The sequence below is a fragment of the Mesoplodon bidens genome (genome assembly GCF_964165515.1).
Source record: "Mesoplodon bidens genome assembly, chromosome: 5".
Classification (NCBI taxonomy): domain Eukaryota; kingdom Metazoa; phylum Chordata; class Mammalia; order Artiodactyla; family Ziphiidae; genus Mesoplodon; species Mesoplodon bidens.
In genome coordinates, this window is record NC_138161.1 from 129,296,337 (window position 1) to 129,368,425 (window position 72,089).

General features: G+C 40.5%; 2 protein-coding genes across 2 annotated transcripts in view; one reads left to right on the top strand and one right to left on the bottom strand.

The window, feature by feature from the left end:
* The first annotated feature begins 11,810 nt into the window (after positions 1-11,810).
* Positions 11,811-50,440, top strand: IGSF10 (immunoglobulin superfamily member 10). Its single transcript, XM_081234366.1, has 7 exons — positions 11,811-11,942; positions 13,465-13,659; positions 15,070-15,199; positions 17,997-18,387; positions 32,010-36,314; positions 36,781-37,678; positions 48,136-50,440. Exons 2-7 carry the CDS (start codon positions 13,466-13,468, stop codon positions 50,042-50,044), a joined length of 7,827 nt encoding a protein of 2,608 aa, XP_081090492.1. The 5' UTR covers positions 11,811-11,942; position 13,465; the 3' UTR covers positions 50,045-50,440.
* A 3,613-nt stretch (positions 50,441-54,053) lies between these two features.
* MED12L (mediator complex subunit 12L) overlaps positions 54,054-72,089 on the bottom strand; it is a 319,746-nt gene continuing 301,710 nt past the window's right edge. Inside the window, exons 40-45 of the mRNA XM_081234367.1 lie at positions 71,398-71,487; positions 69,512-69,744; positions 67,926-68,082; positions 65,145-65,222; positions 56,782-56,863; positions 54,054-54,121 (exon numbers count right to left, since the gene is read on the bottom strand). Of these exons, the coding sequence (XP_081090493.1) occupies positions 54,069-54,121; positions 56,782-56,863; positions 65,145-65,222; positions 67,926-68,082; positions 69,512-69,744; positions 71,398-71,487 (693 nt within the window). The 3' untranslated portion in view covers positions 54,054-54,068. The remainder of the gene's footprint in view (positions 54,122-56,781; positions 56,864-65,144; positions 65,223-67,925; positions 68,083-69,511; positions 69,745-71,397; positions 71,488-72,089) is intronic.

Here is a 72,089-nt window from a genome sequence, read left to right on the forward strand (position 1 = left end):
GCTTATTTTTGTGTATGGTGTTAGGGAGTGGTCTAATCTCATACTTTTACATGTACCTGTCCAGTTTTCCCAGCACCACTTATTGAAGAGGCTGTGCTTTCTCCACTGTACATTCCTGCCTCCTTTATCAAAGATAAGTTGACCATATGTGCGTGGGTTTATCTCTGGGCTTTCTATCCTGTTCCATTAATCTATCTTTCTGTTTCTGTGCCAGTACCATACTGTCTTGATTACTGTAGCTTTGTAGTATAGCCTGAAGTCAGGGAGCCTGCTTCCTTCCGCTCCGTTTTTCGTTCTCAAGATTGCTTTGGCTATTCGGGGTCTTTTGTGTTTCCATAAAAATAGTTAAATTTTTTGTTCTAGTTCTGTGAAAAATGCCAGTGGTAGTTTGATAGGGATTGCACTGATTCTGTAGATTACTTTAGGTAGTAGAGTCATTTTCACAATGTTGATTCTTCCAATCCAGTAACATGGTATATCTCTCCATTTATTTGTATCATCCTTAATTTCTTTCATCAGTGTCTTATAATTTTCTGTATATAGGTCTTTTGTCTCCTTAAGTAGGTTTATTCCTGGATATTTTATTCTTTGTGTTGCAATGGTAAATGGGAGTGTTTTCTTAATTTCACTTTCAGATTTTTCATCATTAGTGTGTAGGAATGCCAGAGATTTCTGTGCATTAATTTTGTATCCTGCTACTTTACCAAATCCATTGATTAACTCTAGTTATTTTATGGTAACATCTTTAGGATTCTCTATGTGTAGTATCATGTCATGTGCAAACAGCGACAGCTTTACTTCTTCTTTTCCGATTTGGATTCCTTTTATTTCCTTTTCTTTTCTGATTGTTGTGGCTAAAACTTCCAAAACTATGTTGAATAAGAGTGGTGAGAGTGGGCAACCTTGTCTTGTTCCTGACCTTAGTGGAAATGGTTTCAGTTTTTCACCATTGAGGACAATGTTGGCTGTGGGTTTGTCATATATGGCCTTTATTATGTTGAGGAAAGTTCCCTCTATGCCTACTTTCTGGAGGGTTTTTATCATAAATGGGTGTTGAATTTTGTCAACAGCTTTCTCTGCATCTATTGAGATGACCATATGGTTTTTCTCCTTCAATTTGTTAATATGGTGTATCACATTGATTGATTTGTGTATATTGAAGAATCCTTGCATTCCTGGAATAAACCCCACTTGATCATGGTGTATGATCCTTTTAATGTGCTGTTGGATTCTGTTTGCTAGTATTTTGTTGAGGATTTTTACATCTATGTTCATCAGTGATATTGCCCTGTAGTTTTCTTTCTTTGTGACATCCTTGTCTGGTTTTGGTGTCAGGGTGATGGTGGCCTCGTAGAATGAGTTTGGGAGTGTTCCTCCCTCTGCTATATTTTGGAAGAGTTTGAGAAGGATAGGTGTTAACTCTTCCCTAAGTGTTTGATAGAAATCGCCTGTGAAGCCATGTTCTCCTGGGCTTTTGTTTGTTGGAAGATTTTTTTTTTTTTTTTTTTTTTTTTGCAGTACTTGGGCCTCTCAGTTTTCTGGCCTCTCCCATTGCGGAGCACAGGCTCCGGATGCGCGGGCTCAGCAGCCATGGCTCACAGCCCTAGCCACTCTGTGGCATGTGGGATCTTCCTGTACTGGGGCACGAACCCATGTCCCCTGCATCAACAGGCAGACTGTCACCCACTGCGCCACCAGGGAAGCCCTGTTGGAAGATTTTTAATCCCAGTTTCAAGTTCAGTGCTTGTGATTGGTCTGTTCATATTTTCTATTTCTTCCTGATTCAGTCTTGGTAGGTTGTGCATTTCTAAGAATTTGTCCATTTCTTCCAGGTTGTCCATTTTATTGGCATAGAGTTGCTTTTAGTAATCTCTTATGATCTTTTGTATTTCTGCAGTGTCAGTTGTTACTTCTTCTTTTTCATTTCTAATTCTATTGATTTGAGTCTTCTCCCTTTTTTTCTTGATGAGTCTGGCTAATGGTGTATCAATTTTATCTTCTCAAAGAACCAGCTTTTAGTTTTATTGATCTTTGCTTTCATTTCCTTGATTTCTTTTTCATTTATTTCTGATCTGATCTTTATGATTTCTTTCCTCCTGCTACCTTTGGGGTTTTTTGTTCTTCTTTCTCTAATGCTTTAGGTGCAAGGTTAGGTTGTTTATTCGAGATGTTTCCTGTTTTTTAAGGTAGTATTTTATTGCTATAAACTTCCCTCTTAGAAATGCTTTTGCTGCATCCCATAGGTTTTGGGTCGTCTTGTCTCCATTGTCATTTGTTTCTTGGTATTTTTTGATTTCCTCTTCGATTTCTTCAGTGATCACTTCATTATTAAGTAGTGTATTGTTTAGCCTCCATGTGTTTGTATTTTTTACACATCTTTTCCTGTAATTGATATCTAGTCTCATAGCGTTGTGGTCAGAAAAGCTACTTGATACAATCTCAATTTTCTTAAATTTACCAAGGCTTGATTTGTGACCCAAGATATGATCTGTCCTGGAGAATGTTCCATGAGCACTTGAGGAAAATGTGTATTCTGTTGTTTTTGGATGGAATGTCCTTTAAATATTAAGTCCATCTTGTTTAATGTATCATTTAAAGCTTGTGTTTCCTTATCTATTTTCATTTTTGATGATCTGTCCATTGCTGAAAGTGGCGTGTTAAATTCCCCTACTATGAATGTGTTACTGTCAATTTCCCCTTTTATGGCTGTTAGTATTTGCCTTATGTATTGAGGTGCTCCTATGTTGGGTGCATAAGTATTTACAACTGTATATCTTCTTCTTGGATCGATCCCTTGATCATTATGTAGTGTCTTTCTTTGTCTCTTCTAATAGTCTTTATTTTAAAGTCTATTTTGTGTGATATGAGAATTGCTACTCCAGCTTTCTTTTGGTTTCCATTTGCATGGAATATCTTTTTCCATCCCCTCACTTTCAGTCTCTATGTCTCTAGGTCTGAAGTGGATCTCTTGTAGACAGCATATATATGGATCTTGTTTTTGTATCCATTCAGCCAGTCTGTGTCTTTTGGTGGGAGCATTTAATCCATTTACATTTAAGGTAATTATTGATATGTATGTTCCTATTCCCATTTTCTTAATTGTTTTGGGTTTGTTATTATAGGTCTTTTCCTTCTCTTGTGTTTCTTCCCTAGAGAAGATCCTTTAGCATTTGTTGTGTTGCTGGTTTGGTAGTGCTGAACTCTCTCAGCTTTTGCTTATCTGTAAAGGTTTTAATTTCTCCATCAAATCTGAATGAGATCCTGCTGGGTAGAGTAATCTTGGTTGCAGGTTTTTCTCCTTCATCACTTTAAATATGTCCTGCCAATCCCTTCTGGCTTGCAGAGTTTCTGCTGAAAGATCAGCTGGTAACCTTATGGCGATTGCCTTGTGTGTTATTTTTTGTTTTTCCCTTGCTGCTTTTAATATGTTTTCTTTGTATTTAATTTTTGACAGTTTGATTAATATGTGTCTTGGCGTATTTCTCCTTTGATTTATCCTGTATGGGACTCTCTGTGCTTCCTGGACTTGATTAACTATTTCCTTTCCCATATTAGGGATGTTTTCAACTATAATCTCTTCAAATATTTTCTCAGTCCCTTTCCTTTTTTCTTCTGGAACTCCTATAATTCGAATGTTGGTGCACTTAATGTTGTCCCAGAGGTCTCTGAGACTGTCCTCTGTTCTTTTCATTCTTTTTTCTTTATTCTGCTCTGCAATAGTTATTTCCACTACTTTATCTTCCAGGCCACTTATCCGTTCTTCTGCCTCAGTTATTCTGCTATTGATCCCTTCTAGAGTATTTTTAATTTCATTTATTGTGTTGTTCATTGTTGCTTGTTTCATCTGTAGTTCTTCTAGGTCCTTGTTAAATGTTTCTTGCATTTTGTCTATTCTATTTCCAAGATTTTGGATCATCTTTACCATCATTATTCTGAATTCTTTTTCAGGTAGACTGCCTATTTCCTCTTCATTTGTTAGTTCTGGTGGGTTTTTATCTTGCTCCTTCATCTGCTGTGTGGTTTTCTGTCTTCTCCTTTTGCTTATCTTACTGTGTTTGGGGTCTCCTTTTTGCAGGCTGCAGGTTTGTAGTGCCCGTTGTTTTTTTTGTGTCTGTCCCCAGTGGCTAAAGTTGGTTCAGTGTGTTGTGTAGGCTTCCTGGTAGAGGGGACTGGTGCCTGTGTTCTGGTGGATGAGACTGGATCTTGTCTTTCTGGTGGGCAGGTCCACGTCTGGTGGTGTGTTTTGGGGTGTCTGTGGACTTTTTATGATTTTAGGCAGCCTGTCTGCTAATGGGTGTGGTTGTGTTCCTGTCTTGCTAGTTGTTTGGCATAGGGTGTCCAGCACTGTAGCTTGCTGGTCATTGAGTGAAGCTGGGTGTTGGTGTTCAGATGGAGATCTCTGGGAGATTTTCGCCATTTGATATTACGTGGAGCTGGGAGGTCCCTTGGGGACTAGTGTCCTGAAGTTGGCTCTCCCACCTCAGAGGCACAGCACTGCCTCCTGGCTGCAGCACCAAGAGCCTTTCATCCACAAGGCTCTGCTGCTGCAGAGGTGGGGGGTGGTTCTGTCTCACTGTGAGGACAGGGACACTGGCAGCAGACGTTTTGGGAAGTACACCTTGGCATGAGCCCTCCCAGAGTCTCAAAATGGTTTATTCTTATGGAGCACTGGAATTTGGTTGTCTTCTTATAGTGGTCAGAAGTAAATTCTCCCTTTCCTAAATATAGAATTCCAAGAAGAAAAGGGGCATTTACTTATGAACTGCAGAGTTTAAAATTATCTGTTTAGTTAGGCCTCATTTAAGCACTATGTCTAAATCTTGACCATGCTGGCATGTGTCACTGCTGTTTTCTGGCAAGATTATCACAGAATATTGTATGAAGAAACTCCAAATTACAAAACAGTTATGATCCATCCAGAAAGTGACTTTTGACTGCTGAAGATAAATCTCTTAAAGCATGTTTGGCCATTCAATCCTAGACTTTGAAGTGAAAGAAAACCCTCAAACTCTTCCCTTTTGTATTTGATATGTTAGATCACGTGTGACACTGAATGCCGGTGTTCAGATCACATCTCCACCACAAAGGACCCAGTGGGAATGCTTAGCTCTAAAGCAAAAGTAGGCAAACTATGGTCAGATCCAGTCCACTGCCTTTTTCTGTATGGTGTGTAAGTTAGGAATTTTTTTTTATATTTGTAAATGATCAAAACAAAATCAAAATAATAATACTTTGATATATAATCATATATATTAAAATTATATGAAATTTAATTTTCAGTGATTATAAATAAAATTTTATTGGAACACAGCCATGCTCATTCATTTATATATTGTCTGTGGTTGCTTTCACTACAATGACAGGATTGAGTACTTGTGATAGAAATCCTATAACCCTTAAAACCTAACATATTCACTACTTGCCCTTTGCAGAAAAAGTTTTCTGACCCTGCTGTAAAACCATAGACTTTCCTCTGCATTGTTCCATGGCTGTTCTCAGAGTGTTAATTAAAAGTTCTATTAGGAGAAGTGAAAAAAGAGTAATTTCTCTGTGATGATTGTGGTCTTTGGAATCTTTATTGAATCTTTCCACATAAATCTTTGTTCTTTCATAATGTCCTAACATGTCTGTAGCTTATTCCAAGAGAATGTCTAATATATTTTACAACTATGTTCAGTGACTTAAAATAACAATGAAGAATAAAAAGGAAAACTTCTTTTTTTTGTTATTATGATATATGTAAAACAAATCCTAAAATTCTAAGACACTGCACTGCTAAGAAACTCCACTTATCCTATCTATGTTTAATGCTGTAAAGTACTTGAAAATGCAGCTGTGTGTGTGTGTGTGTGTGTGTGTGTGTATACACAGGCATATGGCTTTATTACTTTTCCCTATCATCAGAGAGACTGGATCTGGAAAATATTGCATTTGTTATCTGTGAAGAAAGGGCAAGCTTCTAATAAAACATACAATTAAGTCAAAGACTCAAACTGAGCTAAGAGAACAGTAGAAGGGAGAGATAAGAATGTAAGTAGTGTAATTTACAAAATAGCCAGGACATGGAACCAATGTAAATGTCCATCGACAGATGAATGGATAGAGAAGATGTGGCACAAATATACAATGGAATATTACTCAGCCATAAAAAGAAACAAAACTGAGTTATTTGGAGTGAAGTGGATGGACCTACAGTTTGTCATACAGAGTGAAGTAAGTCAGAAAGAGAAAAACAAATACCGTATGCTAACACATATATATGGAATCTAAAAAAAAAAATGGTACTGATGAACCTAGTTGCAGGGCAGGAATAAAGATGTAGACACAGAGAATGGACTTGAGGACACAGGGTGAGAGGGTGAAGCTGGGGCGAAGTGAGAGCAACATTAACATATATACACGACCGACTGTAAAATAGTTGGCTGGTGGGAAGCAGCCGCAGAGCACAGGGGATCAGCTTGGTGCTTTGTGACCACCTAGAGGGGTGGGATAGGAAGGGTGGGAGACTCAAGAGGGAGGGGATATGGGGACATATGTATGCATGTGGCTGATTCACTTTGGTGTACAATAGAAACTAACACAATATTGTGAGGCAATTATACTCCAGTAAAGTTCTATTTAAAGAAAAAAAAACAAGAATGTAAGTAGTGTAGTTGTTGGCTTAAAAAAAATAATTTTTCAAGGCATCATCTGACAAGGATGTGATTCTCTAGAACTCACCCCTTCCAAAATTCCTGCCATGTGTGTCAGGACAACAAAAGTATCCCTACTCCAAAACTCAGTACCTCAGAATACCTCAGTGTTATGGAAAGCTTCATACAGTGGCCAACGGCTTAACTAGACATTGTGTATGATCTACCCATAATTATAGTTTTGGATTCCTCACTCCTCTTCCCAGTGGCTGACCTCAGAAACCACCTCGAAGTTGTTCCTCCTCGAAAATCAACTTCTAGGGTTGTTAGTGTGGTTGACTATAGTGCCCTTGAGTTTTCCCTATGTACTAGCTCACACTCTGTTTGCTTTTAGAAAATTGCTCATGAAATTCTACCAACAGTTTACCACTACCACATGGTACCACCCCCTTTTCACACATACGACATTCACCTTTGGACAACCTCTGAGATTTCATCTCATAGATCTGAGAATCCTTAGATGTATCTCCTGCCCATACTTAAGAAATCATGACGAATTCTGTAAATATCCAATGATCATCATCCAATGATGACCTTTGATACAGTACCTGTTAGAAAAGCAACATGTAGCATTTACAGGGACCAGTGTACAATGTTACAGTCAGCAAGGGTAACCTCTAAACATCTCTTAAAGTCTTGACAGCTGTGGATACTTGGTTATTATAGCGCTCTTCTGCCTTGATCTTTTCTTAGGTCTGCATCTATGTGGGGTTCTCACTTTTATCTGCTTCTGCCCTATTTTTTCCAGGATCCTTGGGAGTCATTGACGAAAAATGTTAAGATACATGCATCATTTCTCTTTTATTTCTCCTTTATTCCCCCTTTATTCCCCAAATACATTCTTAACAATTCTGGTTCCTACATGCCTCTTCTACCTAACATCTTTCTTTACTCTCAAAACCACCAACTTAGCTTGTCATTTTGAGGCTGTACTATTACAATTGCCTCCTAAGTAGTTTGTCTATTTCCTATAATCTGGAGCCTATGAACTCATAAGAGAACTATGCATCGGCTTCAAAATGTCTCTAAATCTTCCAAAATTGTACCTGTACATAGCATTCTGAATGACTAAAGGGTTAAGAGTGTGGAATATTAATTGTTCACTGAAAAATAAGTGCCTTAGGGTCTGCAGCTTGACTTCCGTTGGCTGAGATGCAGTTGTATTGGATCAGGGCTGATACTGACTGATTTTGATATCCTTTTTCTGCACTATTTCTCTTCTTGGCACTTATCACTTGCACCAGTAGGCTGTAACTTCAAAAACAAAAAAAAGTGACCAGGATTTTAGGTCTACTTCACTGCTGTTGTATTCACTAAGCAGGTGACTTGATTGTTTGGTTAATCAATTAATAAGAAAATTGTGGGGCTGGGAGCTAGTAATGATCGGTCCTGATTAATAGATATGTAACAATTTTAGCATTTGTTTATCGTTGATATGCATATGAGTGAGTTTCAAAATACATGAGCTCAGCAGTTCCCTGGTGCCCTAATGGTTAGGATTCCAGACTTTCACTGCCATGGCCTGGGGTTCAATCCCTGGTCAGGGAACTGAGATCCCGTGAGCCACAGGGAGTGGCCAAAAAACAACAACAACAAAACCTGAGTTGTTATGATTGTCAGGTGATATATGATGTAAAATCTTAGACTGGATTTGTTGGTGTTAATTGCTCTGACTTAGGGGTGAAATGAATACCAAAAAGATGTGTGTGTGTGTGTGTGTGTGTGTGTGTGTGTATATATATATATATGTTGTTTGTTTGTTTGTTTTGTTTTGTTCTGTTTTTTGCAGTACGCAGGCCTCTCACTGTTGTGGCCTCTCCCGTTGCGGAGCACGGGCTCCGGACGCGCAGGCTCAGCGGCCATGGCTCACTGGCCCAGCCGCTCCGCAGCATGTGGGATCTTCCCGGACTGGGGCACGAACCCGTGTCCCCTGCTTCGGCAGGCATACTCTCAACCACTACGCCACCAGGGAAGCCCCAAAAGATGTATATTTATTGTCATGTTTACTAGAAAAAAATATCAAACCTGTGAATTTACTGATATTATTGTTTAGGGAAAGACTTAGAAAAAAGAAGGGAGGAGTGATTTAAAGAAAAATATTAGGTAAACTATAGTGAGAGGTAATGAAAATGGCAAACCATCCTGAAGGCATAGGTGAAACACAGTTTAGTCCAGGAAGCACAGGGTTCGGAGTTCAGGTCAACTCCAGATGTGAGTTTGGCAATTCATATACATAGTCAACCTCAGCTGCTTCTTCTATAAAATAGAGTTATTCTCATCGAGTTTTACTTATTTCTTGTAAACATTAAATGAAGCCATATTCAAACATGAAAGTGATTTGTACACCGTAAGAATCTATAGAAACAAATTGCATTATTAAGTATGGTTAGAAAGGAGACTGGTCAAACTTTAATCCTTGACATGCTGTGGAGCCTCCAAATTTTACAACAGTGCAAATGTAAACAGAAGTGGAGGAGGCTGGGAAAGGTAGGGCTTAAGAACAGGGGCCTTAGAGGTTTAAAAGTAATTCAGTATTGTATTCTGGCTCTTAATTATTTCTGAGTATCACCTGAAAATGGTTATAATTTTAATGTCTACCTCATAAGAATATGTCCGAGAATTAAGCAACACATATAAAGCTTCTGGCACGTATATGCTCTGACTACAATAGCAATGATTATTATTACTATTATTATTATTAAATAGGGCAAGTTGAACTAGAATTAGTCCCAACATGCCTTTCAAGTTTCTAATAATTCTGGCAGATTAAATAAAAAGTAGAAAATACAGGGAGAACTCTGACACAAAGCAGTTCTAGAAATATCTCTCATTAAAACCCTTAAAACAAGCAAACCTTCCTAACAGGAGTTCTTTTTGAAACTGACAGCAAAAAAAATGACCCCATGTAACCATGCTGGGAAAAAAAAGGAGCATAACATGCTACGGTCATCTTTCTGTGATTCATCCTAGCAAGGGTCTGGGAGTCCAGACCTTGGTTAGAAATTGACAGACGAGTATGAAGCCATGAGGTTGGTCACCAAGGAGCTTTGGAAGAAAAACTGTGGATGCAAAGAATCCACAAATATGCCGTATTTCCCAAGCAAGCTTCTAAGTCTAGAGATCACATGTGAATTTTTAACTTAAAGAACCTTGTCAGCTCTGCAGAACTAAAGACGATGTTCATATCACACATACTTCTAGAGTTACTTCTGAGTCCCTGATTCTAGAATTCGACCATGGTCACTGACTCACTTATTACTAACTATAAATCACTTGAACGTTTAGCTACTGGATACGGGACATTCCCGATGTCTGGCTGAGCGAGGCAGCTGCAGCTTTGTGGCTAAACATTCTGGCTGGAGAGCCAGGTGCCTGGGTTTGAATCAACTTCGGCTTCTCTACTTACAAGCTGGCAATGACCTGTGGTGAGTCACTTACCTTGATGTGCCTAACCTGTAAAATGAAAATGACACAAGCATTTTCCTTTTAGGTTTTTTCGTGTTTTGGGTGAGGTTTAAATGAATCAATATTTGTAAAATGCTTATAGTAGTATTGCCACAGGGTAAGCCCCATTGTCATTATAAGAAGTTATTTCCTTGAACTAGCAATCCTCAAAATTTGCTGCATGGGAATCATCTGGAAGGCTTGTTAACACACAGACGCCAGGCCTCATCCCTGCAGTTTCTGATTCTGTGGGTCTGGGATGGAGCCTGAGAACTTGTGTTTTTTAACAAGGTCCAGGATAATGCTGATGCTGCTAAGCCCAGAACCACACGCTGAGAATCACTGCTCAAAAACGTTCATTTCAAATTTTCATCAAAAGTTTAAATGCAGTGTAACTAAAGTGAAAAGGGTCATTTTAGTTATACTAAGCGTTTATGAGTCAAGATACTGGGAGCCCTGTCTCCAATGCAGGCACTATTAAATGAGGTCTGAGTTGCTAGGGGCGATTCTGGAGGCTATTTTCATGGATGGCGGGGGTGGAGATGAGAGAGGGGGACGCAACTCAAACAGAAAAAAAAAAAAAAGTATTTAAACCCAGTGCTCTGGTAATCCCGCTCACAGGAGAGATTTCTCCAGTTGGGTCAAACAGAAAATTCAAACTGAAGGTATCATAGGTTATCATGGCTACCTCTCAGCCTTCAGACAGAACTTTGATGAACCTCAGAATTGAGAACAGCTTGTGGTGATTCAAGCAAGTCCTTAAACCAAAAGATTTACCCACCACCTGTCAACAGGTGGAGGAGGTAAGCGTGGGAGTAAAGGTCCCGCGGCTGAAACTGACCTGCCCACCAGCCAGGACGCGCCTGAGAAATCCAGGAAATTAGAGAAAGAGGAGGAAATAAGACAGAAGGCGAGCAGACATCCGCGCGTTCTGAAAAATAAAGAGGAGTCTAGTGGTCGTTTATAATCCGCGTGCGATGGAGCCTCGGCGCAGTCCTCAGACACATAAATCAACGTCGCCCCGCCTCGCCTTCCCTCTCTCAGCTCTGGGCGGTCCCTGCGCCCCGGGCAGCTGAACCCAGGACACGCCGGCGGCGGGAGCCCATTGGTCACCTGGGCAGAGAGGTGAGCGGCTCTGGCAGTCCTTCCCGGGGAAGGGGACAGGACCCATGCCCGGGCCAGGGGCAGCGGAGAGGGGGCTTGGCGTGGGAATGCAGCTAGTCCTGGGGCCCGAGCCAGGGCAGGGCCAGCAGAGCGCGCGCCAGAGGGAGGAGGATTAGAGCAAACAGGAGAAGGTCGTGTCTTCGGTGACTGATGCCAAGCAAAAGACAAACTCTGAGCAAAGATTCACCAGTAGGTGGAGACCCTTATTGTGGGCGCTTATGACAGATTTGCCCAAAAAGGATAAGGGAGGAGAAGCTGCTGGGACTTGGGGGCAAAAGGGAGTGATATTAATACATATATTTAAATGACAACTTTAGGGGGAATTTAAGCACGCCGTTGAGGGAGGAGAAAGGACATTTTAAAAGCTCCACTTTGCTTCCTGTTTCTGTAGCAACAGTTATAAAGGCACGCTGCTGATTCACGTGAGCTCCGGTTATCTAGCTGCGGCTGCGGGGTGCCTCCAGGTCTCTCTCCAGAGTAATACCCCTGAGCTGCAAGCCAGAAAGACCAAGCCACTGGCTTCACTTTGGAGCAGAGAACTTTTCCTTACTCGGGTTTGGATACGATCTTCCATTTCTTGGGAAGATTTTCAGTCTCTGCCTGTGTCAGGAGAGCACTTAGGACCAGGACAGAAGAGCTCAGGTATTGTCAATTTCCATCTATTTCTTATACACATTTTCAGGTTCAAGTCTGTGGGAATCCACTATCCACGTGTTCTTTTAGACTTTTGATTCTCTTTTCAATCACTCTCAAGGGGGCATACCCGTAATTTCTATTTTTCTAGCTGGATGAGAGAACTAGCTTCATCCTATTATTCCTTTCTTTGCTTACCTAATGATAAGAAGGTGGAAATGCTGTCTCCAATCATACGACATTTAGTTAAAATGTTTGTAACCAGATGGTTACAGTGACAAAATTTGTCATGTGATTAATCCTATAGTAAATTTTAATTGGGGCCATATTCTAATAATTCCCTTATCTTTCTATCTATATGGAGATACAAGCAATTCAACATTCATGTTATTTTAAATGTGGTTTATAGCTAAAGGATGGTTGCTGGTAGAATCTAAAAGAAACCATTCTATGAAGGTCACTTTTCTTAGAGAAGCATAATAAAGATGTTATTACAATCTTTGTATAGTCTGAATTTCAGGCAAAAACTAGGTTTGGATCCTTGGGCTTGACCCACATGTGGGTAACAGATACCATTTTTCCAACAAGCTGAGCGTATTTCTTCCCTGGTTATGCGCCCCCACCCCCATGGCAGACGTGAGGACGAGGAGGAGAAGGGACCAAGAAAAGAGGCAGAGGAATGTTCTAAGCAGAGCAAAAGCAGACAGCATAATGCCTGCGAGGGGTCAGCGTGGCCCGCTGCGGCGCAGGTGCAAGGCTCAAGCCCTCTCAGCCGGTCAGTTACGATTACTTACGGTCATCATTTGGCAGTGACAGGTACAATGTGTCTTTTTTGTCAAGGACTTGAGGATGTGTTAGAAAGAGATTTATTCATCCTTTCAGTGGATTATTACAGCTCTTAAAAATGGTTTTGAAGGAGGTTTAATAAAATGAAAAATCAAACATGTTCAATGATAAAAATGTGTTATGAAATTTCATTTGATCATATATATGCAGTAATATACAACCCAATATGTAAAAGGCTGGAAGGAGTACAGCAAAATGTTATTGATTATACCTGGGTGGTGGGAAGTATAAGTAATTTTATTTTCTTTTTTCTACTTCTTTACAGCGTCTAAATTTTCTGTTGCACATGTATTAGTTTTATAATCAGTTTTTTAAAGTCTAAAAAACTAAAGCATAAACAGGAAACTAAGCTTTTGTACTTCAGTTGTCACAATATCTCCATTATGGTTTCCACTTTCCTTTTTTAATGAATCTCTAAGTAATAGGGATTGCTGCTTTTCATTAAGAAGTGAAAAGCTGTAAAGGAATTTCACAACAATAAGTATCCTGCTTGATCACAAGGATCCATATGAGGCCAGCATACACTATGGCTTTGTAAAGAGTAAGCTTTACCATAAAAGTTGTGAATGAAATTGGCCCCTTACGACCTTTTAGGAAGGTCTCCCAGATTACCAGTTACTGTGTGTGGTCTACTGGAACTTTGCTCAAACCATATTTATAACTCCGAGGTATGATGTTTTTTCAGGATGAAGGTGAAAAGCAGGGGAAGCACCAGCTTACTGGTCTCCTTCGCTGCAGTCTGCCTGGTGGTCTTCCCCGGGGGCAGGGCCTGTCCTCGCCGCTGTGCCTGTTACGTGCCTACAGAGGTGCACTGCACGTTTCGGTACCTGACCTCCATCCCACACAGCATCCCGCCCAACGTGGAACGTATCAATCTAGGGTGCGCAGGGGCCCTTGTCTTGCTTCCTTCTCAAGGAGGGATTGATTACACTGGTGACTTGTCCTCAAAACACTTGTGACTTTGGGAGATTAACCACAATTCTTTTAACAATATTTCTCTTCTGAAATGAGTACATGAGGATCTTAAGCTTGCTGGGGCAATAAAAAATTTTTTTCTGTTAAACTTTTACTAAGAGAAAGTTCTTCTAGAACCCATAGTCACTCGTGGTAGGCTGAGAGGCCCATAGTCACTCATGGTAGGCTGAGAGTCCCATGATTATAGAAAAGCTTCATTCTGGCTACATTTTTGCTGGATAATAATATAGCTCTTGTTAAGAATTAGCATTATATCAGTAAGAGGTAACAGGACAACTGGAAGCGTCCTCTTATACATAAAAGATATATATATGAAAACTCAACTAGATCGTTTTTTAAGGCCCTTGGATTTTTTCTCCGTAGAAACTGACTTATTTAAAAGGCTTTAAAAATGCGTAAATTAAATCTGCTAAAAGGCAACTGTATTTTAAAAGTCGATGAAAAGCTGTGTGTGTGAATGCACATACAAGCAGACTTAACATCATTTATTTGACATTAGTGGGCGCCTACTATGGGCCAAACACAATGATGGTACCAGGGATACAATGATGAACAAGATATATTATTCATTTCTAGAAACCATAGTTAAAGGGAGAAGACAGTTGTATAATTAGTACAATTTAATAAGAACTATAATAGAGCATACGAAGTGCCTTGGGAACAATCACTAATAATAATAGCTAACATTGTGTCCTGGCATTGAGCTAAGCACTCTTCATGTATGCATTCATTTAATCCTCATAACCCGTTTGAAGTAGGTTCTATTATTTGCATTTTATAGATAAGGAAACTGAGGCACAGAAAGGTTACTGATTTAACCCAGGGTCAGCCCTACTCCCAGGTACCTGAGTTTATAATCGTACCCAAAACATTTGGCTTCAGAGCCCAGGTTTCTTAACCATTACTTCATAATGATGAATTACACCTGGGAGAACAAGGGGGCCATGTTATTAGAGAATGGGCTGGGTCTTAACAGCGTTCACAAATAGGGCTAGAGCCAAAGGCATTCCAACCTGCAGGAACAGCATATGTACAAAGGTTTGAAAATGAGAAGGGATGTGGCGTTTTCCAGGAATCTGAGTAAGATGATTGTAACTGAGACTGCAAGGGCTGGGTTGGAGGGCTGACCTTCTGTGGCATCTGATGAATTTCAACAATATTTCAAGCATTGGATTATCTCCTTAGAGCACAAGAAATAAAAAGGGGGGCGGGGAGTGAAATTCAGTTCTATGTGTGTGTTTGTTGGGTTTTGCTTTGACATTTGAACTTTAGTTGACAGACGTAGCTTATGCCTAGAATGATGTTTTTATTTCAGGTACAACAGTTTGGTTAGATTGACAGAAACGGATTTTTCTGGCCTAAACAAGTTGGAGTTACTAATGCTACACAGCAATGGCATTCACACAATCCTTCCTAAGACCTTCTCAGATTTGCAGGCCTTGCAGGTGAGACTGATGTGGGGGAGGGGCAGGTTAATGAGGTGAGATGTGCCTCCAAAAGCTACCTGTTCCTAGAGAACCCCCAAATCAACACTCTGTAAATTAGATGTAGACATCAAGGGAAAATGTCAAATAACTGATTTCTTTTAAAATGCAACTGTATGTGGAAATTAGAATAATAAGAAAATTCTGATTTTCTCATACCTCAGGCTCATAGAAAGAAAAAAATTATCAATGCCCAAGGATTACTAAACCTTTAAAATTTAATCCTAAAAGGCCACTTCTAGTCATGTTCATCTGGGAATTGAATGTAGTTTCTAAAATTAATTGCTGTCTTTACATAGAAGTTAGCTTTCTATAGAGCAATATACTTTTAAGTTTCACTTTACTTACACACTGCCTTACTCAAAAAACTTTTTTACAGTTACAGGGACTTCCAAAAATGCATCGAATATTGTAAGAATTACCACTCCAGTAGGAAAGAAAGCAAAAGGTAGAAGAAATCTTAGGAACAAGAACAAAGGGAATGCAGGGAACTGCAGGCATAAAGATCAGTATGTCTGCTGTAAGTAGGACTTGAGGCTTTTGAGAAGCTAACTCAAGTTTTCAGTAAATTAAAAAATAAAACTACTGTTCAGGAAAAGAACAACCACATCTGATTTTAAATTAGAAAATAAAAATGTTTCCTAAAGCTCCTCATAGAAGAGATACAGTGCAATAAAATAAAGTCAGTTCTATCCTTAGAAAAGGTAAATGCCAGTGTGCAGTGTGAGCCTTTTCACATCACACTAAGCCTCTGTAAAACCATAGATTTAAGTCTAGATATGTGATTCTGTTGGTTTGGCTTAATCAGGCTTTATTTGGAATATATATCTTCAGAGGATTAGATGGAATACATTTCGTTCATGGAATTCACACATATTTGTTTTCTTGACCAGCTTTTCCAGAGATATTGATGAACGTTGAGTTTGATAATATTTGGGGCAAAGCTGTTCCATGTTGTCAATTTCAATTTTCTTTGCTTATTAGGGAACTTGGCATTCCAGAAAAACATTCTCAATAGAGATGACAGATTAGGTCAAATTAGGAAAATAAGATAAATCATTGTTTTTGCTAGCATTTCTTTTTCTTTTCTTTCTGGGAGAAGGAGCATGCTCAGGTGGTAACTGGAGAAGGAATTGGAGAATACCCACGCACTTGAAATATTGAAAAACTTTTAATTTCAATTCAAAATCAATTAAAAATCATATTACTCATAATAGCTAAAAAATAAAAAACACCCAAATGTCCATTGACTCATAAATGGATAAACAAAATATATTACATGTATACAGTGGAATACAACTCAGTAATAAGAAGGCATGAAGGACTGATACGTGCTACATCAGGGGTGGGTCTTGGAAATATTATGCTAATTGGAAAAAGCCAGACACAAAAGACCACGTATTATATCATCCATTATTTAAAATGTTGACAATAGGCAAATCCACAGAAACAAAGTAAATTAGTGGTTTTCTAGGGCTAGGAGGAGGGGGGGAATGACTGCTAATGGGTATCAGTTTTTATTTTGGGGTGATGAAAATGTACTAAAATTAGATAGTGGACATGGTTGCACAACCTTGTGAATATACTAAAAGCCACTGAATTGTACGGTTTAAAAAGGTGGATTTTGGGGACTTCTCTGGTGGTCCAGTGGTTAAGACTTCACCTTGCAATGCAGGGGGTGTTGCGGGTTTGATCCCTGGTCAGGGATCTAAGAGCCCACATGCCTTGTGGCCAAAAAACCAAGACAAAAAACAGAAGCAACATTGTAACAAATTCAATAAAGACTTTAAAAATGGTCCACATCAAAAAAAAATCTTTTAAAAAAATAAATTAAAAGGTGGATTTTTATGGCATGTGAATTATATCTCAGTAAAACCATTCTATTTATTTATTTTAAAATTTATTTATTTTTGGCTGCGTTGGGTCTTTGTAGTGGTGCTCAGGCTTCTCATTGCGGTGGCTTCTCTTACTGCAGAGCATGGGCTTTAGGTGCATGGGCTTCAGTAGTTGTGGCTCACGGGCTGTAGAGCACAGGTTCAGTAGTTGTGGCGCACGGGCTTAGTTGCTCCGTAGCATGTGGGATCTTCCCGGACCAGGAATTGAACCTATGTCTGCTGCATTGGCAGGTGGATTCTTAACCACTGTGCCACCAGGGAAGTCCAAAGCCATTTTAAATGTGAAAGATAAAATCATATTTCTTATGAAAAATTCAGGTTCAAGAAATCTTAAGTTTACTTGAAATGTCAAGATACTTTTATATATGGTTGAAAATTTCCATAATACGTTTTTTAAAAAGTATACCATATACAAAAGTAGAATAATATAATGATCCCCAATGCAGCATCACCTAGCTTCAGTAGTTATCAACACATAACAGATCTTGTTTCACCTGTATCTCCACCCACTATTTTTCTACTTCATTGCATTGTTTTGAAACAGATCTGAGATATCATAATGTTTCATCTATAAGTACTTCAATATATATGTCAAAGTTATGGAATCTTTTAAAATGAACCATAATATCAGTATTATACCTTAAAATTATAGCAGTAATTCCTCAATATCATAAACTGTTCATGAATATTCTAATTTCCCTGATGTTCTCATACTTGATTTGCAACTGGTTTGTTTGAATTAGGATCCAAACAAGGTACACACACTGCATTGGATTAATCTCAACGTATGTTTTATTATGGATATGATTTTCCTTTTTGTGATAATTCCTTTGACAAAATAAGTGTGTTCTTTTTACTCTTAGGTCTTAAAAATGAGCTATAACAAAGTTCGAAAACTTCAGAAGGACACTTTCTATGGTCTCAGGAGCTTGACACGGTTGCATATGGACCACAACAATATCGAGTTTATAAACCCAGAGGTTTTTTATGGACTCACCTCTCTCCGACTGGTGCACTTGGAAGGGAACCAGCTCACTAAGCTTCATCCAGATACATTTGTCTCCTTGTGCTACCTCCGGATATTTAAAACATCTTTCATTAAGTACCTATACTTGTCTGATAACTTTCTGAGCTCCATCCCTCAAGAGATGGTCACCTATATGCCTGATCTGGAAAGCCTTTATCTTCATGGGAATCCCTGGACCTGTGATTGTCATTTGAAATGGTTGTCTGACTGGATACGGGAGAAGCCAGGTACGTGGACTGTTTCTTTCTTTGTCCTAATTCAATAGAAGAAATCTGCCTGGAGGTGTTTCACCAGTAAGTAGGGAGTGCCAAGGTAATTTAGCTGGAAAGAAAATGAAAGCTTAATAATTCAATGAGAATGAACTCTCTTAATTCTTTAATGAATAATCTTTCATTAATTCCGGTCAACTATCCAATCATCACTCCTGGCCTTTAGCAAGATTGGGAAATAAGAATGTATTGTGTGTTACTCTTCCCTACTTACCACAAGGCATAAAAGCCCTTCCCTCTTCTTATCTTCCCTTCAGTCATTCGATCAATACATATGTTTTGGAGTTCTATTCAAGGCCCTGTACCCAGTGATGCAACTACCAAGAGCACTGTCTCTGCTCTAACTACACTTCTGGTGTGATACAGATAAGCAGACAATCAGAGTGTAAAACATGCTTTGATGGGGAAAGTAGAATTTACCAAGAAGTGGGCAAGATCCATTCAGTCACTGAGTAGTTATTGTAAACTTATTATGTACAAGAGGCCAGAGAGAACATAGGGATCCAAAAGTGAACAGAACTGATTAAGGTCCCTGCCTTCATGGAGCTTACATTCTTGTTGGGGAAAATGGACAAACAACTAATTGCACTATTGTTAAAATCTGATGAATCATTTCAGTTAATCAAGTCCTTAGGTAATGACTGAAAGGAGTCCCATTGATTTTGGCATCAAAGGGGTGGTTGGTTACTTTGGAAAGATCGATGAGAGCTGGATTGCTGTGCAGGGGGGAGGGGGAGGCAGGGCCACAGTTGACTCTGGAGAGGTTTGGCTTGAGGCGAGGGAGGAATGGTGGCTGCTAGATAGAAATGTGCCATCACTCAGGACACTGAGCATCAGAGAGACCTGAGCATGCTTAAGGTGAGACGAGATTGTTGAGCAGGAGAAGGTAGCAACATTGCAGAAGGCAGATCATCAATGGAGCAAGTCCCCTGAGATGACTGGAGGGCAAAAGACCCAGCCATAGGGGAGGGATTTTCCTTAGGAGGTAGGAGAGGAAGGACTAGATTGGCACAGAGGCGAGTTCCTGGGTCTAGGGGAGGAGAGTAAGAAAGTTCTTATCTGATGGCTTTTCCTTCTTTGTGACGTTGTAGGAGAGGTGGCTGAGGAGGGTGCTAGGAAGGGGCCAAGGTCGGAAGCTTGAGAAAAGTGGGACAATTTGAAGTTTCTGTGGTGAAATATATGTATTGTGTGTGTGTGTGTGTGTATATATAGTGTGTATATATATATATAGATACACAATCGTATGTATATATGTATATATATATATGTAGTCAGTCAATATAATTAGTCAAAAAGTGAACTACTTTAGGCCAATAGGCACCACCTTTGCTCTTCTAGAGTTTGCAGTCTTGTAGGTAAGTACGATGAACACATAAAAAGATAATAAGGCTATGGAGGAAAAACATCAAAATGCTTATATTGAAGATTTAGTTCTATAGGAGCCAGAGTCAGTAAGTTACTTCTGCCTTGACTAAAATGGAGGAAAATTGTGCTGGGGCACAAAAGGTATACTGAAAGGACAGGAAGAAATAATAGGGAGCGAGCAGAAAGGTAACATATACTCATTTTGTGTTTGACATTGTGCTCGATGCTTTCTATTTAATCCTCACAATAATCCTCAATTTACAAATGAAGAAACTGAGGCTTAGAAAAACTGGGTATCTTGAGCTAGTCATTTAGACTCTTTTATGCATCAGTTTTCTCACCTGTGACATATGGATAATAATAATTGGAAAAAATAATTAAAATAATACATATAAAGTGCTTAGCACAACATATGACGCAAAGTAAGCACTCAACAAACGTGAAGTATTATCATGATTTTCATTGCCACCCAGCTCACACAGCTAGAAAGTAGAAACTGAAAAGTCCAGACCTTTTTCTGTAACGTATTTGGGATGGAGAAACTGCTTTGTACATAAAAACAGATAGGATAAGTCTCATGAAGAGGGCAGTGAACAGCCCAATTTGCCTGGCATGGAGTCAGTAGAGACTGGCAAGGTATTTTGGTTTCTTTTAATTGAAGTAGAGTTGATTTGTTGTGTTAGTTTCTGGTGTACAGCAAAGTGATTCAGTTATTTATATATATATATATATATATATATATATATATATATATATATATATATGTACACACACACACACGTGTGTGTATATATATATCCTTTTTCATATTCTTTTCTATTAGAGTTTATTACAAGATATTGTTCCTTGAGCTATACGGTAGGACATTGTTGTTTATTTTATATGTAGTATTGTATCTGTTAATCCCAAACGCCTAATTTATATACCCCCTTTCCCCTTTGGTAACCATAAGTTTGTTTTCTAAGTCTGTGGGTCTGCTTCTGTTTTGTAAATAAGTTCATTTGTGTTATATTTTAGATTATCCACATATAAATGATATCATATGGTATTTGTCTTTCTCTGAGTTACTTTGCTTAGTATAATCTCTAGGTCCATCCATGTTGTTGCAAATGGCATTATTTCATTCTTTCTTATGGCTGAATAATATTCCATTGTGTATATATATTTACCACATCTTCTTTATCCATTCATCTGTCAACGGACATGTCTTGGCTATTGTAAAAAGTGCTGCTATGAACACTGGGGTTCACGTACCTTTTTGAATTAGAGTTTTCTCCAGATATATGCCCAGGAGTGGGATTGCTGGATCATATGGTAACTGTTTTAAGTTTTTTTAAGGAATCTCCAGTATGTTTTCCATACTGGCTGCACCAATTACAACAGTGTAGGAGGGTTTCCTTTTCTCTTCACCCTCTCTAGCATTTATTATTTATAGACTGTTTTGAACCCAACTGTGGGGAGTGCTGAATGCCAGACTAATTTTTTTTATTTTATCCTATCGACAAAAGGGAGATTTTACAGTGGAAGATTTGAATGCAGTGTTTCCCAATGAAATGCTTTTTAGGGATGGCCAATCTGTGAGCAGTGGAAAGGATGGACCTGGGGAAGGGGGGTGAAGTGGGAACCCAACTAGGAAGTGCTCATGGTGTTTCATGTCTGGGGAATGAGAAATTGAATTATGAGGTGACCACACCTGAAAGTAGCTTCACAGATACCTAACAGGCAGTAGGGACTGAGCGGGGTTTTCCCAATAGTTTCTAATGCTATGGAGAAATAAAGGAGAATGAGGAATGAGAAAGAACTGCTGGATTTTTATGCGGTTGCTAGCTAGACTACAGGGAGAGGATGGTGAGCAAATGGGGAAACTCATCTGAGAAAGGTAGAAGTGAAAGAAGAAATAAGATTTTGCCCATAGGGAGAAGTGATTCTGTGCTCAGTTCCTACAAAGTGTTAAACCTACTTGCCATTTTGCTAGTTACATGCTCTGGTAATAAAATCAGGCTAATATATATGATTAGCAGCTAACATTTCATCAGGTAGAGTATGCCACTGACTGTTAGAAATCCAGTTATTTTACATACTAAAGAATTTTTTAAATGACCTAATAGAGCCCGGGAATTGCCAAACTACAGCCCAAAGGCCAATTCCAGCCCTGTACAAGCTTTCATCAGTAGAGTTTTATTGGAACACAGTCATGCCCAGTTCTTTACATATCATCTATGGCTGCTTTGGTGCCATGGTGGCATAGTCGAGCCATTTTGCCAGAGATCTCTGGTCCACAAAACATAAAACCTTCACTGTCTGGCCCTTTACATAAAAAGTTTGCTGACCCTGGCCTAGGGAACAAAGCCCAAGCTCGTTGGCCCATCATGCCAGGTCTTCCCAGCATGCTCCTTGCTGGCTCTCACCCTCTTCTCCTTCTTTTCCAGCTCTCATCCCGGACACACCGCACACTGTTTTACCACCTCATACCTGCTCCTTCCCTGTCTGGAGCACTTTTCTGCCTGAAGGGCTCCCAGCCACAAACTGCTCAGCACTCATCCCTACTAGGAAGGTGTGTTGCCTTTCCTATGTCTAATTTACCTATCTCTATCCCCTAGAAAGTGCCTAGAACATAGTATTCAGTTTTTGTTAAGATTTTATCAATTAAATAGCCATTTGGATGGTGAATACAAATGAGTCCACCAGCCACCTATGGTCTTTTTTTAAATTGGGCTATAGTTGTTTTACAATGTGTTAGTTTCAAGTGTAGAGCAAAGTGATTCAGTTATATGTATACATATACCTATTCTTTTTCAAATTCTTTTCCCATTTAGGTTATTAAAGAATATTCAGCATAGTTCCCTGTGCTACACAGTAGGTCCTTGTTGGTTATGTAGTTTATATACAGTATATGTATATGTCAATCCCAAACTCCCAATTTATCTCTCCACCCCACCTTTCAGCTTTGGTAACCATAAGTTTGTTTTCTATGTATGTGAGTCTGTTTCTGTTTTGTAAATAAGTTCATTTGTATCATTTTTTTAGATTCTGCATATAAATGATAACATGATATTTGTCTTTCTCTGTCTTACTTCACTTAGTATTATACTCTCCATGTACATCCATCTTGCTGCAAATGGCATTATTTCATTCTTTTCAATGGCTATTATTCCATTGTTTATATGTACTACATATTCTTTATCCATTCATCTGTCAATGGATACTTAGGTTGCTTCCATGTCTTGCCTATTGTAATGAACATTGGGGTGCATGTATCCTTACTAACCATAGTTTTCCCTGGATATATGCCCGGGAGTGGGATTGCTGGATCATATGGTAGCTCTATTTTTAGTTTTTTAAGGAACCTCCATACTGTTTTCCATAGTGACTGTACCAATTTATATTCCCACCAACAATGTAGGAGTGTTCCCTTTTCTTCACACCCTCTCCAACATTTATTCATTCATTCATTCATTTATTTTTTTGCGGTACACGGGCCTCTCACTGTTGTGGCCTCTCCCGTTGTGGAGCACAGGCTCCAGATGCGCAGGCTCACCGGCCATGGCTCACGGGCCCAGCCGCTCAGCGGCATGTGGGATCTTCCTGGACCAGGGCACAAACCTGTGTCCCCTGCATCGTCAGGCGGACTCTCAACCATTGTGCCACCAGGGAAGCCCCCGGCATTTATTGTTTGTAGACTTTTTGATGATGGCCATTCTGACTGGTGTGAGGTGATATCTCATTGTAGTTTTGATTTGCATTTCTCTAATAATTAGCAACATTGAGCATCTTTTCATGTGCCTCTTGGCCATCTATATGTCTTCTTTGGGGAAATATCTATTTAGGTCTTCTGCCCATTTTTTGTTTTATTGGGTTTGTTTTTTTGATATTGAGCTACGTGAGCTGTTTGTAAATTTTGTAAAGATTAATCCCTTATCAGTCTCATCATTTGCAAATATTTTCTCTCATTCTGTGGGTTGTCTTTTTGTTTATGGTTTCCTTTGCTGTGCAAAAGCTTTTGAGTTAATTAGGTCCCATTTGTTTATTTTTGTTTTTATTTTCATTACTCTAGGAGATGGATCCAAAAAGATATTGCTGCGATTTATGTCAAAGAGTGTTCTGCCTATGTTTTCCTCTATTGAGTTTTATAGTACCTACTCTTATGTTTAGGTCTTTAATCCACTTTATTTTTGTGTATGGTGTTAGAGAGTGTTCTAATTTCATTATTTTACATGTAGCTGTCCAGGTTTTCCAGAACCATTTTTTTGAAGAGACTGTCTTTTCTCCATTGTATAGTCTTGCCTCCTTTGTCATAGATTAATTGACCATAGGTGCATGGGTTTATTTCTGGGCTTTCTATCCTGTTCCATTGATGTATATTTTTATGTTCTGTGCCAGTACCATACTGTTTTGATGACTGTGGCTTTGCAGTATAGTCTGAAGTCAGGGATCCTGATTCCTCCAGCTCTGTTTTTCTTCCTCAAGATTGCTTTGGCTATTTGGAGTCTTTTGTGTCTCCATACAAACTTTAAACTTTTTTTGTTCTAGTTCTGTGAAAAATGCCATTGGTAATTTAATAGGGATTGTAATTTAATATGGATTGCATTGAATCCATAGATTGGCTTGGGTAGTATAGTCATTTTGACAATAGAGTAAGTCCCCTACATACGAACCTTCAAGTTGTGAACTTTCAAAGATTTGAACTTGCATTGAAGGCCTGATGGAATTGGAGGACCAGAGAAAGGATGAAGAGAGACAAGAGGAAGAAGAAGTAACTGAAGAACCAAAGAGATTCACGGTGCAGGAGATGGCAAGGGGGTTTTATTTATTTGAGGAGGCACTGTTAATTTTTGAGGCACAGGATCTGAATGTAGAATGGTACACGAATGTTGCAGCAGCCATTCAGGATGCAATCCAGTGCTATCATTATCATCTATGATGAGAAAAAAAGAGCTACTACCCAGACATCACTGGATCGTGTTTTTTCAATAGGGTAGATAGAATTGAATCCAGCAAGGAACAAGAACCTGTGCTATCAATGTCAAGCATGAGTGAAATTGCAGCTTGCCCTCTATACTATTGCTGACAATCCTTCAGCTCTACCATCTCCCACCTCCTCTTCCTCCTCCAGTCAGTAATTCTTCTTGCCTGTTCACTCAATGCCAGCCCCTGTATGCCAGGTGTTGTATTATACTATTGTGCTTTTCAAGGTACTGCACTGTAAGATTAAAAGTGTTTTATTTTTTGTGTTTGTTTGTTTTTTATGTATTATTTGGGTGAAAAGTATTATAAACCTATTACAGTACAGTACTATAAAGCTGATTGTGTCAGTTGGGTATCTAGGCTAACTTCGTTGGACTTATGAACTGGATTTATGAACACGCTCTTGGAATGGAACTCGTTCATATGTAGGGGACCTACTGTATTGATTCTTCCAATTCAAGAACATGGTATATTTTTCCATCTGTTTGTGCCATCTTCCATTTCTTTCATGAGCATCTTATAGTTCTTGGAGTACGGTTCTTTTGCCTCCTTAGGTAGGTTTATCCCTAGGTATTTTATTCTTCTTGATGTGATGGTAAATTGGATTGTTTCTTTAATTTTTCTTTCTGATTTTTCATTGTTAGTGTATAGAAGTGCAACAGATTTCTGAGTATTAATTTTGTATCCTGCAACTTTACTGAATTCATTGATGAGCTCTAGTGTTTTCTGGTAGCACCTTTAGGATTTTCTATGTATAGTATCAAGCCATCAGCAAACAGTGACAGCTTTAACTTCTCCAATTTGGATTCCTTTTATTTATTTTTCTTCTCTGATTGACGTGGCTAGGACTTCCCAAACTATGTTGAGTAAAAGTGGTGAGAGTGGACATCCTTGTCTTGTTCCTGATCTTAGAGAAAATGCTTTCAGCTTTTCACCATTGAGTATGATGTTGGCTGTAGGTTTGTCATATATGGCCTTTATTATGTTGAGGAAAGTTCCCTCTATGCCCACTTTCTAAACAGTTTTCACCATAAATCGGTGTTCAATTTTGTCAAAAGCTTTTTCTGAATCTATTGAGATGATCATATGGTTTTTATTCTTCAATTTGTTAATGTGATGTATCACACTGATTGATTTGCAGATATTGAAAAAATCCTTGCATCCCTGGGATATATCCCACTTGATCATGGTGTATGATCCTTTTAATGTATTGTAGGATTCGGTTTGCTAGTATTTTGTTGAGGGTTTTTCCATCTATATTCATCAGTGATATTGGTCTGTAATTTTCTTTCTTTTTTTTTTGTGGTATCTTGTATGATTCAGGGTGATGGGGGCCTCATAGAATGAGTTAGGGAGTTTCCGTTCCTATGCGATTTTTTGGAAGAGTTTGAAAAGGATAGGTGTTAACTCTTCTCTAAATGTTTGATAGAATTTGCCTATGAAGCCATCTGGTCATGGACTTCTGTTTGTTGGGAGTTTTTAAATTACAGTTTCAATTTCATTACTTGTGATTGGTCTGTTCATATTTTCTATTTCTTCCTGGTCAGTCTTGGGAGATTGTATCCTTCTAAGAATTTGTCCATTTCTTCTAGGTTGTCCATTTTATTGGCATATAGTTGCTTGTATTGATAGTAATCTGTTAGGAGCCTTGCATTTCTGTGGTGTCCATTGTAACTTCTCGCTTTTCATTTCTAATTTTATTGATTTGAGTCCTCTCCCTTTTTTTCTTGATGAGTCTGGCTAAAGGTTTATCAATTTTGTCTATCTTTTCAAAGAACTGACTTTGTTCCATTGATCTCTTCTATTGTTTTCTTCATTTGAATTTCATTTATTTCTGCTCTGATCTTTTTTAAAATTTATTTACTAGTGTTGCTTTTTTTGAATTATTGAATTTTATTTATTTATTTTATACAGCAGGTTCTTACTAGTCATCCATTTTATGCACATCAGTGAATACATGTCAATCCCAATCTCCCAATTCATCATACCACCACCCCCAACACCCACCACTTTCCCCCCTTGGTGTCCATACGTTTGTTCTCTACATCTGTGTCTCAGTTTCTGCCCTGCAAACTGGTTCATCTGTATCATTTTTCTAGGTTCCACATATATGTGTTAATGTACGATATTTGTTTTTCTCTTTCTGACTTACTTCACTCTGTATGACAGTCTCTAGATCCATCCATGTCTCTACAAATGACCCAATTTCGTTCCTTTTACGGCTGAGTAATATTCCATTGTATATATGTACCACATCTTCTTTATGCATTTGTCTGTCAATGGGCATTTAGGTTGCTTCCATGACCTGGCTATTGTAAATAGTGCTGCCATGAACATTGGGGTGCATGTGTCTTTTTGAATTATGGTTTTCTCCGGGTATATGCCCAGTAGTGGGATTGTTGGGTCATAGGGTAATTCTATTTGTAGTTTTTTAAGGAGCCTCCACACTGTTCTCCATAGGGGCTGTATCAATGTACATTCGCACCAACAGTGCAAGAGGGTTCCCTTTTCTCCACACCCTCTCCAGCGTTTGTTGTTTGTAGATTTTCTGATGATGCCCCTTCTAACTGGTGTGAGGTGACAGTCCAGCTGTGGCTAGGACTTCCAAAACTATGTTGAATAGTAGTGGCGAGAGTGGACATCCTTGTCTTGTTCCTGATCTTAGAGGAAATGCTTTCAGTTTTTCACCATTGAGAATGATGTTTACTGTGCGTTTGTCATATATGGCCTTTATTATGTTGAGGTAGGACCCTCTATGCTCACTTTCTGGAGAGTTTTTATCATAAATGGGTGTTGAATTTTGTCAGAAGCTTTTTCTGCATCTTTTGAGATGATCATATGGTTTTTATTCTTCAGTTTGTTAATATGGTGTATCACATTGATTGATTTGCGTATATTGAAGAATCCTTGCATCCCTGGGATGAATCCCACTTGATCATGCTGTATGATCCTTTTAATGTGTTGTTGGATTCTGTTTGCTAGTATTTTGTTGAGGATTATTGCATCTATATTCATCAGTGATTTTGGTCTGTAATTTTCTTTTTTTGTAGTATCTTTGTCTGGTTTTGGTATCAGGGTGATGGTGGCCTCATAGAATGAGTTTGGGAGTGTTTCTTCCTCTGCAATTTTTTGGAAGAGTCTGAGAAGGATGGGTGTTAGCTCTTCTCTAAATGTTTCATCGAATTCACCTGTGAAGCCATCTGGTCCTGAACTTTTGTTTGTTGGAAGATTTTAAATCACAGTTTCAATTTCATTACTTGTGATTGGTCTGTTCATATTTTCTATTTCTTCCTGGTTCAGTCTTGGAAGGTTATACCCATCTAAGAATTTGTCCATTTCTTCCAGGTTGTCCGTTTTATTGGCATAGAGTTGCTTGCAGTAGTCTCTTAGGACGCTTTGTATTTCTGCAGTGCCTGTTGTAACTTCTCCTCTTTCATTTCTAATTTTATTGATTTGAGTCCACTCCCTCTTTTTCTTGATGAGTCTGGCTAATGGTTTATCAATTTTGTTTATTGTCTCAAAGAACCAGCTTTTAATTTTATTGATCTTTGCTATTGTTTTCTTTGTTTCTATTTCATTTAATTCTGCTCTGATCTTTATGGTTTCTTTCCTTCTGCTAACTTCGGCTTGTATTTGTTCTTCTTTCTCTAGTTCCTTTAGTTGTAAGGTTAGATTGTTTGTTTGAGATTTTTCTTGTTTCTTGAGGTAGGCTTGTGTAGCTATACACTTCCCCCTTAGAACTGCTTTTGCTGCATCCCATAGGTTTTGGGTCATTGTGTCTCCACTGTCAATTGTTTCTAGGTATTTTTTAATTTCCTCTTTGATTTCTTCAGTGATCACTTCGTTATTAAGTAGTGTATTATTTAGCCTCCATGTGTCTGTGTTTTTTACAGATCTTTTCCTGTAATTGATATCTAGTATCATAGCATTGTGGTCGGAAAAGATACTTGATAAAATTTGTTTTCTTAAATTTACCAAGGCTTGACTTGTGACCCAAGATATGATCTATCCTGGAGAATGTTCCATGAGCACTTGAGAAAAATGTGTATTCTTTTGCTTTTGGATGGAATGTCCTATAAATATCAATTAAGTCCATCTTGTTTAATGTATCATTTAAAGCTTGTGTTTCCTTATTTATTTTCATTTTGAATGATCTGTCCATTGGTGAAAGTGGGGTGTTGAAGTCCCCTACTATGAGTGTGTTACTGTCGATTTCCCCTTTTATGGCTCTTAGTATTTGCCTTATGTATTGAGGTGCTCCTATGTTGGGTGCATAAATATTTACAATTGTTATATCTTCTTCTTGGATCGATCCCTTGATCATTATGTAGTGTCTTTCTTTGTCTCTTCTAATAGTCTTTATTTTAAAGTCTATTTTGTGTGATATGAGAATTGCTACTCCAGCTTTCTTTTGATTTCCATTTGCATGGAATATCTTTTTCCATCCCCTTACTTTCAATCTGTATGTGTCTCTAGGTCTGAGGTGGGTCTGTTGTAGACAGCATATATATGGGTCTTGTTTTTGTATCCATTCAGCCAATCTGCGTCTTTTGGTGTGAGCATTTAGTCCATTTACATTTGAGGTAATTATCGATATATATGTTCGTATTCCCATTTTCTTAATTGTTTTGGGTTCGTTATTGTAGGTCTTTTCCTTCTGTTGTGTTTCTTGCCTAGAGAAGTCCTTTAGCATTTGTTGTAAAGCTGGTTTGGTGGTGCTGAACTCTCTCAGCTTTGGTTGTCTGTAAAGGTTTTAATTTCTCCATCAAATCTGAATGAGATCCTTGCTGGGTAGAGTAATCTTGGTTGCAGGTTTTTCTCCTTCATCACTTTAAATATGTCCTGCCACTCCCTTCTGGCTTGTAAAGTTTCTGCTGAGAGATCAGCTGTTAACCTGATGGGGATTCCCTTGTGTGTTATTTGTTGTTTTTCCCTTGCTGCTTTTAATACGTTTTCTTTGTGTTTAATTTTTGACAGTTTGATTAATATGTGTCTTGGCGTATTTCTCCTTGGATTTATTCTGTATGGGACTCTCTGTGCCTCCTGGACTTGATTAACTATTTCCTTTCCCATATTAGGGATGTTTTCAACTATAATCTCTTCAAATATTTTCTCAGTCCCTTTCTCTCTTCTTCTTCTGGAACCCCTATAATTCGAATGTTGGTGTGTTTAATGTTGTCCCAGAGGTCTCTGAGACTGTCCTCAGTTCTTTTCATTCTTTTTTCTTTATTCTGCTCTGCAGCAGTTATTTCCACTATTTTATCTTCCAGCTCATGTATCCGTTCTTCTGCCTCAGTTATTCTGCTATTGATCCCATCTATTTTTAATTTCATTTATTGTGTTTCTAATCATTGCTTGATTCATCTTTAGTTCTTCTAGGTCCTTGTTAACTGTTTCTTGCATTTTGTCTATTCTATTTCCAAGATTTTGGATCATCTTTACTATCATTATTCTGAATTCTTTTTCAGGTAGACTGCCTATTTCCTCTTCATTTGTTAGTTCTGGTGGGTTTTTATCTTGCTCCTTCTCCTGCTCTGTGTTTTTCTGTCTTCTCATTTTGCTTATCTTACTGTGTTTGGGGTCTCCTTTTTGCAGGCTGCAGGTTTGTAGTTCCCGTTGTTTTTGGTGTCTGTCCCCAGTGGCTAAGGCTGTTTCAGTGGGTTGTGTAAGCTTCATTTTGGAGGGGACTGGTGTCTGTGTTCTGGTGGATGAGGCTCGATCTTGTCTTTCTGGTGGACAGGTCCACGTCTGGTGGTGTGTTTTGGGGTGTCTGTGGCCTTCTTATGTTTTTAGGCAGCCTCTCTGCTAATGGGTGGGGTTGTGTTCCTGTCTTGCTAGTTGCTTGGCATAGGGTGTCCTGCACTGTAGCTTGCTGGTCGTTGAGTGAAGCTGGGTGCTGGTGTTGAGACGGAGATCTCTGGGAGATTTTCGGCATTTGATATTATGTGGAGCTGGGAGGTCTCTTGTGGACCAGTGTCCTGAAGTTGGCTCTCCCACCTCAGAGGCACAGCACTGACTCCTGGCTGCAGCACCAAGAGCCTTTCATCCACCTGGCTTTTGGGGGGTCTCAGGTCTTCTGCCTGCGTTCAGTAGGTGTTCTGTAGGAGTTGTTCCACGTGTAGATGAATTTCTGGTGTATCTGTGGGGAGGAAGGTGATCTCTGCGTCTTACTCTTCCGCCATCTTCCCCCAGGTCCCCACCCAGAGCTGTATTTTTAAATGACCAGGTACGTGATATCTGAATACCTGAAAGAGGAGGTTTCTATGATTCGCAAAGGCTTAGGGTGTTCCAAGAGCTATAAGATTTTTCAGGCTTCTGACTTCACCAAAATGTCAGTCCTTTAATGGGCTGCTCTGTTGCTTGGGCACAATGTTCCTCTCTCCCCATTAAACTTGATCCTCCTCCATTGAGTCTACCTCAGTTGCCAAAGTCATACTGTGTCTTCCTTCACTCTTCTTCTTAATCACTCTCTCTGTTCAACCACATCCTCACCTCTTATTGATTGGTTCTACTGACTTCATTATCTTCTGCAACCATCTTCTTGTCTCCATTTCTACTGAGGCCAAGCTAGACCACACCAAGAAACCTTGTAATTCACTCATTGTTCTTTTTTTTTTTTTTTTTTTTTTTTTTTTTTCTTTTTGCAGTATGTGGGCCTCTCACTGCTGTGGCCTCTCCCGTTGCGGAGCACAGGCTCTAGACGCGCAGGCCCAGCGGCCACGGCTCACGGGCCCAGCCGCTCCGCGGCATGTGGGATCCTCCCAGACCGGGGCACGAACCCGTATCCCCTGCATCGGCAGGCGGACTCTCAACCACTGCGCCACCAGGGAGGCCCTCATTGTTCTTTTTGGTAATGGACAGAAACTTGGGTTCTTAATGATATCCAAGGACTTATAAATGGTAATTTATCAAACAGGTTATCATTTAAAGGACAGTGAAGGTCTCTGAGTCTTAAAACATTAAAATGGGGAAACAGAACTAAATATATATCAGGTACTTTATAGGCATGGGAAATATAGCAGTTAACAAGACAGACAAAATCCTTGTACCTATGGATATGATATTGTGGCAGGGTATATGGACAATTTGTTTTCAGAAATCAATCCAAAGACAACAACAAAAAAGGACAAAACACTAAAATTTCTAAATTGTTGTTTTAAATTCTAGCAAAAGCTACTTATTCAAAATGTTTAAATGTTAATTCATAAAGAAGCCACAACTGGCAATAATTCAATTGTCATTTTTTCTAGATATAATAAAATGCAAAAAAGACAGAAGTCCCTCCAGTCCTCAGCAATGTCCACATTGCATGAACCCCAGGACCTCTAAAGGCAGGCCCTTAGTTATGGTCCCAGCTGCAGCTTTCCAGTGTGCCAAGCCAACCATTGACCCCTCCCTGAAATTGAAGAGCCTGACTATTCTGGAAGATAGTGTTTCTGTGTCCATCTCTCTCCAAGATTTCATGGCACCCTTCGGCTCCCTGACTTTGAATATGACAGACCAGTCTGGAAACGAAGCTAACATGATCTGCAGTATCCAAAAGCCCTCAACGACATCATCCACTGCATTCACTGCAGAAAATGACTACATCATGCTAAATGCATCTTTTTCAACATTTCTGGTGTGTAACATAGATTACAGTCACATTCAGCCAGTGTGGAAAGTGCTGGCTTTGTACAGTGACTCTCCTCTGATCCTAGAAAGGAGCCACTTGCTCACTGAAACACCACATCTCTGCTACAAGTATAAACAGGTGGTACTGCAGCCTGAAGACATCTTTACCAACATCGAGGCTGATCTCAGAGCAGATCCCTCTTGGTTAATGCAAGACCAAATTTCCTTGCAGCTAAACAGAACTGCCACCACACTCAGTACACTACAGATCCAGTACTCCAGCGATGCCCAAGTCACTTTACCAAGGGCAGAGATGAAGCCAGAGAAACAAAAATGGACCATGATTTCCAGGGATAACAATACTAGGCAGGAACGCACTGTTTTGGTCGGTGGGACCTTTGACCTAGATTGCCCCAGCCAAGGAGACCCTCCCCCACAACTGGAGTGGCTTCTAGCTGATGGAAGTAAAGTGAGAGCCCCTTACGTTAGTGAGGATGGACGAATCCTGATAGACAAAAGTGGAAAACTGGAACTCCAGATGGCTGATAGTTTTGACACAGGCATATACCACTGCATAAGCACCAATTACGATGATGCAGATATTCTCACCTATAGGATTACCGTGGTAGAGCCCTACATAGAAGCTTATCAGGAAAATGGAGCTCGTCATATAGTTTCCATTGGTGAAACACTTGACCTTCCATGCCATTCTACGGGTATCCCAGATGCCTCTGTCAGCTGGGTTCTTCCAGGAAACACTGTGCTCCATCAGTCCTCAAGAGATAAGCAAATTCTTAACAATGGCACGTTAAGAATATTACAGGTGACTCAAAAAGACCAGGGTCATTATCGTTGTGTAGCAGCCAACCCATCAGGGATCGATTTTTTAATTAACAAAGTTTCAGTCAAAATAAAAGGGCAACAGACAGTGGAGCATAATGTAGAAACAGATGGATCTGGGTTTGATGAGCCCAATTCCATTGCTCAGCTTAAGGACCCACCAGCTGCACAACTCCCCACATCTGCTCCAGTGAGGGCTGAGGCTGGAAAACAAGTCTCAATCACAAGTAAGAATCCTAAGCATGGGGTGTTAATAGCCCAGCGGCGTGGAGATGCAACCAGCCGACGTTTCAGAGAACACAGGAGGCAGTTCCCTCCCTCTGCTCGGAGAATTGACCCACAACACTGGGCAGCACTACTGGAGAAAGCTAAAAAGAATATGATGCCAGAGAAACGAGAAAATACCATAACAAAGCCACCTCCACTGGTCACCCAACTCCTGGAAATACCTGGTGAGGAAGTAGACTCATCAGGCATGCTCCCTCCAGATGAGGAATTTATGGTCCTGGCAACTAAAGCTCCCAGTGTTCTGGCAAGGACAGTGACTGCTGATTCCAGAAAATCATCTGATAGCCCTGTGACAAGTATAACTGCTGGCGCCCAAGTCTCCCCATTTGTGAGTCCACAGATACTACTGCCTGAAAAACCAAGAGGTTTCAAACCATCTACTACTATTAAAACTAAAGCCATGTCAAAGAATATGAACGCAAACACATCAAGCAAAATACAAGGCACAACCAACCGAAATGTATCTACTATCTCTCCTCTACTACCTGAAGCAAGTCAATTTCAGGATGCTGACGACATGGAGAGAAAAAGAGAGCATTTGCAAAGTGCACCCCCAGTAACAGCGGGGGCTACTACAATCAAAGATGTCCATATCAAAATTCTGGGCAGTGCTAACAGCAAAGCTGATGTATTATTAGGATCAGTAAATGCCACCAATAGTCATCAGACGTCTGTAATAGGAGTCAGCGAACCCTGGAGCCATCATTCCCATTCTCACGTTACTCAAAAACCTAACACCTCCAAGCTCCCTTCAGACCCATACACTGCTGCTCATCATTCTCAGTTACACATTCCTAGAAATAGTACAATTAACACTCCACTGTCCAAACACTTTGGAAGACGGAGGAAAATTTGGAGCAGGGGGCGAACTCCAATCTTCCGACAGCATGGATACAGCTTTGTGAGGCCAACACTCAGAAGTTCTTCTGTAGAAAGAACCACTGCATTTTCAGCCACAGAGCACAATGTGGAATGCCCATCCTGTTCTCCCAGAGAAGGACTCACCACTGCTGCAGCAGCATTGCCTTTTCCAAGGTCTTCCCCCATCACCCTCCCTGAAGCTAAAATTGCCAGAGTCATAGCAGAAGAATCTACAACTCTAGTCCACAATCCATCATTACTATTTGAGAAAAAACCAAATGTAGATGTTGAGAAAACAACACCGACAATAAAATATTTCAGTGCTGAAAGTACCCAAGTGACTCCAACTTGTGCAGTTATGACTCATGCAACAAATATTAGTTCCCCAAGCGTGTCTAAAGCCAGTGAAGCTAAAAGAGATTCAGTGATTCTATCGCCACTTCCAGGTCCCACCATCAAGCCACCTATGCCTACTACTATAGCCATTACAAGATTTTCAAGAAGGAAAATTCCCTGGCATCATATCTTTGTAAATAACCATATCCAAAAAGAAAAGCTAAAGAATCAGCAAAAATTTGGTTCTCAAAAAAGCACAGACTTGGTTCTTCCTAAAATATCTCCTGCTTTACCCACAGATAAAGTTTCCCCCTTCCATTTCACAACACTCTCAGCAAGTGTGATGCAAATTCCATCCGTAACATCAGCTACAACTCACCACAGTACCACTAAAACACACAGTCGTATAAGTCTCCCAACAGTGAAGGAGCTGCTCTTCCCACCTGTTTACCCTACACGTCCTAGTAGCTCAAGCAAAGAATCAAGTACAGATTTCATATCACTGAAAACAGCCATGCTGACAACTACTCCTACTGCCCCTGCATCTGTCATTATCAACAAAGCCCAAATAACCAGACCCAGGGCACGAAAAGTACAAAGAATAAAGGAGCCTCAAAAGAATAGGAATGACCCAAATAACTCTCCCAGCCAGATTTCTGGCTTCATTACACCCACCACTGTGATGCTTCCTGTTCTAACCGCAGCTGAAACTTCAACCAAACCCAGTGTGTCTGCTCTCACTCATTCTCTTCTAGAAAACATAAAAGAAATTTCAAGCACAATTGGTCTTCATCCAAGAACCTTTAGTCTGACAGATGTACTTGAAGAACAACCCCAGAAGAGTAGTCGGACTTTGAAGAGCACAGCTGCTTCTGAAACCACTTTGTCCAGCAAACTACACCAGAGTGCTGCCACTAGGAACACAATCCTTAGACACTCAACTGTTCCACCCTTCCTGAGCGCCAGTGCCACTCCAATGCCAATTCCCACCTCCCCTCCCTTGAGTAACCAAAGTGCAGTTGCTCACAATATGGCAACTCCCATTTTCAGGATGATGACGAGTACAATGGTCAAGTCACATGAATCCTCAAAGCATAATGCTCATCCACAGCAATTAGCAGTAACATCTCCCCAAACTCTCCCAAATGCCAAGTTCACAATTGGAATCACCCACTTTATCTACTCCAATCTGTTAGGTTCTACTTCTATGCCAGCACTAATAACAGCTAAATCACAGAATTCTAAGTTGACTCCCTCTCCCTGGTCAGAAAACCACTTTTGGCACAAGTCACACCCAGAAATGGCTGAAAAGGTCAAAAAGCCAGTAGTGAGCATACTGCCCACTCCAGATCTGCCAGAGGACACCACTCAAGCTTCAAATTGGGATATACAGAAGAATGCAAAGAAAAGTAGCTCTGATAAGACACCAATTCAGAAAATAACAACTTCCAAATTCCTTCCCTTGGATTCTTTATCTAGGAATATATTTGAAAGGCCCAGAATAGTTGGAGGAAGAGCGGCAAGTTTTACTGTTCCAGCTAACTCAGATGCCTTTCTTCCTTGTGAAGCTGTTGGGAATCCCATGCCCACTATCCACTGGACCAGAGTCTCATCAGGTATTTGAAACTGTTTCTTTATGCTTCATCTTCTTTAGTTACAAAACAAGGAAAACATTGTGTTATGTTTTGGGTTTATGTATCCAAATAATCAACATCAACATCAGATTTCTCCAAGACTCAAACAATTCATATCCTTATTTGATATATGCATGGCTTTTTGCTCATTAGAAGGTTTTAAAACATATGTTAAGACCATTTTTTTGAAATGCTTTGAAAGCAGATACAAAGAAATTGTGAATGGTCATTGTGTTGAAGCATCTGGCTTTTACATTAAAAATAGGGTTTAAAAAAATCCAGAAATAACTTTAGTAATCTGAAGACTAGGTGTCTTAATTTTAAATATATTTTTTCCCAGTAGCATAACAAAAAGATAGCTTTCCTCTTGAGACTTCCATGTGAGCAATTTATGTTTACTATCTAAACTTTGATGACCTATGGCTATAAATTTCTTTCTTCTTATCAGGACTTGATTTGTCTAAGAGGAAACAGAATAGCAGGTTCCAGGTGCTCCCCAATGGCACCCTGTCCATACAGAGGGTGGACATTCAGGACCGTGGACAGTACCTGTGCTCAGCATCCAATCCATTTGGCACAGACCGCCTTCATGTCACCTTGTCCGTGGTTTCCTATCCCCCCAGGATCCTGGAGAGACATACTAAGGAGATCACAGTCCATTCCGGAAGCACAGTGGAACTGAAGTGCAGAGCTGAAGGCAGGCCCAGCCCTACAATTTCCTGGATTCTTGCAAACCAAACAGTGGTCTCTGAATCATTCGAGGGGAACAGGCAGGCCCTGGTGACATCTGACGGAACGCTGGTCATCCACAATCTCAGCATTTATGACAGGGGCTTTTACAAATGCGTGGCCAGCAACCCAGTGGGCCAGGATGCACTGCTGGTTAAAATACAAGTTATTGCGGCCCCACCTGTTATTCTAGAACAAAAGAGGCAAGTTATTGCAGGGACTTGGGGTGAAAGTTTGAAACTGCCCTGTACTGCAAAAGGAACTCCTCAGCCCGGTGTTCACTGGGTCCTCTCTGATGGCACCGAAGTGAAACCATTACAATTCATCAATTCCAAGTTCTTATTTTCAAATGGAACTCTGTTTATAAGAAACATAGCCTCTTCAGACCGGGGCACTTATGAATGCATTGCTACCAGCTCCACTGGCTCAGAGAGAAGGGTGGTAATTCTTACAGTGGAAGAACGAGAGACCATCCCCAGGATAGAATTTGCATCCCAGAAATGGATGGAGGTGAATCTGGGGGACAAATTACTACTAAACTGCTCAGCCATTGGGGAGCCAAAACCGAAAATAATCTGGAGGCTACCATCCAAGGCTGTCGTCGACCAGTGGCACAGGTAAACCATACCTTTCTGTTGAGATTATCTTCTTTATTTAGCCGTACAACTTCTGAAGTGGTAAAAGGGGTGAGAGTAGCAGCTGTGTTAGAGAGCGCCCAGACTCTGCACAGAAAAGTAACTCGCTCTAAAGAAAACCCAATCGTTTTGCGACTAATACAAAATAATACAAATTATATAAAAACCAAGTTTCTTACATGCCATACTCTAAGGGCCAGCTTCTTCCTGAGTTTATATAGTTAAAAAGAAGGATAAAAAATCTCATTTGCTTCCATACTTGTGACAGTTTTAAAATGGTACCTGTGTAAATGTATTTATAATTTTTCTATCCAAAAATAAGAGGGAATGTTGTAAAGCAATCAAGTTCTGGAGAGATGCACTTCATTATTTCACTCTTCAGAGTCTCCTAGTAAAGCATTTTCAATTTTAGTGCAATCTATACTTAATTTATTCTACCCTAAAACTGCAAAGCACTTTATGAAAGTCACAGCATTAAGGCCTTCACAAAGTGAAATGTATTCAGGACCTCCAATCACTCTGACGGTGTCAGACACATATATACACATACACACTTTCTCTAGTATCTCCTGTTACAGGCATATTAATAGTGATTTTAACTGTTTTCTATACACATTAAATCTCTTTGAAAAATAAGTTTATAACTATTAATTTTTGCCATTTACATGACTTCATACAATGATGTTTCATAATATGACAGAAAAGATGGGGATGAACATTTCCATTTTATATGTTTGTTTATTTATTTATTTTTAATAGATCCTTATTGGAGTATAACTGCTTCACCATACTGTATTAGTTTCTGTTGCACAACAAAGCGAATGAGTCACATGCATACACATATCCCCATATCCTCTCCCTCTTGAGCCTCCCTCCCACCGTCCCTATCCCACCCCTCTAGGCATCACAAAGCACCGAGCTGATCTCCCTGTGCTATGTGGCTGCTTCCCACCAGCCAACGATTTTATGTTCGGTCGTGAATATATGTTAATGTTGCTCTCACTTCGCCCCAGCTTCGCACTCGCACCCCGTGTCCTCAAGTCCATTCTCTACGTCTACCTCTTTATTCCTGCCCTGCAACTAGGTTCATCAGTACCAATTTTTTTTTTTTTTAGATTTCATATATATGCATTAGCATATGGTATTTTTCTCCTTCTGACTTACTTCACTCTGTATGACAGACTCTAGGTCCATCCACCTCACTCCAAAGAACTGTTTTGTTTCTTTTTATGGCTGAGTAATATTCAACTGTATATATTTGTCACATCTTCTTTATCCTTTCGTCTGTCGATGGACACTTAGGTTGCTTACATGTCCTGGCTATTGTAAATAGAGCTGCAATGAACATTGTGGTACATGTCTCTCTTTGAATTATGGTTTTCTCAGGGTATATGCCCAGTAGTGGGATTGCTGGGTCATACGGTAGTTCTATTTTTAGTTTTTTAAGGAACCTCCATACTGTTTTTCATAGTGGTTTTATCAATTTATATTCCCACCAACAGTACAGGAGGGTCCCCTTTTCACCACACCCTTTCCAGCATTTCTTGTTTGTAGATTTTTTTGATGATGGCCATTCTGACTGGTGTGAGGTGATACCTCCTTGTAGTTTTGATTTGCATTTCTCTAATAATTAGTGATGTTGAGCATCTTTTCATGTGCCTCTTGGCCATCTGTATGTCTTCCTTGGTAAAATGTCTATTTAGGTCTTCCACCCATTTTTTAACTGGATTGTTTTTTTGATATTGAGCTCCATGAGCTGTTTGTGTATTTTGGAGATTAAGCCTTTGTTTATTGTTTCATTTGCAAATATTTTCTCCCATTCTCAGGTTTGTCTTTTTGTCTTGTTTATGGTTTCCTTTGCTGTGCAAAAGCTTTTAAGTTTAATTAAGTCCCATTTGTTTATTTTTGTTATTTCTGTTACTCTAGCAGGTGGGTCAAAAAAGATCTTGCCATGGTTTATGTCAAAGAGTGTTTTTCCTGTTTTCCTCTAAGAGTTTTATAGTGTCTGGTGTCTGGTCTTACATTTAAGTCTTTAATCCATTTGGGGTTTATTTTTGTATATGGTGTTACGTAGTATTCTAATTTCATTCTTTTACATGTAGCTGTCCACTTTTCCCAGCACCATGTATTGAAGAGGCTGTCTTTTCTCCATTGTATATTCTTGCCTCCTTTATCAAAGATAAGGTGACCATATGTGGGTGGGTTTATCTCTGGGCTTTCTATCCTGTTCCATTGATCTATATTTCTGTTTTTGTGCCAGTACAATATTGTCTTCATTACTGTAGCTTTGTAGTATAGTCCGAAGTCAGGGAGCCTGATTCCTCCCACTCCGTTTTTCTTTCTCAAGATTGCTTTGGCTATTCGGGGTCTTTTTTATTTCCATACGAATTGTAAATTTTTTTGTTCTAATTCTGTGAAGAATGCCATTGGTAGTTTGATAGGGGTTGCATTGAATCTGTAGATTGCTTTGGGTAGTATACTCATTTTCACAATATCGATTCTTCCAATCCAAGAACGTGGTATATTTCTCCATCTGTTTATATCATCTTTGATTTCTTTCATCAGTGTTTTATAGTTTCCTGAGTACGAGTCTTTTGCCTCCTTAGGCAGGTTTATTCCTAGGTATTTTATTCTTTTTGTTGCAGTGGTAAATGGGAGTGTTGGCTGAATTTCTCTTTCTGATTTTTTTCATTGTTGGTGTATAGGAATGCCAGAGATTTCTGTGCATTAATTTTGCACCCTGTCACTTTTACCAAATTCACTGATTAGCTCTGGTAGTTTTCTGGTGGCATCTTTAGGATTTTCTATGTATAGTATCATGTCATCATAAAACAGTGACAGATTTACTCCTTCTTTTCCAATTTGTATTCCTTTTATTTCTTTTTCTTCTCTGATTGCTGCGGCCAGGACTTCCAAAACTATGTTGAATAAGAGTGGCGAGAGTGGACATCCTTGTCTTGTTCCTGATCCTAGTGGAAATGCTTTCAGTTTTCACCACTGAGTATGATGCTTGCTGTGGGTTTGTCATATATGGCCTTTATTATGTTGAGGTAGTTTCCCTCTATGCCCATTTTCCAGAGAGTTTTTATCATAAATGGGTGTTGAATTTTTTCAAAAGCTTTTTCTGCATCTATTGAGATGATCACATGGTTTTTATCCCTTAATTGGTTAATGTGGTGTATCACTTGATTAATTTGCGTATATTGGAATCCTTGTAACCCTGGGATAAATCCCACGTTATCCTGGGGTATGATCCTTTTAATGTGCTGATGGATTCTGTTTGCTAGCATTTTGTTCAGGATTTTTTCACCTATGTTCGTCAGTGATATTGGCCTGTAGTCTTCTTTTATTGTGATATATTTTTCTGGTTTTGGTGTCAGGGTGATGGTGGCTTCGTAGAATGAATTTGGGAGTGTTTCTCCCTCTGCAATTTTTTGGAAGATTTTGCGAAGGATCTGTGTTAGCTCTTCTCTAAATGTTTGATAGAATTGGCCTGTGAAGCCATCTGGTCCTGGCCTTCTGTTTGTTGGAAGATTTTAAATTACAATTTCAATTTCATCACTTGTGATAGGTCTGTTTATATTTTCTAATTCTTCCTGGTTCAGTCTTGGAAAATTGTACCTTTCCAAGAATTTGTCCATTTCTTTGTGGTTTCCCATTTTATTGGCATATCGTTGTTTGTAGTAGTCTTCTTTTTTTTTTTTTTTGCGGTACGCGGGCCTCTCACTGTTGTGGCCTCTCCCGCTGCAGAGCACAGGCTCCGGACGTGCAGGTTCAGCAGCCATGGCTCATGGGCCTAGCCGCTCCACGGCATGTGGGATCTTCCCTCCCGGACCGGGGCATGAACCCATGTCCCCTGAATCGGTAGGAGGACTCTCAACCACTGCGCCACCAGGGAAGCCCTGTAGTAGTCTCTTATAATGCTTTATATTTCTGCAGTGTCAGTTGTGATTTCTCCTTTTTCATTTCCAATTTTATTGATTTGTGTCCTCTTCCTTTTTTTCTTGATCAGTCTGGCTAATGGTTTATCAATTTTGTTTATCTTCTCAAAGAACCAGCTTTTAGTTTTATTGATCTTTGCTATTGTTTTCTTTGTTTCTATTTCCTTATTTCTGCTCTGATATTTATGATTTCTTTCCTTCTGCGAACTTAGGGTTTTGTTTGTTCTTCTTTCTGTAGTTCCTTTAGGCATAAGGTTAGATTTAGTTGAGATTTTTCTTGTTTCTTGAGGTAGGCTTGTATAGCTATAAACTTCCCACTTAGAACTGCTTTTGCTGCATCCCATAGGTTTTGGATCGTGTTTTCATTGTCATTTGTCTCTAGGTATTTTTTGATTTCCTCTTTGATTTCTTCAGTGACCTCTTGGTTACTTAGTAACATATTGTTTAGCCTCCATGTGTTTGTGTTTTTTGTTTTTTTTCCTGAAATTGATTTCCAATCTCATAGCATTGTGGTCAGAAAAGATGCTTGATATGATTTCAATTTTCTTAAATTTTCCAAGGCTTGATTTGTGACCCAAGATGTGATCTGTCCTGGAGAATGTTCCATATGCACTTGAGAAGAGAGTGTATTCTACCACTCTTGGGTGGAATGTTCTATAAATATCAATTAGACCTATCCGGTCTCTTGTGTCATTTAAAGCTTGTGTTTCCTTATTTATTTTCTGTTTGGACGATCTGTCCATTGGTGTAAATGGGGTGTTAAAGTCCCCTACTATTATTGTGTTACTGTCAATTTCCCCTTTTATGGCTGTTAGCATTTGCCTTATGTGCTGAGGTGCTCCTATGTTGGGTGCATAAATATTTATAATTGTTACATCTTCTTGGATTGATCCTTTGATCATTATGTAGTGTCCCTCCTTATCTATTGTAACAGTCTTTATTTTAAAGTCTATTTTATCTGATACAAGTATTGCTACTCCAGCTTTTGATTTCCATTTGCATGGAATATCTTATTCCATCCCTTCACTTTCAGTCTGTATGTGTCCCTGAAGTGGTCTGACGTGGGTCTCTTGTAGACAGCATATAGATGGGTCTTGTTTTCGTATCCATTCAGCCAGTCTGTGTCTTCTTGTTGAGGCATTTAATCCATTTACATTCAAGGTTATCATTGATATGTATGTTCCTATTACCATTTTCTTAATTGTTTGGGGTTTGTTTTTGTGGGTCTTTTTCTTGTCTTGTGTTTCCCGCTTAAAGAAGTTTCTTTAGCATTTGTTGTAAAGCTGGTTTGGTGGTGCTGAGTTCTCTTAGCTGTTGCTTGTCTGAAAAGCTTTTGACTTCCCCATCGATTCTGAATGAGATCCTTGCTGCGTAGAGTAATCTTGGTTGTAGGTTTTTCTCTTTCATCACTTTAAGTGCATCCTGCTACTGGCCTGCAGAGTTTCCACTGAAAAATCAGCTGATAACCTTATGGGGATTCCTTTGTATGTTTGTTTTTTCCCTTGCTGTTTTTAATATTTCTTTTAATTTTTGTTAGTTTGATTAATATGTGTCTTGGTGTGTTTTTCCTAGGATTTATCCTGTGCTTCCTGGACTTGGGTGACTATTTCCTTTCCCAGGTTAGGGAAGTTTTCAACTATAATCTCTTCAAGTGTTTTCTCAGACTCTTTCTTTTCCTCTTCTTCTTCTAGGAGCCCCTATAATTCGAATGTTGGTGCATTTTGTGTTTTCCCAGAAGTCTCTGAGATTGTCTTCAATTCTTTTCATTCCTTTTTTCTTTATTCTGCTCCTCAGCCATTATTTCCACTGTTTTGTTTTCCAGGTCACTTATTCGTTCTTCTGCCTCAGTTATTCTGTTATTGATTCCTTGTAGCGTATTTTTCATTTCAGTTATTATGTTGTTCATCTCTGTTTATTTGTTCTTTAGTTCTTCTAGATCTTTGTTAAACATTTCTTGTATTTTCTCAATCCGTGCCTCCATTCTATTTCCGAGATTCTGGATCATCTTTACTATCATTACTCTGAATTATTTTTCAGGTAGATTGCCTATTTCCTTTTCATTTATTTGGTCTTGTAGGTTTTTGCCTTGCTCCTTCATCTGTGACATATTTTTTTGCCATCTCATTTTTTTTTTTTTTTATGAGTGGGATTGTGTTCCTCTCTTACTGGTTGGTTGGCCTGAGGCTTCTAACACTGGGCTTTGTAGGCTCCTGTGTAGAGCTGGGTCTTGGTGCTGAGATGAGGAACTCTGTAGGACCTCACTCTGATGAATATTCCCTGGGGTCTGAGGTTGTCAGTCCAGTGGTTCGGACTCAGAGCTCCCACTGCAGGAGCTTTGGCCCACCCGTGGGCTCATGAACCGAGATCCTGTAAGCTGCCTGGGGTGGCCAAAAAAACCCCACAATAACAAAGTAAAAAAATTAGACTAGGAAACTAACAGATACGTTAGGAATAGAAAAATAAAAGTATAGATGAATCAACAACCAGACGGTACAACAGTACCACAATAGTGAAAAAGAGGAGGAGGGGAAAAAAAAAAAGGCTGGAAAAGGCCTTGGCTGTGGAGGGCAGGATCTAAGCAAGGTTGAGCTTTGGGTGGTGGGCAGGGCCAATGCTCAGGACCACTGACAGGGCTGGAAAAGGCCCTGGGGGCTGTGTGGGGGGGTGGAGCTTAGGCTCAAGGAACAGAAGGGGCCCAGGCGTGCTCCCTACCCCTGCTCTCAGAGGGCAGGGGACCTCACCTGGGAGTCCAGCAGGCTTTCTGGGCTCAAACGCCCTCTGCTCCTCTCCCGCTCCTCCCAGAGGGCCCCTCCCACCTGCCTCTCCTGATCTCCCCAGCCTCCCTCCTATGCCCCTAAGGACCCACGTGGCCTGGAGCGGGGTTTGGAGGGCAGGGGGTCGGCCTGGGAGCTCAGCATGCTCCCTGTGCCCGAGTGGGTGGGGCAATTGCCCTCCACTCCTCCGGTCTGGGGTGGCCCCTCCTGCCTGCCTCTCCTGATCTCCCCGGCCTCAGGGTCACTGATCCTGTCTGGCCTCTACTTCACCTCCTCCCCTCAGTCCCCCTACATCCTACCGGTTCACTTTGGGGTTCCTCCCGTCTCCTTGGGTGTCAGAGTCCCCTACCGGCGGCCAGTAGGTGCCACAGTTGTGGGGAAACGCTAACTCTGCATCTTCCCATGCTGCCATCTTGACTCTGCCTCCATGTTTATTTATTAATAGAAAATATCCATGCAAGAGAAATTATACATGAGTTTATGCTTAAAAGAATAGATTTTTTTCTAGTGTCAAACTATAAGTTGGTAATGGATATAGTTAAGGAATTTAACTTGGGATCTTTAACTCCAAAGTAAATGTTAATTTTCAAATAAGTCATGAAAATTACCTAAATTTTAAATTGAAATTTAGATTTAAAATTTAAAACTGCTGGGTTATGAAATGTAAACTTCACAAGTCACATGTTTATGCTTGTTATCTACTATACATATACCCATTTGTAGCATCAAATATTTTCAATAGCTTACCAGTTTTTGTATATAATAATATCAGTATGTCTATTTAATCACCCTGAAGCACATGAAGGTGATTCTCATTTACCCAGAGACTGCTCATTATTCTGTGTACTTCTGAATACAATTTCACTACCCATGCAGAAACCAATGCAAGAAGTGTAGAAGGCATTACACTTGTGATGGGAATAACAGATAAATTTCTAATTTTAGGTTGTAAAAACAATGTCTAAAATATTTACTGGGCACTAGGTCAATTTTTAAGAATGGAAGAGGTGTGAAAAAATGTAAGGGAATGTCTTAAAAAGTTAATCCAAAGGAATGTCTAAAACACATTAGCATCTCAGAATAAATCTCGACCAATAAACCTCGACCTAGGTAGTCCAACAAATCTTTCAGAGTTTAATAGCAAAGATATTAGGTAGGCTGTTTATATTTTGCCTTGGGAAAACACTTATGGAACACAGAAAGATTGTTCATATTTTGCAAGAGGCAACAGAGTGTGTAAGATCACAGGTGCTATCACAGGTCCACTAGAGGTACTGTCATTCTTTTCTTTTATAATGAACTAAACGTATATGCTAACTGAACGCTTCAGTGATTATTCTGCAACTAACCCACTCAGAAAGGCAAGAATACTCTTTACTTAGATGCTTTAGATGTCAAGAGAAATTAAAAGGGCACTTCTGCTGTTAAAAAAAAAAAAAAGTCCTTCCTGTTGCCACTTCTTGGCTCTGTAAGTCTGAATTTATTTTAGATTCTAAAAATTAAAATTTTCATCATAGCTATGCTCATCCAAGTCTATGCCACCATCAACAAAATAAGCAAAACTTTTTACTTTTTTAAAGCCTAGTTGTCAGCTGAACATTGCCTTTTCTGATTTTTTTTTTTAATCATCTCAGACTTAGAGCACTACTGGTCTACCTCCATGACTTTAAATATGACTTACGTGACCTGTGTTTCAGGACAGAATTGTGTTTCCTCTTCTTTGGAACCTTGCTTCTCATGACCTGGGGGCTTGTTACAAGAACAGAAACTCAGGCCCCATCCCAGATGGGCAGAATCAGAATCTGCATTTTAAAAAGATCCCCAGGTGAATCACATGCACAATAAGGTCCAAGAAACACTGCTCTAAAGGACTGCAGATGCTTGCCTGTGCATTAATTTTCATAAAGAATTCCCTTTCTTTTACTCAGGGAAAACTTCCACTTTCAAAAGTAAATTTTCCCTTAAAAATATCAGTTTATAAAGGAAACAGTTACAGTTCTTTTTATATATTACAACTTCCAGATGCATCAGATTTTGGAGTGAGAAAAGGTCATTTTGAGTCATTGGTTTTCAAAGCGTTGTCCTCCTACCAAGAGCGTTACCATCGCCTGAGAACTTGATTCCGATTCTGTGTTTTGACATGCAATCTGTGTTCTTAAAAGCTGTCCAGATGATTATAGCGCACACTCAAATTTGAGACTGTTTCGCAAACTTTAATGTTCATAGAGTCTCCTGGGAAGTTTGTCAAACAGTGGGTTCCCGGATCCCTGGCTAGATCTATTGGATCAGAATCTCTGAACAGTGAAACCAGGAAATATGCATCTTAAATTAGACCCCATGTAATTCTGATGCAGGTAATGAGGGAACTGCCTTAAATACCAAGATTTAGAGCAGTGGTTCTTAGACTCTGCTGCACATGAGTCATTTGGAGAACTGAGTCCTGAGGCCAAGGTCACACTCCACACCAATTAAGTCAGAAATTCTGGAGGTGGGAGCCAGGCAAGAGCACTATTTTATACAAATGATTTTAATGTGCCCCCAAGTTTGAGAAACAGAGCTCTTAGAAAGCATTAGGAAAGAATGATTGATAGCAGGTGGCAGTGGAGCGTGGTGAAAAGGGCAAGTTACTACGTCTGTCTAAGTATCTTTTTTTTTCTTTTTGGCTGTATAGTGGGGAACTACCTAAAGATTAAGAAATGAATGCAAAGACCCTTGTAGTTCCCATTCCTTTTATTAAGTGCATCCATTATGGTGACCTTCCTTTGGTTTATATGCAAGACAACTTCTTTCCAGGCTTGAGGGAAAAAAAAAATCAGCACTTGTAAGTTGTCCTACAACAAACACTCTTCCTACTTATGGTATGTTTTCTTGAAGGTAAAAAATGACTTGAGGCTGTTTGACTTGCTTAGCAGTTATGCTATGAAAGGTCATCCACACTTTTCTCTCTTGTTTCACCCACCTGCTTAGCTCATGTTGCCAAAAACACTAGGAAGAAAAACATGTACGGAGATTTCCACCTATGGGTGTTTTTGATTGCGTTTTTAGCAGTTACTCAGTTTCCACTGGTCTTTTTGAAAAACTAGATTTAGTTTTACCAGGAAAGATCTGCCACCTGATGGTTCCATGTGGTAATAGCAGGCTGTGTAGTGGCTTCAGAGAGAAAAATGGTCTTCACGCAGTTCAATATAATGCAGAGACGAGAGTCACGGTACAGCTGCCCGCAGAGACAGATGCTTTGGTAAGCTTCTAATGTGCCTTACCTTGGCATTTTCTCTCTTTATAAAAAAAAGTAAAACTCATTTTCTAACCAAATAACTGATTACTAATATCTCTTTAAAAAGGAAAACCTGGTATCTTTTCTAAGTAAATTTGTATGAAAGTTGTTCTTTACTGACGTATATCACAAAATGATCATTTGATGTGTGAAGTGGTCAAGACAGTCATGGGTCTAGGAAACTGGTATTTCTAATATTCTCGTCACCATTAAAATTCTTTTTAATTGAAATGCAAAGGAGATTCATTTGAAGTCCATCTAAGACATACTGCTTGTCTGCACTAAATCATATCTGTTCAGCTAATTTCATCTTTCAGAATAGCTTAAAAGACAGTGATTTTAATTCCATTGCAACAGTTGAAGAAAATGTCCATAAAGCTAATCCTGTGTAAATAAGTCTCCCACCCCTTGTTAATACCTGCATACTCAATCAGTCTCTTCTTTCCTCAGAATGGGCAGCCGCATCCAAGTCTACCCAAATGGATCCCTGTTTATTGGATCAGTAACAGAAAAAGACGGTGGAGACTACTTGTGTGTGGCGAGAAACAAGATGGGGGACGATCTGACCCTGATGCACGTCAGCCTAAGACGGAAACCTGCCAAAATTGACCACAAGCAACATTTTAAAAAGCAAGTGTTTCACGGGAAAGACTTCCAAGTCGATTGCATGGCTTCCGGCTCACCAGTGCCCGAGATATCCTGGAGTCTGCCTGATGGGACGATGATAAATAACGCCATGCAGGCCGACGACAGTGGCCACAGCACCAGGAGGTTCACCCTCTTCGACAACGGAACCTTATACTTCAACAGAGTTGGGATGGCAGAGGAAGGCGATTACACTTGCCATGCCCAGAACACTCTAGGGAAGGATGAAATGAAAGTCCACCTAACAGTCATAACAGCCACCCCACGGATCCGGCAGGGTTACAAGACCAGCACGAGAGTCAAGGCTGGAGACACAGCCGTCCTTGACTGTGAGGTCACTGGGGAACCCAAGCCAAAAATATTTTGGTTGCTGCCTTCCAATGACATGATTTCATTCTCTAAGGACAGGTACACATTTCATGCCAATGGGTCTTTGTCCATCAACAGAGTGAAACTGCTCGATTCTGGAGAGTACGTATGTGTGGCACGAAATCCCAGTGGGGATGACACCAAAATGTACAAACTGGACGTTGTCTCCAAACCTCCATTAATCAATGGTCTGTATACAGATAAAACCATCATTAAAGCCACAGCGGTGAGGCATTCCAAAAAACACTTTGACTGCAGAGCCAAAGGGACACCATCTCCTCAAATCATGTGGATCATGCCAGACAATATTTTCCTCACAGTTCCATACTATGGAAGCAGAATCACAGTCCATAAAAACGGAACCTTGGAAATTAGGAATGTGAGGCTTTCAGATACAGCCAATTTTACCTGTGTGGCTCGGAATGAAGGAGGAGAGAGTGTGCTGGTGGTACAGTTAGAAGTACTGGAAATGCTGAGAAGACCGACATTCAGAAATCCACATAATGAAAAAATCGTTGCCCAGCTTGGAAAGTCCACAGCATTGAATTGCTCTGTTGATGGAAACCCACCACCTGAAATAATCTGGATTTTACCAAATGGCACACAATTTCCCAATGGACCCCAAAATTCTCAGTATCTAATAGCAAGTAACGGCTCTTTTATCATTTCTAAAATGACTCGGGACGACGCAGGAAAATATCGGTGTGCAGCAAGAAATAAAGTTGGCTATATTGAGAAATTAATTGTATTAGAAATTGGCCAAAAGCCAGTGATTGTCACTTATGCACGAGGAACAGTTTACAGTATCAGTGGAGACACTCTATCGTTGCACTGTGTCTCTGATGGAAGCCCTAAGCCACGTATCAAATGGACTGTGCCAAGTGGTTATGTAATAGACAGGCCTCAGATCAATGGAAAATACATACTGCATGAAAACGGCACCTTGGTCATCAAAGAGGCAACAGCTTATGACAGAGGAAGCTATGTTTGTAAGGCTCAAAACAGTATTGGCCACGCACTGATTACTGTTCCAGTAATGGTTGTGGCCTACCCTCCCCGAATTACAAATCGCCTACCCAGGAACGTCCTCACAAGGACAGGCGTGGCTGTTCAGCTCCGCTGTGTGGCCCTGGGAGTCCCCGAGCCAGAAATCACATGGGAGATGCCTGACCACTCCCTGCTCTCAGGGGCACACAAAGGGAGGACACGTGGAATTCAACATTTTCACCCACAAGGTACCCTAGTCATTCAGAATCCTCAAACCTCAGATTCTGGGATATACAGATGCACAGCAAAGAATCCACTTGGAAGTGATTACGCAACAACTTACATCCAGGTAATCTGACAGAAAATAAAACTACCTGAACAAAGTCAACATCTGGACAGAATTTACTTTTTGGAAGAAGTTTAATCAAAGGCAGCCATAGGCATGTAAATGAACTTGAATACACTTACAATATTAAATTTATAATAGACATGCAAAAAAAGGACTTGTAAATAAATGCATTATGAACTGATACTGACTTTTTTATAATGGATCTCAAAACAAACTTTTAACTTAAGGCACTTTTATTTTGCCAACAAATAACAATGAACATTAAGAGAAAACGATCGACCATAAAATAACAAGTGGCTAATGTACCTGAATTCTTCATTAAAGAATGGACTTTTTTTTTTTCTTTCATTACCATTTGCCTAGTGTCCACCTTCTATTAATGTTACAAGCATGGCGCTGAGGACAGACACAATGGAAAAGGTGAGGACAGACACAATGGAAAAGGTGATTAAATTTGTGGTCGATGTAAATTTGCCATCCTGATGTATAAATACTGTAGTCAGTTTATAAATATTTTACTAAAACCCACAGAAAATAAGCGCTGAACTGTTTTATGATTCACCATTTTGTGCACATTGAAAAATTTCATTGATGGGGAATACAAAAAAAGTTTTAATAACTGCATTTAAAAATAAATGCAGGCTGAATCTCCACTTGTAAGAAAGCAACTTTTAACACCTGCACATCATAAAATGTGAAAAGGGGGTTGATTACATCTATCCCAAATAAAGCCATTAAAAAGTTTTTAAAACACACAAACTTCTTTATAACTTCAAAATCTAGCTCAGGCACCCCTGGTTTGGAACTGTTTGTTTATAAGGAAAAATTTTCTTAGGAGGAATCATTGCTCTATGAGCATTTATTCTATAAGGTGATAATCCTTTGTGACAGGGAAATGTTTGGGAAAATCTAGACCGAATACATATAATGGCGTTTCACTGTAGTTAAAATTTGATCAACCCTATACAAAATGTTGCTTTTTGTAACTCACTGAATTTATTTATATTACATGCTTAATTCAACCTGAATTAATTTAAGGGACAGCAGGATTCAGCTTTTCTAACTCTAGAGGCTAGGATTTTCCAGTGTAATTTCTCCAGCATCTATTCAAATATTTGCCTATTATTTAAGAAGACTTATAGGAGACTTAATAAATGAAAAAGAAGAAAATGCCATAGGTCTTGCTCAGATATCAGCACACAAAACTGAGAACGACATTTTTCCCTGTCAATCAGTTGAGAAAGACGGGGGGACTCACTTCTTTCTGTTTTCATCACACCAACTTTCAGCTTGCCCCACCTAAAGAGGTGACCTGATTCCTACGTTCTTTGATGTTGGTATCCTGTGGCCACAAGCGGTCAAGGGATACTCGTTCTAACAGTGATCTCATTCTACTTCCGGACCAAGAGGAATAAAAAGAAGAGGACAAATGTAACCCTATTAGGAAGAAGTCTACTATGTAAACAGGTATATCTAAGGCCTTCTTATGTCCAACTCCATTCTATTTCAAAGTCTTTAAGGGGAACTGGGGTCTCCACCTTATCCTAAGATAATTTCCTCTTTCTCTCACCAAGCAAATTACCAGGTTCTGCCAAAGGATAGGGCTTTCCTCTGTGATCATTTCAAGACAAATCAATGCATATTCTAAAAAAGAAAAAGAAAACTCTCAGTAGAGAGGATTAAATGGGAGGAAATATGATAAGAATAGATTGAAAATTCCAGTTTTTCTCTGTATAGGACACAGGGGAAAACCAGTTCTAGGTTTTTCCTCAACTCTCTGTAGAATCGTCGAATTATAGGGCCTTACCATATCTTAGCTTTCTCACCTGAAAAAAAAAAAGGAGACAACAACAACAAAAAGCTATGTCCCACAGCTTTCAAGTGCAAAATGATTAATAAATTAATTTCACTAACTTCTGCAAAATATAAAGTGCATACAAATGCTATGCAATTACAACACACATTCTTGAAATAGTCTTACTTCTGTTTGCAATATTGAGCTACAAATATATATGGTTCAAACTGAAAAGTGGCATTTTAAACACCAGTGATTCTTGAGAAGTAAAACAACAATCAGGACAGAACATGACTGGTACTCACTAGGCACGACATTCACATTTCAGTTGTTTTGCCAAGGCAGTCATTATATGACAGATTACTCTGAAGAAAAAAATAACTTCATGAACTCTAAGTATGACTCTCAAGAGGGAAAAAAAAACAAAAAACAAAAAAACCCCTGATATACAAAACCAGCTGAAATGTCAAGATTCATCTTCTGAAAGCAGATAGAACATGTTAATTTAGTGAAAAGAATGGTCTTTAATGTTTTGGCAAAGTCTTTTCCAGCCCAGAGTAAACATGAAATGAGCAGGCTGGAGCGAAATCGTTTCACAGTGTACAAAGCAGTTCACATGGTTGCTGCCACAGCAAAGTAAGCGGACATGTATTTGAGGTCATTTGCATGAGTCAAACTTTGCAATGAGTAACTCACCTGGGAAGATATAAATTATTTATATAATGATTTGCAAAGGAAATGATCTACTAAATTTGTACCAGCTACATTTAAAAAAAAGTAGTTCTACATGGTTTGCTCATTATAGACAAATCTATTCACAGTATGCTCGAATACATTACATGTAAATTCATATGGCAAAAGAAAATGAATTAACACAAAACATGGGAAAATATCCCCCACATGTTTTAAAATGCCCTGCAATTTTCACATTCAAAATTTTATGCATCTAAATCTAAAAAAATATTATATGGAATACTCTTAAGTTACACAAACTGATAATAATTTACTGTATTTTTTACTCTAATAGGAGCAAATTACCACATACTTGAACAAAGTTAAAATAGTTACTATTTCTTTATAATAAATTTGATGTATAATTTACTTTACTTGTGCTTTTTGCACCAATTTATAAATACAGTATATGCAATACACAACCAAGACAGACACCAACATTAATAGTTAAATTCAAAATAGCAAATACTTACCATACAAAATAAACAGCAAATACATCTCTTATGAAAACCAGAGCCCCCCTGGACTTGGGGGCCAGATTCTCTGGAAACCATGTCAAGTTTGAGCACTGTGGAATCTCAGGCCAGCTGCGAGATTTTTTTCTCAAGTTGGCATAAGGTTCAGGAGAACCAAAACTGGACAGAGTCATTTTTGCCAAATCTGGCAAATAATTGGAACAATTCCACTGTGGTTCGTTCCGGCCTTTAGAATTTACATGTTGTACCTTCACAAAGACTCTGGTCAATGATCTCGCCACTGAAAACAAATTTAGTAGTACAGCTACTTCTAACAGGCCTCCACGTACCTTAGGGTGGCTCTCACAGAAGCCTTGGTTTAAGTTCTTGGTCTAAGAAGTTTAAGTACTAAGCAACAATCTGTTTCAGCACCTTTTGACCACAACAAAAGCAAAGAAAAATCCTACATAAATAAGAACAAAGTTCATAAAGTGCTTAAGAAATTACAAACATTTCAAATTAGAGCGATGCAAATAAATGTCCATTTCGCCACCAAAGGTGAATGCAGAATAAATGGGTCGCTTTCCTGTCAAGATCTGACATGCCTTTCAAATCAGTAGTTTGGTCCGGCACAGTGTGCAAAAAAACCCAAAAACAAAAACAAAAAACCCCCCAAAAAACAAAAATACCAAACTTCATCATTAAGGAATACATAAATATTTTAAATCCACCATAATCCATTCTCTCTATAACTACAAGATTCAATAAAAGCACCAATTTCAAAAGGTCTGCTACCAAACTCTTCCTGGCATAGGCCCACACGATCCACATTTTTAAACCTACTTTCAAATTGAATGAAACAAAACCAAACCACACCTTTTCCTTTACTTTTTGTTTAAACACCTTTGTATGAAATGTAGTGTAAAATATAGGAAAACGCCAAAGAAATGAAAGAACAAAGGGACATTTCTAAAGATGACTAATGCATTAAATGTGATTTTCTATTTTTCAGTGCAAACAAAAAATTTCATGTCTTTGTCCTCTTCCAGACTCAGAAGTGTGAAGGGTGCCCGTAGGGAGTCACTCCTTGCTGTGGCTGGTTACCTAATGAGAAAAAGAAAATCCAATAAAATTGCAGATGCAAAATTATGCCACAGATCAATGGCACGTTCTTGTCACTGTTCCTCTATTCCTGAGGCTGGTCTGAAAGACTGACTGGTCAGGAAGTATAACACTAGCCCAGACACCTGTGTGGCCAAGGTCTTCATACCACTGCTCGATTCATTCTGCAGAGGGGCCACCTCTACATCAGAGTCCCACAGTGGCTAGCAAGAGGCCTTGGGATGAGGGTCATTGGCCCATCAAAAGTCTGTATCCCTGAACTAAGAAACATCTCAATACTAACATAAAGGACTGTAAGTATCATAAAACATGAAAAGTTCTGGAAACTTCATAAAAGCACATCAGAGATTCTACTTTAACACTGACGTTATAATAGGTGAGAGAGAAGTAGCTTGAAAGGGGCAATTTTCTGCCAATGGCCATGGATACATCAGAGAGAACCGCGCAAGAGTGTATGCATGGGAGAGAGGCTATGTGTGTGACCCGAGTGTGTGCCTGTGCACATGTGTCTCTGTGCACACCTGGACAAATAAAGAACAGTGAGTAGGTTCAAAAAAATGACACAGGCCTAGAAATAGCTACTGCTTGCACAACTCTGGTGGGACTATTCAAATCCAAAGGCCCCATTCACATGGATTATGGCATAAATGCAGCCGGCTGGAGCTGTGCAGTGGGCAGCTCAGCTTAGCTGCCCTTATTCAACAAAGGAGGCCGGCATCAGTGCTCATGTCAGGCATTAGAATATATGTTGTGGTTAAGAGGTGGGCTCTGGAAGGAGACAGTCTGAGTTTTAGTCCCAGCTGCTAGCCAAGTAACCTTGGGCAAACGGGAAAATGTCCCTGTTCTTTAGTTGTTTCCTCATCTGTAATACGGGAATAGCCATAATACCTCGTCGCATGAGGTGGCTTAGGAATCAAGTGAATTAATACATGTAAAGTCCTGGGTACAAGAAAGTGCTCCAGAAATGATGGCAAAAAAAAAAAAAAAAACCCCAAAAAACAAAACAAAACAAAAAACTGCATTCTGTGAGCCCTTGGAAATAGGAACCAAGAGTATGCTCCCCAGATAGGTGCTACTCCATAAAAATCGTAGGTACATACCTCCAATCACTAGAAACAAAAATTAAAATATAACATGTTGTCTCTACCTTAAAATTATATTCTCTCTTTAGCCATGCAAAAATGTGAACTCTGGGGACTTCCCTGGTGGCGCAGTGGTTAAGAATCCGCCTGCCAGTGCAGGGGACACGGGTTCGAGCCCCGGTCCGGGAAGATCCCACATGCCGTGGAGCAACTAAGCCCGTGCGCCACAACTACTGAAGCCTGCGCACCTAGAGCCCGTGCACCACAACGAAGAGTAGCCCCCGCTCGCCGCAGCTAGAGAAAGCCCGCATGCAGCAGTGAAGACCCAGTGCAGCCAAAAGTAAAAAATTAAAAAAATAAAAAATGTGAACTCTGGAGCTGATGAAACACAGTGAAATTTTAACCACATGTGTGTTTAATAGACCACACCGATTGAACAGTTGTTGGAAAAGATTGACATGATTTAACTGAGGGAAATCTTTTTAAAGGAAAAGAACAAGAACAACAACAGGCCTTGGCTGTGCCCTCGGAGACACAGGGTATAAGAGAGGCGTTCCCTCTGCCCAGGGAAACACACGGACAGCAGCCAGGCAGGAAATTAAGACCAGAGCCAAGCCGCCCCGCCCTCTCCGTCATAAACTGACCCTTTTCCCTACAATATCCCACCAGAACCACACCACTGCCTTCAGAACTCGTGGCTCATCACTCTGTACCTCAGAAGCACAGAATCGAGAAATTGCTAGTCTCCCTGCCCACTGTATGGATCAACAACTGCATGATCCAGATCATGGTGATAGAGCTGGCAGCAGAATTTAGGTCTCCTGACTTCCAGGCCAATATTCTTTGCATCACAGGGGCCTCGCTCCCATTTCTAAAAGAGTTGCCCATTCCGTGACTCCAGCACAGGGCGACTGGATTCATGGGAGCAGGCTGCTGGCACTGGGGTGAGGTCCGATGAAGTGGGTTGTCGGCATGCGCCCTAGAAAGGTAGCACACCAGCACGGCAGCAAGGTTAACTGGGGAGAAACACTGTCCTGCGATGCTGCCTGCCACGTTACAGGTCTGGCTTTCTCTTAGTTGCTATCAGGAAGGGCAGGGTGGTGCCGTGGTAAGAGCAGTCACGGCCCTAGTGACCAGGGGACAGGTCTGGTGCTGGCCTCTCCATATCTGAGTCTTGGGGGCAGTGGGGGGGGCACCTAGCCTGTTCCATCGTACTCTGGAGGGTATCAGCCGAGTTGTTCTCTGGGACATCTAGCTTTATAAGAAAAGCACCTGCCGTTCCACAGGGAGCCCGGCTGGAAAGAAACATTCCCAGACTCAAAGAGAAGCAACAGGAAAACATCCTGGCTGAACTCAAGGAAAAGACTGGGGCTCTTCCGGAAAAGAAGCATTCAAACCAACACGAACAAAACGAGAATGGCCCGGACTTAAAACGAACCCAAAAACGGCACCAAGGAAGGCAGTGTGCATGCCGTTTCTGAGGAGCTGCCACCTGTGTTCTGCTCACTGGCTTGTGTTTCGCGTCCTGGGAGCCATCTGTTCCTGACGGAGGGTACTTACTGGAAAGCTGCTTCTGGAGCTGCCGCACCAGAGCGGCCGTCTGCTGCTGTTGCTGGGTCTGCTGCAAGCCTTGCCTGGGAAACTGTAATCCAGAGAAAGGAGGGAACTCAGCGCTCAGCACAGACGAGAGCAGAAGGTCTGCAGCACGCTTTGAAGCCCAGTGCGCGGACACTGACCTTCAGCCAACCCTGGTCGACACCTGGGCATTACATGAAAGTGCCCCATCCATTCCAAAACCCGTCTCCGGGCGGTGACCTAGCCTTTGCTGGGAGAGCCCTGAGGAAGGGGCCCAGCCGTGCCCAGTGGTTCACATATCCGTTATCCTTCACCAGTTGGCTAGTCAGTATCACCATGTTACACACCACTTGCACCAGCAAACTGGAAGCTGTCTGGTGGGAGGATTGGGTCAAGCCCCACAGGCCTGGCCTTGGGCGAATGGAGGCAAGAGCGTGGTGAGCGGCGCAGGGGCCTGGACTCATCTGGGACTGTGCCCTCCTGCCTGATGGAGGATGAAGGTCGGGGGTGGGGGGTGCGAGCCCAGGGAGGCGCCGAGGACCACACGTTAAGGCGGGGCTGCCTTCCAGGCTCGTACACGTGCTGGCATAATGTGAGGGCCCGAGGGCCCCGGTTCTAGCCATTAAGTTGATACAGGAAATCGAGGTGGTTACTCCAAAGAGGGGAAAAAGAACCTGTTTGGCGGAAACGAAATTACCTTTGATTAAAATCACTCATAGCGCTGGTTCACTTTTTTCCTTGACCTTCACATTTCAGGCCGTCACTCTGTCCTTCCTTTTCTTCTTTCCTTTCTGTCCCTCCCCACCTTCTTTCCCCCTGGCTTATCACTGTCGTAGCAAAGGATGTGTTCTGATGCAAGGGTATCATAATCAGATACACATCGGAATGAATTAACGTACCTCCATAGGCCCATCCCCTACCCACCTGGGTAGGGAGTGCCGGCCCCCTGGCCTCCCAGTGAGGGCAGGAGCACCCCCAAGATTGCAGGACAGGAGCAGAGTGAAGTCGGGAGGGAGCAGAATAAAGTTCTGGGGTTTTTTTTTTGTTTGGTTGGTTTTTTGCCAATTTCCTTCCTACTGGGTCTGTGCTGGTGGAACGCATCTCACCCTGGGATGCCCATGGCGCCTGTCAGAGGCCCTCTCTGTTTCTTTCCTTCTTGGCCCTCTGGGACCTGGGGGTAGTAACTGCTTCCAGCCCCGGCTGTTTCATCATCCTGAGTGTCCTTTAACCCTGCCCATACCTCTATAGTCTTCTTTTAAAAACTCAATGACCCAATATGAGTGCAATATCTATTTCCTACTCAGAGCTTGCAAATATGGCTGAAAATAGCCCAGGACCGTAGTTAGGGTTGCCAGATTGAGCAAATGAAAATACAGAATGTCCTTAAATGTGAATTTCAGATAAACGATAAATAATTTTTTTGGTTCTAAGTACGTCCCAAATATTGCATAGGGCAAATACTGCATTTAGTATGAGTGTGTCCCATGCAATATTTGGGACATAATTCTACTAAAGAGTTAATCATTGTTCACCTGCACCTCAAACTAATTGTGAGTCCTGTATTTTATTTGGCAATCCTAAATTAGAAGGCATTGCCGGGTTAATTCTTTTAAAACCAAGTATTTGGCATGACCACTGGCTCAACTATGTCTCTTCCATTAGACTATGGGTGACTGTGGATAGACTTAACTATGAAACATTCATAATACACAGACTAATCAAGGTCTACAAAGTACTCCATAATCAAACATACTAATTTCTGCAGGAAAATACACAAATAGTCCAATCAGGTAAAATAAATGAAAAGAGCTTCAAGTCCATTCAGGTGAGCTTTTCCTACCAAAGGAATTCAGGTCAGGTTTGCCTGTTCGGTGAAATTGCAAAGAAAATTTCCATTTTTAGAGGTGTCTGAATTTCGGAAATAAATATAAGGGATCGTGAACGTTTACTGCTGTTATTCTCACTTTCAGATGAAGAAACTGAGGCTCTGAAGGCTTCTGTCACTTGCCCATGATCCATGTTTTAAGTATTGGGGCTGGAATTCAGACAGCTTTCTGGATTCAGAGCTCAATAACCATGATCCAGTGCTGTCCTTAGTTAGAACTTTTAGCTTCCAAATATTGATTTATTTGAAAATAATCAGATTTTCTAAATGGTTGGCTGCAAAGGCATCTAATCTTAATTTATCAGCTGATTAAAGGTACACAGTGCATAAATATTTAACATTTATTTAAAACAGGTCAATAAATAGGTCAACTGAGGTTTACTAGAGGCCTGAAAAACCACTATCTGTGTGTACTGAATCTTCGCCGCTTAAGTGTGATAAATGAAGCGGGAACGATTTTTCTGGACTCTGCATACAGGACATGGTCCCAGTTTCTCTTACCCCTGTACCTTTGCAGATGTTAATCTCTCCTCCTAGAATACCCTTCCTTCCCTTTAACCCTACCCTACCCACTCCTAAAAATCTTACTCCTCCTTCAAAGATCAGCTCAAGCACTCAGTGACTCCCTCAGGCATTTGAAGAGTGAATCACTGCACCCTCAGCACCGTGTAGATGCCTTTATTATGAAATATGGCATAACAGGACAATTGCCTCTCTCTCTCTAGGGTTCTGGGTTTTGAGCTTCTCGGAGGCAGGAGCTGTCCTGGGCTTCAGCTTCAAGCACAAAACACAGATCTCAGTAACGTCCGTCACACATCACCCAAGGCGGCACAGTCACTCTCCAGCAAACCATTCTCTGCTGAACTGAAAAAGGAATTTAAAAATGTCTTTGATGTATTTTGACCAGTCCCTGTTGTGACAACACGTTTATTCAAGAACACTTAACTTTTCTACTCAATCCTTACTAAGGTAAAAATGCATCACTAACGAATAATTTCTATTTAAATAAATGTCACTGAATCTTTTTTGTCTCAGAATAGCTGACTTACGGGGGCTCATCCTTTCAACAGCAGAAGCAGACACTGACTAATCATGACCAGCAGCAGCAGGGCTGATTCAGTTAGTGATGGACCTTTAGCTGCCTCAGAGCTTGTGTAGACATCTCGCCCTCTGAACTGTGTTTTCCTTTGCATATGGATAATGGGTGGGGTTTTTTTCCTTCATTGCCGTGACATCCAACAAATGAGTTATCCAAATCCAGGTACTTTTCTGGACTCCAGGGACACCAAAGTGAGTAAACACAGTCCTTGCCTCCTGCCGCTGTGTCCTGACACCTGTGACCGCACTACCAGTCAGCAAAGGCACAAAGTACCAAGGCAACATTTAGTTTAAACCCGCACTGCCGACTGACAGGATCCACAGGCAGATCCGCGTTCCTCTGATGGACAGAACACAAATCTTCATCCGTATCGGCTTTAGCACAATAGACTGTAGCACTTGCCCAGGCCCCTCCACGGAGGGCCTGGACGGAAGGACACGTGCTCCGGAGGGCACACTCAGAGAGGACCAGCCGCTGGTGGATTTCAGAGTATTTAGTACGCATTCATTTGCAAGTTAACTAGCAACTTCAACTGAGCCTTTTTTTTCTTTTTTGATCTGCACATAGTATTTAGTGGGGGGGGGGGGAAATTAAAAGTATCTGGCCTGTTACCACAAATCTCCCAAGAACGTCTTCCCCAACCTCCTTCCATAAATACTACTTCTCTTTTCTCTTCAAAAAAGAAAAAAAGAAAATTCCAAATTCATGCAAAGGAAGGCAACCTGGCTCAATAAAGTTCTATGGACCGAATTTCTTCCATTTGAAAAGGAGAATAAGATTTTCTGGCTAATTCTGAATTCCAGAGGCATCCTGAAAAATTTCTCAATTTCTCTGACTGGAACATATGAATTCCTTGAGGAAGATTGTAGGACAATTCTACCCCACCTTTGACTAAAAGTTAATGCAATTATTTAAGTAACTACTGCTGCTATTATGCAAATTTTTTAAAGTATATGTTCAATATAATATGATACTGACACAAGGATCAGTCAGTTTAAAAAGCCAACTTTCTGGGCCTCCCTGGTGGCGCAGTGGTTGAGAGTCCGCCTGCCGATGCAGGGGATACGGGTTCGTGCCCCGGTCCGGGAGGATCCCATATGCCGCGGAGCGGCTGGGCCCGTGAGCCATGGCCGCTGAGCCTGCGCATCCGGAGCCTGTGCTCCGCAACGGGAGAGGCCACAACAGTGAGAGGCCCGCATACCGCAAAAAAAAAAAAAAAAAAAAAAAAAAAAAAAAAGCCAACTTTCTAAAGCTTTCTGTTAGCATGTTTTCCAGGTCACCCAACTAGGGCACCCTAAGTTTACGATGAAAAGATATGACAGAGCAGGATGGTGTAAACATTATTTTCTTAAAAGCTGGAAGCAGCTTTAAAGAACAAATCGTGGCCTGCTAACATAGTTGAGTCAATTTAATCATAACAACTCATGAGCTTTAAAAGTATTTTTCGGGCTTCCCTGGTGGCGCAGTGGTTGAGAATCGGCCTGCTAATGCAGGGGACACGGGTTCGAGCCCTGGTCTGGGAAGATCCCACATGCCGCAGAGCAACTAGGCCCGTGAGCCACAACTACTGAGCCTGCGCGGCTGGAGCCTGTGCTCCGCAACAAGAGAGGCCGCGATAGTGAGAGGCCCGCGCACCGCGATGAAGAGTGGCCCCCACTTGCCACAAGTAGAGAAAGCCCTCGCACAGAAACGAAGACCCAACACAGCAATCAATCAATCAATCAATCAATAATAAATAAATAGCCAAGCATTTGAAGCCCTTTAAAAAAAAAAAAAAAGGTATTTTTCAAGTCAAGAACCATAATTTAGACCAAAGCTAGAGATGTCAAATATAATTCTCCAGCAAGGGCACCCATTCTCTTTCCAGATGCTCTTCCTTCACAGAAGATAAGTGACTTAAGTAAGCAAATGACAACTCCAGATTTAATTTGGAAGCACAGGCTTTTCTTACACTTTCTTTTTCTTCACAGAAAAGTTCTCTCTGTTTTTTTGATGACCCTTTCTGAAAAAGCACTAGCTTCTGTTCTAAGTTAGTTTTGTCACTTAGGTACACATTTTTCATAGCAGTGACCAACCTGCCTATAGGGGTGTTGATGATCACTGTCCCACAAGGCCCAGCTGCTGTTGTCAACAAGGAAACAGACTGACAAGGGACTAGTCAAAAAGCAGTGAATCAACTGCAAATGGCTTTCGAGGTCCCCTGCATTCAACCTCCTCCTCCAAAGCTTCCCAAACTTCTCATATTCCTCTTGACCTCTGTTATGCGTTAAATTATGTCCCCCGCCCCAAAAGATATGTTGGCATCCTAACCGTCAGTACCTCAGAAAGTGACTTTATTTGGACATAGTCTTTACAGGGGTAGTCAACTTAAAGCGAGGTCACTAGGGTGAGACCTGATGACTGGTGTGCTCATAAAAAAAGGGAAATTTGGACACAAACACATATATAGGGAGAATGTCAGGAGAGGCTGATGGGAAAGATCAGGTGGTGTGTCTACGGGCTGAGGAGTGCCAGAAACTGCCAGTAAACCACCAGAAGCTAGGGGAGAGGTGTGGCTCAGGGCTCCCAGAAGAAAGCAGCTACCAGATCTTGGACTTCCAGCCTCCAGAACTGTGAGACCATACATTTCTGATTGTTTAAGCCACACACTTTGTGGGACCTCGTTACGGCAGCCCTGGCAAACAAATACAACCTCACTAATGCTTCTACTACTTTCCATTTGACAGCTTCCGATGATTCTAAGCCATCTGGTGGCAGGAAGCAAGCCTGGCATGTCCCCGCTGTGCTCCATGACCTTGGGCAGAGGGCCAGCCTCCACTGTACATACTGAGTAAGCACTTGTCAACTTGTGGATGTCACCAGATAGCAGGAGGGCAAGTCATGAGGAAGGTGGTGGCTGTGTTAGCACCATCCCTCCTCCCTTGAGACTGCATGAAGCGCAGCTGTGAATGAATCAGAGCTGGCGTCTCTTCAACAGCTGGCTCACCACTCCAGTCTCCAGCAAAGAAACAAACAGAGAAGGAAGAACACTGGCCAGTAACAAAAACTGGATCTGCTGGAGCTGTTTATAATAAATATATTTATAACATCTATAATAAATCTTAGTAGAACTAATAAGAAAAGGAACAGTGCCTAATGATAAAAAGAAATATAATATTTTTGTAAATATTGCTGAGGCTTTGTGGTATTGCTCTTCTGAAGATATATAATTAGAACTTTTTTCTGATACTTCTATTTTATTTTATTGCAAGAAGACAGAAAGAAAAAGAGCAACAGAATACATATCAAAATATCCCCAGCAGCACTATTTCTGCAATTGGAAACAATCTAAATATTCAACAGTAGGTGGGGTGGTTAAACAAGTAATAGCAGAGCAAGACAATGGACTGACTTCACAGCTGTTCAAAATTACAAACATGTGGACTAAAAGGATATATAAATAAGTACGCTGTAATAAAAGTAGGCACAAAAAAGAAGAATTATGATAATACAAAAATCCAAGATCACTGACCATCCCTATAACTTCTAATTCTGAAATTACCTGAAATCTATTACTCTAAGCGATCAATTAGCCCATCTTAAGACTCATGACGTACAACATGACTGCCTTTGTACATATAGCTGCTGCCTAGATTATAATATATTGCTCTAAACATCAAAATAAGACACTATGCTTCTCAAGGTAGCTTTTAAAAAATTTCCGCTTAAAAGAAATAAAAAAGCCATAAAAAGCCTAGTGTGCATTTTACTCTCCATTACGATTACCGTGGATGAAGGTCTTTGTTTCTCTGGAACTACTCTCCTATGAATACACTGGGAAACAATCATGAGCCTGACCTGACTGACCCACTCAGTCCCTGGGATGGAAGTGTCTTAAGCCAGTGAGGGAAATACAACCTACTGCATTAAAACATGTCAATACTGTCTTAGAAGTCAAAACTGAATGTGCGATGTATACTCGCTACACGCCAAAAATTATTAAATATTTATGACACTATTAGGAGAGTAGAAAGGTACTAAATTCTGCTGCATGAGATATGCTTCGTTCCAGGGGAGCGTGGGGACAGGGTCTCCCCTCAGCTCTGCATCAGCTGATCCTCTGCAACCATAACGAAGAAGTTTGAAGGCAACTTCTACCCTAGTCCTGTAAATTTAACTTTGTGACAGAATCAAATGTTTATTTTCTTACCCTACCCAAAATAACGAGTACATTTCATGATAAGGAAGAATTTCCTTAAAAATGAAGATCAAGATGGCCCAGGCAGAGGCTTATAAAATATCCTCAAGGTGTCCTATTCCAGTCCTTTTTGGGCATTCTCAGCCCTTTACCACCTAACTCTACTCTATCCCTACTAATATACTATAGCCCGGGCCATACTGTTCCTTCTTTACTACAAATTGAAAAACCATCTATCTCTCAAATCCTGTCCTGGAAAGAGTCTACGTCAGTATTTTCCAAAGTGTGAGACACATGCAGTAACACAGCTCGTCTGAGGGGAGGTACTCACTCAACTCAGGTTGCCGAGCTCCCTGCAGAGTTGGTATTTATTTTTACAGATAGTTCCAATGTGTGACAAGCGATGTGACCACTACCGCTGAGAGGAGTGATCAAATGCTTCTTTTTAGAAAACATTTATTTAAGGAAATAGGAAAAGAGGCAATTTAAAGACAAGTAGCAGGTAAGTAAGAAAGAAGGGATGTGGCACTAGCAAAAGTAAAAGGTACTGAGGCTTGGACCACGTTGATTGGTGCTATGCGTATAACATTTCAAAATGTGATTTACAAAGCTACAGAAGCAAATTATAAGATTACATGAAAATGTCATGAAATTATATGCAACGAATTACATGAAAATTCTTGCAGCAAATGCTAACCGGCTAAACTAGGAGGTCCTTTTACATCAGTAAAGGTAATATTTTAGAAAGTACTCTCATGCTTCTTTGGGATTATAGTGAAAACTCAAAGCCAAGTTAAGATAATCTTCTAAACATATCCATACTAAGTTATCATTTTAACACTGTTTAGAATAAAACTTGGTTTCTCAATATAAATATTTAGTCCACGGAACGGAAAAGTCCGAAGAAATTTAAAGAGGAAAAATTACATAACCTACTGAACCCCAAATATTTATTTATACCTTCTAGGAAAACAAATATACTGACTACAACAGTAACACAACCCTACTCTGATGAAGTGCTGGGGAGAAACTGCTAGGGTGTATTTAGGCTTTTTCAGTTCTTAACAATCTCACGGGACATGAAAAATGCAATCTGCCTTTAAAGAACACCACCAAAAAAAAAAAAAAAAAAAAGGGAAAAAGGAAGAAGAAACCCACATGTTTGGTTTCAGAACACCAGGCCTTACCAGAGGCTGCTGGGACTGCATGGTTTGGAGACCGAGGGTCTGACCCTGGGGCTGCGAGGACTGCTGAGGCTGCTGCATCTGGAAAGAAAGAACAAGAATTATACATGTGAAAATAGGAGGTTAACGTCCGTCATTCCAGTTCCCTCTCCCCATACGCCTTTGATCTAATTAGTCTGCTTGAACAAGGATGACGCACACCTGCCTCCTCTGTCTTTGTCTTCCCAAACATCGTTCCTCCTTCAAGGGTAAGACCTAAATCTGCTCCGTGTGCTTCCAGACTACTGCAACCCCAGGGATCTCTTCTTTGCTAGTCACAGTGTGCACAGTCTAAACCACCCTACACTGTCCAGGGACATGCTTTGTACTCACTGTCTTAATTCCTTTCATGCCATTTGCCCTTCCACATATTTCATTCCACCTTACGCTATCAGGTGAGACAAGGACTGCTCGCAAGTTATCTTTTCGTTCCCTATGGTACCCAGAGGAACTCTTGAATTTAGATTTTTTTTTTTTTAAAGGAAGATGTAGACGTGAGAAGTTCTGGCCTAAATTACCAGCCTAAAGTCATAAATTGCGTCCGTGAACGCTGGCTCAAATACATGGCTCTTGGAAAACTTGTGCAAGTCACAAGAGAAACACAGACTAGACGTCCACCAGGGGGAACATCACAGAGGAGAGGGAAATATTAAGAGGTGGTTTGTCTCAATGACCTTTAAAGTCTCCTCCACCCAAACGCTTCATCTTGAGGATGACAGCACCAGACTTCTCTTCAGCCTCTGCATGTTTCCAACTTGGTTTGCATACTGTCCCTCAAATTCTTTGTCTTCTTTAGGGCAAGGTAATCAATAGTTATTGCCAGAAGGCATTTTTCACTAAGAGACAAGGGTCATGGATTTGGAATCCTAGCTGAGGTCTGGGCAGGCCATTCCCAACATGAACAATGCAAGTTGGACCAGAAACACAGCGACTGCGATAGGAAGCCAATTCTCCATTGGACTCTCTGCGAACCCTTTCAGGAAAAGTCACCCCAACTTTGTAATTATTAACCTGTTCCTTTATGGAGGTAGTCAGTCACCAAAAAAGGAATAAGTATAATTCAGATGCAGAAGCAAATCATTTTTCCTTATCTCCCAGGAATGTGTTGGTAATGCAAAAATTATCAGAAGGACACACCATGTTAATTGGGATAAAAAGTACACATTAACCAATAAGGAAGGTTTTCAAAATTTGCAGCTTTAAAAAAATGCTAGTGTAAGATAGGAAGTGGTAAATAAAAAAATAATGTAATAACTTTCCTCAGTGATCTGGAAATGAGAAATTTTAAAACAGAGAGAAATATAAGTATCAGTCCTAAAAAATTCTGAAACCTATACTTAGCACTTGGGAAAATAATTATTTTAAGAAAATATCACTATGAGTATCAATAGTCATAATAATGGTAGTATTACAAAATGGGTGCTTCACTTGCATTTTCATATTTAATTTTCACTATACATTTAAGAGGTGGGCACTAGAATTAGTTCCATTTTATTTATGACAAAATTAAGGATTAGAGGGTTTTTGACCACGCTGGAGATTTTATATATGCAATGAGTGGGATTGGCCATCTATAGGCCACACTCCCTCCCAAACCAATTACCATATGTTGTTCAATTTTGTGATACAGTTTTTTCCACATTTTAACAGGCAAAAACTGGGATGCAATTCATGGCATCTTATAACTGTGAAGCCCAGTTTTGTTGAAGATTTGTGGTGGCTTTGGTCTGTCGAAGTGTTGGCATTGCCAACCAGAATTTTTTGGGTCATACTGAATACAGACCTCAAACTCATTTGAGCTAATGGTTCACATATTTTCTTCCCATCACCAGTGTCAAGGTTGAGACATGCAATTTCGTTTGCTGTCCCTTTCTGCATGACAGGTTTATATCTCATTGACCTCATACGAAGAGTATAGCCCTTGGGTACCCCAGTTCTACTAGAGTTCCCATTCTTGGTGCTGCTTTCTTTTCCTTTCTTAGAAATACATAAAGGGACAGTGCATCTCAAGTTGGAGTGTTGATAAGATGAGAGTCCACTGTACAGACTCATCAGGCAATTTCCAACCCAACAACACAGGATAAGCTTGCTAATAATAAAGGCAAATGGAACAGATAAACATAACAGCCTATATCCCCTAAACAAGGGAGGGAGAAGCCAGAATGCGTTAAGGGGAGGAGCCCTTTATCTAGGAGACTCAAATATTTATGACAAATCAGTGAAGGACAGCTCTCTGGATTCTACCAGAGACAGGATGAAATATGCCTTTGAAGTATCCTACCTACGTAACTCCAACTTCACAGCCCAATCAGACTAGAGGTGTTAAACAGAAAATTTTTTGGATTACAAACTCCTCTAGAAATCTGAACAAAAACTCTGGATGGCTTGACTGTTTCTAAAAAAATACACATATAAGAAATTTTGAACTCAAACTGCATGGCCTCTAGTTAAACAGTGACTGAGGAAGCTGAGGCTTACACTCTTAAGAGAAAGGCATCCAGCTACCCTCCTGAACCTTTGTGAAAGGGCAAGGATGGCCTGCAAAATGTACTCTTCTGTCCACGACCTGGTAGATGCACAGAGAAAGGAAGACCCCTGCCGAACTGGAACTAAATTACAGCAGTTGGGCCCCAGTGCCAAGTACGCACGATTCCCTGGAATTTGGCAATTGAAGTCTGAAGGGTCTGTTCTTTCTTATGACCGCTGAGGGCCCCGCGCACATTGCACTCACTCCCGGCTCCATACCTGGAGAAGCCTCTGCTGCTGTCGCACCTGTGGCTGTCTGGGCCTCACTGGGTCCTGAGACAGGGACACCGAGGGAAGGTTCGGATGCACGGAAGTCAGCACCGCATCGAGTCCTCCACCCACCAGAGGGCTCTGCTGAAGCGACTGATGATTCAGTCTGGTCAAGAATAAAGAACTTGTTTTCAGGCCCAAGCATACTGTCAAATGTTTATAATCAGTGCCACTGGCCCATTGCACACACTCACAAAGAAACCGTCATGTTCAATAATCACTATGTACAATTCAAATGCAATAAAGACCAGTGGTTAAGGTAACCTAGATTCCCAGGGACACATGGTATCACAGGTATTCAGACAGCAAATGGCACAGGTGGGATTTCAACCCAGAACTTCGGGGCTCTGAAGTTCAAGTTCTTAGTTCAAGGCAATATGCTATGCTGCCACGTATTAGACAAATCATAAACATGATGCATGGTTTCCAAATTCATTTATTTTCCCAAATGTGTTACCAACGACCTTGCCAACTTTCCAAACAGTGACTACTTAGAGTTGACCTACAATCTTTGATGGTAACACACGGGAGTCCAGCTGCTGTCCACTGTAGTGCAGCAACCTGCATGAAACTGAGTTCTCCTAGACCAATGCCATCCAACAGAACTTTCTACTGTGACCGAAATGTCTCCACCTGTGCTGTCCAATAAGATAGCCACTGGCCACCAGGACCAGCTGTATCATTTCTGGGTCTCAGTGCAAAATAAGAATGCAGGGCTCTCTGATCAAAAATCAGTAAGAATTTCAAGCGGGTGACAATAGAGCATTACGATCAACCATGCAGGTCTTCTAAACACAGCGCCCTATGTGACTGTGCAGGTCACACACCTGAGAAGCTGGCCCTGCTGGCCACATGTGGTTAGTGAACACTTGAAGTGTGACTAGTGCGACAGAGAACTGAGGAGCTTTAACTTAACTTTAATTAGTCTAAATTTAAATAGCCCACGTGGCTGGTAGCTGCTATAATGGACAGTGCAGTTATACACTGTATAGTACGTCTACAAGATCCAATTAAAGCAAAAACTGAGTAACAGTCTTTCATGATCCGGTTTTGCCAGCCATTCCTGAGGTGGAAAAGGTAGAAACTAAGACATGTAACAAAAGTGTTACGGGCACCGTGCACAACGAGTATTGCAATCACAGGCTTTGTGGCTCTGATCAACATATTCTAGTAAGGCACTGCTAAGGGTAATCAACAATTTTTAATCTTAGATATTTATTGCCAAGAAACCTTTTTAAAAGAGGAGGAAAAAAAGAACATTGGAGCTAACATAGTGGTATCATTGAAAAATATTGCACAAATACTATGGGAGATGTGAGTCAAACAATAAGGGACTTGAACGGAATAAACAAGATGGGGCATTGCTTCTTTTGAACCACAATCTGGATGCTGCTGAAGATGAGATGATGATGAAAGTTATATGCAAATATGCAAGCTCATAGGAACAATGATAAAGCACCATGTCCTAGAAGAAGCACGGTAAAGGCGAGAATTTGAGTGTCCACCACTGTCATCATTATTTCCATATGCATCACCTCTGAGAGCCACTCAGGGGCTGCAGGTACGGCGACGCCTGCTGCTGAACGTAGCCACTCGGCGGCTGCTGCTGCATCTGTCTGAGTCTTTCCATTAGCGCCGGGTTGGAATGCGCCGCCGGATAGGTTCTGGAATTATAGGTAGGAGACAGGACCACGCTGCCAGCCTGCTGCTGAGGGGTCTGCTGCAAAGGCATCTGCGTTCCGTACATCGTATAGCCCTGGGGCATGGTCTGCAGGCAGGCACAAGGAAGGAAGTCAACGTTTTGATTTGCCCCCAGCTTTCCTATCGCTAAGATATCGAGGGCAAACACAAAGCCAGGAGGAGCCCCCTGAAAGTCGCCGGTTCTCAAAGACTCTTTTAAACTCAAAATATGAGGAAGATCACTCTGGAGGCAGAGAGAAGAGCCCGAAAGTTATAGAATGAACTGTTTGTGTACTGATTCACCAGAGATTTCAGTTAAAGAGCAAAATGAATCCTCACTTGGTTAAGAGATCAGTTTTAAGCTCAGTTGCTTATTTTGAGGAATGGAAGGGCAGGTTTCTGCACAGAAATAATCAGGCAAGCGTCTCTACCTTTAGTGCACAGATGGCATCAATGTTCAACAGGTCCCAAGCATCACTATGTTGTTTCCAAAATTAACCAGAAGAGTTACTCATGCTCAATGTAAATTAAAATCATGGAGTACACTTTCCTAGTACGTAACTACACTTCCTCGGATCTAATGAACTTGTCTGTAGTAACCAACCAGTTAACAAGTACAAAAACAACAAAAACAATCAATTACCTTAACCAGAGAATAAGGGTGTCATTGGTGACTATTCAATAATCTCTAGTTCTGGTTGGACTGCAGCCTGTTTCAGCACTCTACCAATAATCGTTAATATATGAGTGGCTGATTCTCCAAATCTTGACACCCAATGTAAATGAAAAGCTTCAGGTTCTGCTGCGTCACTATCTACAATTTACAGAACAGAGTGCTGATTAAAATAGAAGAGGACTGCTCTTCAGGTCCTCAAAGTACCACATTTGAAGGTAGTTGAATGGCTCTGACTTGGAAGACAGAGTGGTGGACAATGACCTTCCTGCAGGCAGCGTGCAGGGATGCAGGCTGTGTGGCTCGGTGCCTGTGAAGGCCAGCCTTGGCCTTCCTTTCAGCTGTGGACACAGTATGAACCGCTGGCCTAACTAGAGGCCTTGCCAACATCCCCGGCCTCCTGATTATGAGAGGGATAGAGTACAAGGATATGGAAGCAGAAATGACAAAACTATTAGAAAAAATAGCTCAAGATTTGCATCATATTAAGGCAAATCTATCATTTGCTGGGTAACTACTGTGTATCTGGTGCTTTGCTAGTTCCATAGGTTGTCTTAAATCCCCACAATGTTCATCTCTATTTTACAGAGAAGGAAACCAAGACTCGGAGTAACTCGCACAATGTTACAGCTTGTAGGTTGTCAGGAATTTTGTCAAGGTCTGATGCCAAGGCCGATTATCTTCTTATTCTACCATGATTCCTCTTCGAAGCTAGCTTTGAATATCATAAATTCAATCATGAATTACATCATTATACATTATAACATAAGTACCCTGGCTGGGACTGTTCACCACTTCAATATCTACCATCATCATTAATAGAAAGGTATGAATTGATATTTCTGATTCAGGAATTTCCTAAAATGTTTTATGCCCTTTAATCAATCCCAAGACTTGTTTAATAATCCCTGGTAAAGCTTTTTATTTGAAATGTCAATTATAATCTATAAGCAGAAGTGACTAAGTTCTATGCCCCATGAGGGAATTGATACCCTACTTACCTAGTTCCCCCCTTCAAATAAAGAGCATTAAAAATCCCAGCAGCACCTACAAAGCAAACATGGGTACCTGTGCTTGCTGCAGACCTGGATACTGGGGGAGCTGAGGGGAGGGCCGTGCTTGAGCAGCAAAGAGAGCAGCCTGGTCCCCCGGCTGGCCCTGGAAGACAAAGCCGAGGCGGCTCTTGATCATAACAGCAAGGGCATGATCCGAGCTCCTGGTTAATTACCCCCAAAACCCTGACACCGCACCCTATATGAGAACAACACGTGCAGATTCCAACCTGCATTGAATACTATTTCTCATCCATTTCCTATTAACAGTAGAGATTGCTGCCCTTATCATTTCTTCAAAAGACTACCGATGTCCCCAATGATAACACATACATAAACACAAGCCAAAATAATCAATGGTCTGTTCATCAGAGAGGCTCTGAGCCAGCTTTCCTGTACACTCCAGAGTACAAGTGTCCCTCTAGAGTAAAAGGCATGAGTCTCTAAGTGTGAAATCTGAAACCACAGAGTTGCCTCATCCTGTGCCCATAAAGTAAGAGAACACGTGGTACACGCAGATGGCATATACTACCTTCATGACTTTTTAATGATGTTTCTTCAGAGGGACCTAAAAGTTGCCTATTTAGCCATGTATGCAAGGGATGAATTTGGGATCTCTTATGACTCTATTAATATAATCAATTAAAATGTATAATAAGTTAATATCAAATACAGTTCTAACCAACTACAATGTAAAATAACCAATTA

What these genes read in the sequence shown, in the direction of transcription:
- IGSF10 (XM_081234366.1), top strand. Translation starts at nt 13,466, where the DNA reads ATGAAGGTGAAAAGCAGGGGAAGCACCAGCTTACTGGTCTCCTTCGCT. An exon ending in CTGGATACGGGAGAAGCCAG is followed by an intron (nt 18,388 to 32,009) that starts GTACGTGGACTG and finishes CATTTTTTCTAG; the next exon opens with ATATAATAAAATGCAAAAAA. An exon ending in GTCGTCGACCAGTGGCACAG is followed by an intron (nt 37,679 to 48,135) that starts GTAAACCATACC and finishes TTCTTTCCTCAG; the next exon opens with AATGGGCAGCCGCATCCAAG.